Source organism: Anopheles merus, unplaced genomic scaffold (assembly GCF_017562075.2).
Source record: "Anopheles merus strain MAF unplaced genomic scaffold, AmerM5.1 LNR4000150, whole genome shotgun sequence".
Classification (NCBI taxonomy): domain Eukaryota; kingdom Metazoa; phylum Arthropoda; class Insecta; order Diptera; family Culicidae; genus Anopheles; species Anopheles merus.
Window position 1 is genome coordinate 5,855 of NW_024427730.1, and position 68,431 is coordinate 74,285.

Sequence of the window (68,431 nt, forward strand, 5' to 3'; positions counted from 1 at the left end):
TCATCGTTTGCCGAATTAAGTAGAACTGAGGTGGATACTGTTTCGAAGCGGACGTTCGACACTTGATCGTCCAGGCGATCATAGAAACCTTTAGGAGGTTTCCCTTACTGGAAACGTTGGAGTTTAGAGGCCTTACCTTGGGCAGGGGGACATATCTAAACTCTTTAAATGAGAACTCGATAGATGTAGGATGGGCATAGTCCTATCCTGACAGTCCGAACGAATCTGACCTGCCATGATCGGAGTTGGTTTTATTTATACTCAAAAGAAGTTAAGGGTTCCTCGGGTTAATAAGGGTTTCTCACATGTGGTTCCGGGTTGTATGTTGGAAAGTTATTGTTTTCACTAAGCTAGTTACGTTTGTCTTTTGTTGACAAGAATGATGGTTCTTGTCACTAAGTTCCTGTTTTGGGTTTAATGCTTATACTGTTCCTGCTTTGGGTTATAATGCATAAAATGTTCCTGCTTTGGGTTATAATGCATAAACTGTTCCTGCTTATGTTGTACGTTTCGGTTGGTTCTGTTAAGTGTGTCACAATTGTTTTTATATGAACGGTGTGGCTTGAGCTCTTCCGGGTGTGTATGGTATGATCTGATTTGCTGAGTGTTTTATAATGGATGTGTTGCAATGGTGTGATTTGGCTTTCCAAAGTGTGTTACTATGTGTCTATGGCTGATAGTGTGTATTACAATATGTTCTGTATAGCAGATATGCTACACCTCCCCCCTTTAATAGAATAACGTAATGAATTACAATGATTGAAGTTATTCTCCTGTGTACTTAATTAGTCTGTTTTTGTGTACTGTAGAGGTTTTCTTTGTTGTATTGTTTTGTATTACGCAATTAGGCCCTTGGTCATTTACTACTGTGAAAGGTCCAATGTAGACTGGATCTAATTTTTTTCTGTTTTCATTTTCCAAATATACCTGATCTCCTATCTTTATAATAAGTGGTACTATATCTTTATTTAAGGTTAAAAAATTAAAAGACAGCAATAATTTTGCTTTTATCAAATTTCTCTGGCAATTTCGTTTGATTTTTGGAGTTTATATTTCATTTCGAAATAATATTGGTCAATATTATAAACTGGTTCTATTTTTGTTTTGAATATATCTTGTGGTAAATTCGCCTTTCTTCCAAATACTAGTTCGTATGGTGTGTAGTTTGTGTCTGAGTGTTCTGTTGTATTGTAAACAAATTCGTAAAATTTTGTCCAATCGTCCCAGTCATCATGATGTTCGTTTGTATAACTTCTTAGGTATTCGTTTAGACATCTATGATTTCTTTCTAATGATCCTATTGTCTGTGGGTGGTAAGCTGTGCTAAACGTCTGTTTGATTTTTAAGATTTCTGAGATTTTGTGTAATATTTCATTGTTATATTCTAGTCCTTGATCTGATTTTAATTCGATAAATGTTCCAAATGTAAGAATAAAGTTTTCTACCAATGCTCTTGCTATAGTATTTGCTTCTTTGTTATGGATAGGTATTACTACGATGTATTTCGTTAAGTCACATTGTATGGTTATTGCATACCTGTTGTTTTTGTTAGTTTTTGTTAGTGGTCCTACTGTGTCGATTGATATTATGTTAAAAGGTTTTGTTGGTGTTGTAGTTACAACTGTGTCTTCCTTAGTATGTCTAATCGTCTTATTAACTATGCATGCCTTACAATTTCGTACGTATTTCTTGATATCACCTTTCATATTTTTCCATTTGTATTTTTCCCTTATTTTCTGGTACAGTCTGTACTGGCCTATATGTCCTCCCGAAGGGGTCATATGATAATCTGAAATTATTCTCAGCCTTTCTTTTTCTGTTGTTATCCATCTAGTTGGAGTAAACAGGATTATTTCAAACTTGGTAATGGCTCTATTGGCTATTTCCTTAATAGTTTGTTGGGAATATTCTTCGAATAAATGATCTTCTTCTGACCATGCTAGCTTATTTCTTCCATATTGTTTCGCGATTTTGCACATTTCTAGAAGAGCAAACTCTAATGCTTGACTTCCATCATTTCTCAAAAGAAATTTTCCTAGTGCTTTACTATATGAATGGTTGTATATTATGAATTCAACGTTGTTCTTAATTCTCTGCGTACCTATTTTTAGTACTTTTCTTACTTCTAAAGGTCTATCTGTTTTCCACATCGCGGGGTGATCAGTCCCTGTTGTTGCGATTGGTTTGTCTTTGTTTATATCAGTTTTCTCGTTAGTTTTCTTAACCATGGCTCTTGTATTAACCATTAAAATCGTTTTGGATTTTGGTATTGATGCTTTTAGGTCATCTGAGTTAAGGATAATTCTTGATAGTGCGTCTGCCGCAACATTAGCTTTACCTGCTAAATATTCTATTTCAAAGTCAAATTCTTCTAAATCTAGTCTCATTCTAGTAAGCTTAGAAGTAGGATTTTTCATACCAAATAAGTATGCTAATGGTCTATGATCTGTTCTAACTATAAATTTTTGTCCATATACATAAGGTTTAAAATAATTAATTGCCCAATGTATAGCTGTAAGCTCTTTCTCGATAATTGGCTTATTCTTCTCTCCTGGTGTAAAACTTTACTCGCAAACGCGACTGGTAAATCGTTTCCATCTGTTATTTGTGATAACACTGCACCACATGCCATATCCGATGCGTCTGTCGTAATTATGAATTGCTTTTTAAAATCTGGATATTGTAAAATTGTGGGTGAGAGTAAGCTTTGTTTCAATGTATCGAAAGCTGCTTGACATTCCGAAGTCCATGCAAACTTAACGGCTTTCTTAATCAAATTATTAATTGGTTTAGCTATCTTAGCAAAATTCTGTACAAATTTACGATAATAATTACAAAATGCGACAAAACGTCTTGCTTCATCAGCATTAGTAGGAATCGGGAAGTTTTTAATTGTGTCAAACTTCGCGTCGTCCGGATAAATTCCTTTATCTGTTATTTTATGACCTAAGTACGTTACTTCTGTTTTAAAGAAACAACATTTCTCTGCATTTAGTTTAAGGTTATACTTTCTTAGCCTATCAAAAACTTTACCTAAATTACTGATATGATGCCGTGCACTGCATCCAGTAACTATAATATCATCTATATATACAAATGCTAGCTCTGGTGTTAAACCAGCCATAGCGATAGCCATCATCCTTTGAAAGCTGTTTGGGCTAATGTTGAGTCCAAATGACATTCTTGTAAACTGATAGTGACCTGTAGGCGTGGAAAAAGCTGTATATTTTCTGGAATTTTTATCAAGCTTGATTTGATGAAACCCTGACATCAAATCCAATGTGCTGAAATATTTGGCTCTTCCTAACTGATCTAGTATCGTGTCTATGCGGGGTAAAGGGAATTTGTCTGGTAAAATTTTCTTGTTTAACTGCCGAAAATCCACTACTAAACGCCATTTCTTCTTGCCTTCAACTGATTTCTTTGGTACTAATAGTATCGGTGAATTATATGACGAAACAGAATGTTCAATAATGTTATTTTTCAACATCTTTTCTACCTTTTCTATTGTTAGTAGAGACCGGTTCATCTTCTAAACAAAATATATCCGAGAATTTTGTGATATGGTTTTCTAATTCTTCTCTTGCTATTTGTGGAATATTTTCTATGCGAATTTTGTTATGAATTTTCTGAATTCGTTCCCTAGCTGTGTTTGGTTTTCTCTGTAGCTGCTCATAATCTCTTAAAGGTTCGATTTCTGGTGTATAGGATTTTATTTCAAAAGAAACATCTTTATCTGTGGTATTAATGAATTTGATATACTGATTACGTTTTGAAACTATTGTGTTTCCGCAAAACACTCCTGGTTGGATTTCCTGTGATAAGATGATTGAATCCTCTGTCAAGTTTGGTATGGTTATTTTTCGAACTACTTCACTTCGTTTTGGTTAAATATAATTTCCATTTACATTGTCTTCTATTGGATGTGAAATCAATCCGTTATCAGATGAGAAGTATATCATCCAATTAACATAATCAACAATACATCTGTGCTTTATAAAGTCTTTTCCTAACAGTCCGTCAGAAAAAATGGATTCTACGTCTTCTATTATATGAAATTCGTGTATAATGGAATAATCGCCAAAGTGAATTGTTGTCATAGCAGTACCTAAAGTCTCTGATTCATGGTCACTAGAGCTTATCAAAGTTAATTTTTTAGATGTATTGATCTTGCAACCTGGTTTTAATTTACTAGCTTTAAGTACGGATACGGTTGCTCCTGTATCTATGATGAGTGTGCTATAGATTTCCTTTGCAATTTCTATTTTAACTTTAACAAAATTATCTGCATCAGTGTTTATGGTTAGTATAGGGTATTTTCTGATACTTGAGAGTGGCCTAAAAAATTATTCTGTTCTTCGGCTGTTACTGTGTTATGAATAGGCGCTCGATTATTTTGCCAATTGCTATTATTTCTATTTGATTGTACGTACTGGTTTCTGTTGGAATAATTTTGTCGATTTGCATGCTGATTTCTGTTGTTGTTAGTGTTATTGTTGTTATATCTGAAGTTATTATTATTTCTGTTGTTGTTCTGTCCATATCTTGCGGGTGGGAACCTGGGTGGGATTTGTGTCTGATATCTATTATTATTTGAGAATTTGTTGAATTTGTTCCTTCCTTGGTAGTTGTTTCCATACCCTCTATTGTTCCTGGTAGCGTTTGAATATAGGATCTTTGTCTGATCATTCTTTCCCTTTTTCGTTCTATCTTCTAGCTCCAACTTTACAGCTTGCTCTATTGCTTCATGCAAGGTTTCGAATTTACTTGATCTCATTATAATTTTGGTCTCGCCATCTTTAAGTCCATAACTCAATGCACTGATTCCTGATTTAGTTGCCTTTTTTCTAGCTACTTCTGGCGCTATCTCTTCTGCAATGTATGCCTCTTCTAGTTGTTGCGTTAATTTTTCAATAACGCTTCCAAAATCTTCTATCGTTCCAGTCTGTTTAGTATTGTCCATTTTTGATACTACGATCTCTGGTGTTACCTTTATGCTGCACCTGTCTTGTAATTTGCTAACTATATCTTCAATTGAAGTTGGGGCTTCCCCTACTACAATTCGTGCTTTTCCTGTTAGACGTCCTAGTACCAGTTCTATTACTGTTTTTTTTTATTTTCTGGCTTTACTATTTTCTATATACATTTAAGTTTGACACCACACCTTTCAAATCCTTCTCATTACCATCATACTTTGATATGAGAGAAGTGGTGATTTTAATCAATTCCATAATGTCAGCCATTTTTTCAGGTTTCGTTTCTATTGTTATGTCAAATTGGTTCTCTGATAATGTCGTATTTAACGAATCTGGATGTCTCTCGAAGTGTATTTTTATGCACTTATTTATTTCGTAGTATACGTATCTACTCTTTTTAACTAGCTTTGTTAATATTTCATCTTTAATAGACGATTCGTGCTTTCGTAGGAGTTCTTGTATTTCGTCGTATATTTCCTTAGTATTATCCCTTAATGTTGTTAACACGCAAAGCCTATAACATCTGTTCAGCTGTTTCACCTGATCATAAATTCTATCTAATATTTCTATTTTCTCGAATAGTTTTTGCATATTTATGCAGCCTCATCAGTAAAATTGCATATTTACGGTTGGGAGACTTGTCCATTCTCGTCTGCCGATCCAGATTAGGCAGTGATCTCGCCTTGTCTTTTCGTCTTCCACGTTGGGAACGGTTGTTCCATTCAATCACACTAGTCACATCTCGTATACCGTAGTCTCGTCATTCATTCTATCACCTTTCAAATGAACATCACTTCTACATAGGTATTGCTTATGGTTTCACTGCACTGCTTCTCATTACTCATGACATCATTATTTCCGTTTACTTTAGTTTTGGGGTCGATGCGATGTTCCTCACTTCAAGGTAGCTCTAATTTGCAAACTGATCGCTTAAGGGTTTATTCATAATGTTGTTGCATTTTTGCACGTTGAGGAAGGTTGTCAAAACACTTTTTTTTACATAATTGCTTTATATCACACTTTTTTCGCCCTTCAAACGGTTCATCACTTATATTTTCGATGAGTTGTCATTTTGTACACCACACTGTATTTGCTTTTGGTCGCTCATTCATAGCGATTGTTTTTTTTATATGGGTCACTTGTGCCAGCTGCGTTGTTCAATACAAATTTGCACATTTGACACTTTTATCCGTCGTATACCGGTTATGGTCAAAAACGCACTTTTTTTTACACTATTTGATGCGTTAGCACGACACTGCTGTACGTTACCGTTGTACGTATCACAAATAATTTGTTTATACTTCTGCCCGCCGATTGCAGATTAAGGTCACGGTCGCCATGTAATGTGTTTGATGACTGTTACGGTTGCCATGTGGTATGTTTTGGGATAGTCACGGTATATTCGATTTTGGGACGGTTGCTATGTAGTAACTTTGAACTCGCGTTGGTCAGGGTGGCCTTCGTCATCGTTTGCCGAATTAAGTAGAACTGAGGTGGATACTGTTTCGAAGCGGACGTTCGACACTTGATCGTCCAGGCGATCATAGAAACCTTTAGGAGGTTTCCCTTACTGGAAACGTTGGAGTTTAGAGGCCTTACCTTGGGCAGGGGGACATATCTAAACTCTTTAAATGAGAACTCGATAGATGTAGGATGGGCATAGTCCTATCCTGACAGTCCGAACGAATCTGACCTGCCATGATCGGAGTTGGTTTTATTTATACTCAAAAGAAGTTAAGGGTTCCTCGGGTTAATAAGGGTTTCTCACATGTGGTTCCGGGTTGTATGTTGGAAAGTTATTGTTTTCACTAAGCTAGTTACGTTTGTCTTTTGTTGACAAGAATGATGGTTCTTGTCACTAAGTTCCTGTTTTGGGTTTAATGCTTATACTGTTCCTGCTTTGGGTTATAATGCATAAAATGTTCCTGCTTTGGGTTATAATGCATAAACTGTTCCTGCTTATGTTGTACGTTTCGGTTGGTTCTGTTAAGTGTGTCACAATTGTTTTTATATGAACGGTGTGGCTTGAGCTCTTCCGGGTGTGTATGGTATGATCTGATTTGCTGAGTGTTTTATAATGGATGTGTTGCAATGGTGTGATTTGGCTTTCCAAAGTGTGTTACTATGTGTCTATGGCTGATAGTGTGTATTACAATATGTTCTGTATAGCAGATATGCTACACCAGGATGACGAGGATTATTTTTCTTTGTGTTTTATTTTCAAGCAAGACGTCATCATGGAAATAAACAACACAATTTTGTATTCCATGTATTCTTTATGCGTTCGTTTATTTGTGAACTGTAATTGTCCATAACGTTCACAGAATTTTAAATACTTTACAGTTGAGTCAAAACCACTTCACTTAGTATTATTACTTTAAATAACTAATCTATCAAACTACGAGACGGCGTCTGACTTTGACACTTTGACAAGAGCCACCTTGTACCGATGTCATGCATTAAAAAGCTATAAAGTTCCATCAAGTTTGGTACACATTCTTAAAAAGACTTAAAATTCCATCCTCAACCCTACAGATAGTACTAATCAGGCACAAAGTTCCTGATAGTGCCGTGTGCTTGTTAAAAAGCATTATGGTTCCACCATGTACCGTTTCATCTCTTAATCACCCACAAAGTTCGACATCGAATGATTTTTCGTTAAACAGCCCCAAATCAGCTATGGAGTTCGAGCTGGCTATTTGGGGATTTTCAGGTCTATCATATTGCGCTCGGCATTCAAGAAAATTCACTCGAACGTTCATTTTGTTCAATTTGCTATCATTCGACATGTTGCTTTTCCGCCGACAGTTTCGAGTTGATGAAACGCGCAAATTTAACCTCACAAAGAATTTAAGCCACTGTCTACATTTGTAATTATGTTCAACACAAGTCTAGTAACACTTTTATCATTCATGTTTGACCCACATGAAAACAAAATATGGAAATTATTGATTTGAAAGAAGGGCTCAATCAGTTTGTTAACACTTACTCCGTTCACCGGTTGCTTCGACCAAGTGTCAAACACACTGGAACAAGAAAAGGTACAGGCAAGTCACAAGTCGACGAAACCTTCATCGATTCGAACGGCAAATATGATACCAGATTTTCTCCCGTTCGATTCTGGAGCTTTCGACGGATTCGAAAGTCGTTCGACGTATATGATGGGCCTGTTTTTCAGAAGGCCTGTCAAAATTTTATATGGGACTAGCTGGCCCGACAAACTTAGTTATTCAAAAAAAAAAATTAAATATTCCATTATTGATTTGTTACTTGGGATAGTTGTATCGTCCCCGTATCCCCTCAGGATCCGATCATCGAGTGTAAACCCCCAGCCACCTTACACCAAGTGTCAAAGTGCTGTATACAACACAACAACAATCCTGCTCTTTGTATGGGAGTTAGGCAATCATTATTAAATTAATTTTAGTGTAATATTTGAACGATTTTTAAGTCTTAAAACCTATTCTCATACCACCATAAGGTGTGTGCAAAGTTTCGTTAAAAATGATCCAGCCCAAGGTGGAATGTATAATGAGGTGTAGTTATAGCGCTTTTGGCGATCCCTCCCCTATATATATATATATATATATATATAGATTTGACAGATAAAGTCGGACGTGCAATTCGTCGGACTCCATGTCCGATTTTATCTGTCATACTAAATGTGTAGTGTTTTGTAGTGCTGCCACTAGCCACAACCAGAACAACATTTCTGCTGGAATTTGCCTTTACGATGGAAAATCCCAATAGAGAAACAGAGAGTTGTTTAAAAAAAAATAATAAGAAAAAAACAAATAAAAAGTAAACAATAACTAGGCAACCGCATACAAAAGAAACAAACAGAACAACAATTCTCTTGCCTCACACAAAAAATTACTTACTTACTTATCCGGCACTACAACCGCTTTGCGGTCTTGGCCTGCCTCAGGAGTGTCCGAAACCGCTCACGGTCTCGCGCCTTCGTCTGCCAGTCCGTTATCCCGGCCTTAATGGCGGACGCCTCCACGCCATCTTGCCACCTCAATTTGGGCCTACCACGCCTCCTCTGTCCTTGTGGACGGCCTAAAAAGACTTTACGGGCTGGGTCGTCCGTTTCCATGCGTATAACATGGCCAGCCCACCGGAGCCTGGCAAGCTTTATACGCTGTACGACAGTGAGGTCGCCGTACATCTCGTATAGCTCGTCATTATAGCGGCTCCTCCATTGTCCTTCCACACATACGAGGCCAAGTATCCTTCTGAGCATCTTCCTCTCGAACGCGGCTAAGAGGGTTTCGTCAGATTTGGACAGTGTCCATGTCTCAAAGGCGTATGTGAGTACTGGTACTATATAGGTACTATATAGTCCCAGCTTCGCCCGTCGCGACAGGTTCTTTGAGGTGAACTGATTTTTCAGGCTGTAGAATGACCGGTTGGCAGCCAGCATCCTTGCGCGCAACTCAGCTTCCATGCTGTTGTCGTTGCTGACCTTTGACCCAATATAGGTGAATTGTGGGACGACTTCAAAAGTGCGTTCACGTATCTGCACGTCACGCCTACGTAGACTCTGATTATTTGTTGGTGGGCCCGCTGATGTTGCCACCATCAGTTTGGTCTTTGCCTCGTTTATCTGCAATCCGAGGCTCTCTGCCGCCTGCTCGATCCCTTGGTAGGCTTCTGCTACATAGGAGAGCCGCAGACCAATGATGTCAATATCATCAGCGTATACCAGGATCTGGGTTGACTTATAGAAGATGGTTCCCGTAGTCTCCACCCTCGAGTCACGGATGGCCCTCTCTAGCGCCAGGTTGAATAAGAGACAAGCAAGCCCGTCCCCCTGGCGCAGACCCTTGGTGGTAGCAAAAGGTCCTGAGAGTTTTCCATCCACCCTCACCTGGCATGTGACGTTGGTCATAGTCATTCTAACTAGCCTTACCAGTTTGGCCGGGATTCCAAAAGAGCTCATAGCGTCATACAGTTTTACCCTGGCTATGCTATCATATGCGGCTTTGAAGTCAATGAAGAGATGGTATGTGTCGTGTCTGTATTCAGCCATCTTCTCCAAGATCGGCCGCATGGTGAAGATCGGATCAGTGGTTGATTTTCCGTTTCGGAATCCTCTTTGATAGTTTCCGACTGTCTCTTCGACGTGCGGGACAAGGCGATCCTGAAGGATCAGGGAGAATATTTTATAGGCGGTATTCAACACCTTAATACCCCTGTAGTTGTTGCAGTCCAACCTATCTCCCTTCTTGTATATGGGATAGATGATGCCGAGATTCCAATCACAAGGCATCGATTCGCTATCCCACACCTCAGTAACAATTTGATGAATCTCGTTTTCTAGTCGTGTACCTCCATTCTTGACCAGTTCGGCTGCAATTCCATCGGTTCCGGGTGCCTTGTTATTTTTCAGCCGACGGATAGCCTTTCGTGTTTCTTCTATGCTAGGTGGCAGTAGCATGTCACCATCTGCTAGTGGCGCTTCTAGCTGTTCGCTAAACTGGTCATTGAGTAGTTCATCAAAGTACTGAGCCCACCGCGAGAGGACCTCTGGCTGGTTACTGACCAGATCTCCATCCTTGTTGCGACAGCAGGTTACCTTAGGTACAACGTTGTTTCGGTGACCTGCTATCGCTTGGTAAAACTTTCGTGTCGGTCCGTACGCATCTCTGGTTTGCTCGAGTTCCCGCATGTTTTGCTCTTCCAAAGCATGCTTCTTGGAGCGGTGAACTCTTTTCTCTTCACGTCTGAGCCGTGAATATTCCTCTGCGCATGCCCGCGTTCTATGCCGTTGCTGCATTGCTCGGTATGCAGTATTCTTACGTTCGGTCACTTGTCTGCATTCATCGTCGAACCAGCCAGATTTGGTGTTGCCACGACGTGGTGGGAGTATATTTCTTGCACAGTTTATTATTTTTGTTTTTAGAGCGTTCCACCTCTCGCTCGTAGTTTCATAACTGTTTTCTGGTAGTAGAGACTCGTCTAAAGCGGCTTTGAATTCCTGTTGGACAGTAATGTCCCTTAGAGAGTCCGTGTTGAGCCGAGGCTGCGTGTTTTCTCCACCCCCATTGGCGCGGGGGCGGGCGATTCTACAACGTATCACTAAGCCAACCAAGTAGTGATCGGAATCGATATTGGCTCCTCGATATGTTCTGACATTTAACAGACTCAACTGTCGTCGGCGGCTTATTAACACGTGGTTGATCTAGTTGAAGGATTCGCCATCCGGGTGCGCCCACGTCATATTGTGGATGTCCCTCCGCGCAAATTTGGTACTTCCTACAACCAGATTGTTCGCTGCGGCGAACTGGACCAATCTACTACCATTATCGTTACTGTGCTCATGCAGACTGTGACAGCCAGTGTATTGGCGGTACATTGGCTCCCTACCGACTTTTGCGTTGAAGTCCCCCAGGATGATTTTGAGGTCATGCCTGGGGCACGCATCTACGATTCTATCGAGGCGGCCGTAAAAAAGGTCCTTCTCCTCTTCCTCTTTATCTTCGGTAGGGGCGTGAACGTTTATGAGGCTTATATTGAAGAATTTGCCTCGCATGCGCAGGGTGCATAGCCTATCGTTTATAGCCTTGAAATCCATGATTGCGGGTTTCAACCGGGGACCTACGGCGAAACCCGTTCTGAGCACGCGGTGGCGGTCGTGGCAGCTGTAGTAAATGTCGTAGCAATGCTTACCACGCCTGTTCTGCACACCGTTCCCTAGCCACCGAATCTCTTGTAGAGCTACGAGGTCCATGCTCAGTGTGGCTAGGGCGTCATCAAGTTTTTTCAAGGCTCCGGCTTCGCTTTGAGTGCGTATGTTCCATGAGCCCATTTTTAGAGTAGTCCGGGGGCATTGCGTAGGGTCGATATCGTTGAATCCGTTTCGAAAATTTATTTGGCTTTCTGTAGTCGGTTGCTTCATGGGACTGGGTGACTGGCCCCGCGCCCACGTGACCGTTTTGTTTAGCGTCGGGTTGCCCCCCCCCCCCCCCGACGTTCAGGCAACCGGTTTCCCGGGATACCCACCCCCCTCCTGGTTCGCCATATGCCACCATCCGCCCAAGGGGTTGGGTCAAGCCCGTGTACCCAAGCTTGGATATGTGGTGACACATGTTACCACTCTGCACGACGAGGACGTGTCGGAATAGGAGTTGGATGGGAGAGCCTGTATTATCCCTCAAAGGGGCTTCGGATCCCATCCCATTACAGAGCAAAAAAATAATAATCATAAAAAAACCAGCACAACCCACAAACACAAACGAAAAAAAAACTAATTTATATTGAACTTAATTGAAGACCATGAAATGGGAACCAACTGGAAACATCGCTAAGAGATAATAAACCGAATCCAGCCCGGTATAAGGTAGTCAAAAATACAATACAATACTAACAAAGAAAAAAAAATGAACGGAGGAAATAACGGAAAAAAGACCAAGTACCTAACGACATAATATAAACGAACCTGGATATAAAAAGGAGACATGGATGACAGTCCACTCCAAAATTCAAATGGTACGCCTCTGATTATACCTCCTAAAAAGAATGTATAGGAGGATATAACCCAATTGACATTTTCCAGCACGAATAATAGGGAATTCGAGCAAATCCCCTTAAACTGGAGCCTTAAACTTCCCTTAAACTGCACCAGTTTAAGGGAATTTAGAAAAAATCCTTTAAAATCAACTTTGATGCAGCTTTTTCGTTACTTTCTTCTAGATTCGATCGGAAATGATGTTTCCTATCGTTATAGTAGGTCATGAAGCCATTTTATACTTAAATAATATCGATTTTTTAGGAAATAACGTCACACAAAATTTGATTTTGTTTTTTATCAAATACCAAAGCTATGAATATAAAATAAGCTCGACGGCAGAGTCTATCTATAGAAGAAAGTCTTATTTACGAACACAACAAATCTTGAATCTTGATTGAAAACAATTGATCACACATAAATCAATAATTTCGAGTGTATCGAGTATTAATCGAGCAGATATCGAAAAACAATTTCGAGCAAATGTCACTTGGGAACCCATCAACCTAAATACTCGCTGCCCGCTGCGCAAATTCGAGCAGTTTCCAGCGCAGAAAATGTACCAAAATCTGCGCTGGCCAGCGCAGATTTTGGCTCGTCTCACGCGCTGGACTTCAGCGATTCCTGCGCTGGGTCGCGCAATTCGGGCAGTTCGGGCAGTTCGGGCGGCGGCGGAGCAAAAAAATAAAAACGGTAAAAAAATTTAAAAAAAAAATGGCGCCCATTTTTTCGTCCGCTTCTTCCTCTCCTCTCCATCCTTCACCCTGGCTTGCCTTACTTGAGCTTCAGCCCGTGCCTTCCGCCGCCAGCTGATTGGGTGTTGTGGTGTATGCGTTGATACTTATATGTGCATTGCGGTAATGTATTGTTATTGGTGGGTGTTAGCATTTATTAATTAGTGTGTGACCTTGAGACGCTGTGGGAGAAGCTGGATTGGGATTTAAAGTGTTATCGGTGTATTGATGGTTTATTTTATTTCGTGCCGCTGCTGATGAGACCATTCGATGCCCCTGCCAATTGAGGGTGAAGAAGCCTATTTAAAACAAGCGTAGGAGAACGTCTAACACTAATCTAATATTTTTTTAATTTGAACATGTTAGATGCTTCAACGACCTTCTAAGCATTATGTAGCACAGTGGCCATAAAATTTTTTTTTTAAATATGCCGAAATCTGTCTCGAGTTTTCGGGTCTCGACACACACACACACAGCGCGGGGAAAGTGATCGTTCACTCTATCATGTCGCGATCCCCCACCCCGCCCGGCGCTTTGAATGAGGATGCGCTACAAGATAGCTGAACAAGCCGTTCTACCAACAAGGTAGCCGTGCTCGCTCGTGCGAGGAGGTCGGGGGGGTTCTGGTGGGGGGTGCGTGCTTGCGTGGGTGCGTGCTTGCGTTCGCGCTTTCGCGGGTGCGTGCCCGCGTGCACGCGTACGTGCATGTGTGCGTGCGTGTGTGTGTGTGCGTGCGTGCTCGCGGGCATGTGTGTGTGTGTATGTGTGTGTGAGAGAGTTTGTGCGCGCGTGTTTGTGTGATTGTGTGTGTGTGTGTGCGTTTGGAAACCCCAAAACTATTTGATTCTGATGCGTACATTTTCATCCGCTGCGGCTACAAAGTCCATGCATTTTCGATTTCGCTACCTGAGAGACAACACAACCATTGGCATTGGCATCTTTGCGATCGGCTCTGCTGTTGGGGGTATTAAAAAGACACACTGTAGCATCTAAGCAAACGTGCGTGTGATATGTCGCACATTTATTTCTAATTCAGCTAGCGGACGCAACTAGAAACAACATTTTGAATTGAATCCATACAAAAGAGGATTCTGGATTTGTTTATTATGGTGCGCGTATGGTGCTGCACATGTCCGTCCAGAATCTGGTGGCTTGTTGGTTTGGAGTAATTATCATGACGCCGATTGACCGGCAATGCCTTGGAATGGGTTCGGATCGGTAGGTTCATGTTTTGGTCGAGTGCATTCCGTGTATTTGTCTGTTACCGTGTCACAGCGGTAGCCCGGCAGCCACAAAGTCAAGACAAACTCTTACCCGGGTGTGGACTGCTATGCTAAGTTCTTTTTATTATTATTTTTATTATAATTATTATAATTATTATTTTTATTATTATTATTGTTATTGTTATTATTATTTTTGACGTAATAGCCAACGCGATCATGCCGGCCTTTTCAGGACTTGAATACCACGTAGCCGGAGCCGGTGACTAATCCCTTGCTACGACGGACGGTTCATACGCGATTAGAACCCACGACGGGCATGCAGATGTGAGGAATGACGGCGGTGCCGCGGGACCGCTCCTATCCAGCGGGTAACTTGCATACTGCCACACTGTCTCCTGCCACATTGTCTGCTTCCCGATGCATACGCTGCAGGCAGGAGGAAGGATGCACTTCCACATTAAAAAAAACACCGTCATGAACCAGCGGCGGATCTAACGGTAGGCGGACTAGGCGGTCACCGAAGATCTCTAGTCTGTAGTATGCCGTATGTCTACAAGTGGACAGAGTATTACAAGACAAGGGCCGCCGGAAAGATGGTCGTTGGGGCTCCGTGACTAGAGAACCATTTGCACCTCCCCTCCCCCCGATGGCGACAGCAATTTTAGGGCCTATGACCGATGATCGTAGGGGTCCTATGGCCACACCTCCCCCTCCCCCTCATCCGCTGGAAATTTAAGTATACTGTTCAATCTTCCAACAGCTGTGTGTCAGTACCCCCTCCTCCCGGTCATCAGCTACCATTTACAGGGGCCTCAACTCGTCTTTCCGCCTAGGGCGCCCCCGATTCCCTCTACTCCGCCACTGTCATGAACACCTTCCTTCGATCGATCATAACATTACGGAAGAAAGCACATTTGGCGAAAGTGTTGCACACACACGCACGCTCACACCCACGCGCAGACGGCTCAGGATATCTATGTAATCTACAGCATACGAAAGCAAAAGCTTAGGGTAACAAAGTTATGCTTAATGCTTAACACGTTCAGCACGATGACATGTCCCAGAGACTACCAATGAACTTTCCAGTATACCGGTTTCACAATCAGCTTGCGTTCTAGATGCCGGTGGAAAGGAAAGTTGATGAAAATCAGCGCCGGGCTGAACGTGTCAATGCGAATTAGAGTTCTGCGCGATGCACAACAAACCCTCCTGCGTGAGCTAGCGATTCCATAGTCATTTTTACGTGGCAGCTTTTGAACTCATTGCGATTTTTTGGTTTGATTTGTGAAAATGCAACTTCATCGCCGCAATGTTTGTTAACGGCATTTTTAGGCACCACAACAGCTCGCGAACATTGACCACACGCGAGAAAGAGATGGCGCTATGGAGGGAAAAAGCACGGACGATGGCTGACAGCGATTGGCCGTCTGACGCACCAACACATCCAAACCTTCGACAGCGCGCTCAGACGAGGGGTATGAGGCGGAGCCAGGGACGGGTAGCTCGAAACGCTGCTCGACAAATTTGCCGTTGGAGGGAAAAAGATGGCATGATAAAATTCTCCGAACGGCATGATTTCTTCCGTCGCTTTGCACAGCGGGTGTGCAAAGCAACGGAAGGCGTTATGGCGTTCTGAGAATTTTATCATGCCTTCCTTTTCTCTCCAACGGGAAATTTGTCAAGCAGCTCGTCGAGCTGCCCGTCCCTGGTTTCGCCTCATTCCCCTCGCCTGAGCGCGCTGTCGAAGGTTTGGATGTGTTGGTGCGTCAGACGGCCAATCGCTGTCAGCCGTCGTCCGTGCTTTTTCCCTCCATAGCGCCATCTCTTTCTCGCGTGTGGTCAATGCTCGCGAGCTGTTGTGGCGCCTAAAAATGCCGTTAACAAACATTGCGGCGATTGTTACGCGTGCGATTATTCAAAAAGTTTCAAACTGTAATTTCGCATGGTGCGCGATCACCTTAAACTAGAAAAGGAATACGCTACGTGTAAAAGCGGAATAAACATGCGTCACAAACACTAACACACGGCACTCACGCGTACGTACACTTATGTAATAATTATCCTCGGAAAGGATACACTAACACCCTAAAAAATGTATGGGCTTCCGGGGGTATAAAAGGGACTACACTTCGAATAAAGAACCATTCGGATTTTGCAACTCTAAGAAACTTCGGCTTTTTTAATTTTGCATATTCGGATCAGAAAGAAATCTCTCATCCCTCTTCACCCCCTTCTGCGGCATAGGCTCCTCAAATTACTTGAGAGAGCAACTAGCGGGAAGGTTGATTACTGGTGTCGAACGGTTGAGAAGATCGCTGTTACCCGAGCGGGTTTGACTAACAAGGCCGCATCCTTCGCGTGGCCCACAGATCCGTTCGCCGTCGTAACATTTGGTGGCTCCAGAGAGGAATCTTCCTCACATTTGCTTAGTAGAGAGATTTGCCCGTTGGATGCAAGCTTCCGCAAATTCTCTAGCCCTCCACGTTCTCACCGTAGAGAATTTGCTTCGCTCCTAGACGAACCTATCCTCGCTCCAGAGGAAGCACTCACACTAGGAGGAAGACAGCATCGCTTCCGATAGGATTGCTTCCGCTCTCCATCTACGCTTGTGCACTCACGTATACGGCTCCACTTACACGTGTACAGCTCCAGCGAGCTGCGTATGCGATAGCGTGAGAGAGCACTAAGAGAGAGCTCTAAGGGAGAGCCCTTGCGCACCGTTGAACCAGTGCGACATCGCACACCCATACCACTAATTAAGAATCCGTGCACCATACACGCACACGAATCCGATTAGCTACGTCATGACTACCAAGAGAAATCTTACCCCGTTCGTGGATAACGACAATGGTAGCTGTCGCTTATGCAGCCGGGATGATGATCCCAATATGGTCCAATGCGACGAATGCGATCGCTGGTTCCATATGGCATGTGCCAAACTGAGCCGGTTGCCTAAAGCGGACGAACCATTCTTGTGCATTAAATGCACAAAGGATTATGCAAAAATTAAGGCTCCAGCGCCGACCGGCTCTGGCCAAGACACGGCCATCGCAGCCCTAATCGAAGCGCTGAAAGGTAGTAGCATTGACACTAATACCTATTTAAAACGAACGACGCTAAACCAGCTTCCTCCGTTCGATGGCAAGGCAGGAGAATGGCCCAAATTTAAGCGCGCGTTCGATGAAAGCACGGAAGAAGCAAAATTTTCCAACGTCGAAAATATGAACCGTCTCCAGCATGCGCTCAAAGGGGAAGCCGAGAAACATGTTCGCCGACTATTTTTAGAACCGGCAAACGTACCCGAAACAATCTCCAAATTGGAGGAACAATTCGGTAGAGCGGACCTTGTGTACGATGAACACCTAAAAGACGTGCTAAAAATCAAAATTGATAATCAGCACAAGATTCCTGAACTATCCGACGCGATTCAGGATATGATTACCAACCTCAAAGCAATAAACAAAGCTGCATACTTGCAAGACCATCGGTTGGTAAACGAATTGGCTTGCAAATTACCCACTGATCGACATATAAAATGGATCGAGTACAAAGCATCCAGCATAAAGCCGGGCGAGCTTCCATCGCTAGAAGACTTTGGAAAATGGTTGCTTCCTCAAGCAAAAGTCTTGAAGGAATTGCCAAAGCGGGCGGAACGCGCAAAACAATTATTGAATGTACACCAGCCTCCAGCAAGAACCACCGAAGGGCCGCGTAGAAACCATCGCTTCACTAACGTACGCAACGCACACGGCTCAGCCACTAACACAAATACTGCTCGACCATTTACACACACTGCATCACGACAATGGAACCAAACTTTTTCTTGCCCGTGTTGTCACGGAAGCCACGCACTATACCGATGTGATATATTTAAACGGAGACCGGCACAAGAACGCGTAGAAATCGCACATAGAGGAGAACAATGCTTCGCCTGCCTATCCGGTAATGATCACCGCGCACGAAACTGTAGAGCAGCAAGAGAATGCGGCATACAAGGGTGCAAGGAAATGCACCATCAATTGCTACACTTACCTGTCGCATCCAATACAAACTATCACCAGGCACAGCAAAACATATTCTATCAAATTGTGCCAATTCTTCTGCGAAACGGAGACAAAACGCAGGCCACATTTGCATTTCTAGACGCAGGATCGTCGGTAACATTGATCGAGGAGAAGATTGCAAATGAGCTTCAATTAGAAGGACCGATCGATCCCCTCACGATGACATGGACACAGAATTTGTCCATCCGAGAGGACGAGAGCAAGAGAGTAAGCTGCCTCGTAAGAGGAGAAAAGGAGAAGAGAGAGCATCTCCTAGAGAAGATGAGAACCGTAAAAACGCTCCAGCTCCCGAGCCAATCCATCGACTGCGGTGATCTCGCAGAGAAATATCCTCATCTGAGAGGAATCGAAGTAGGCGAATATAAGAGAGCGAAGCCAACCGTTCTAATTGGCCTTAACCATAGTCATCTACTAATACCATTAGGACGAAAAATGGGCCGAAGTGATGAGCCAATGGCGATTAAGACGAAGTTGGGATGGGTTATCTTCGGGATGGACACCAAACTTCGCGAAGCCTCCGAACATTTTCTGATGATCCACTACGAGGAAAATGCCATGAATAGCATGATGCGAAGCTACTTCAGTACCGAAGACTTTGGAGTGAAACCAGTAGCAACAATAAAGTCGAGCGAGATGGAACGTGCCGAGAAAATCATTGCCAACACCCTGGTGAAATCACAGGGACGTTACGAGATAGGTCTATTATGGAAGACCGACGAAGTGAAGTTTCCGGACAGCTACCAAGCTGCTTTACGACGTCTAGAGAGTCAGGAAAAGCAGCTGAAAAGGAACCCTGAAATGCAGACTTGGTTGTGTGAAACCTTCAAGGAGTACGAGAAGAAGGGATATGTAAGAAAGCTCTCACGGGAAGAAGCAGCACTGCACGGGCCGCGTACCTTTTATTTGCCGCACTTCGTGGTCGTGAATAAAAACAAGCCGGTGCTTAAACCGAGGCTAGTGTTCGACGCTGCCGCAAGGGTTAAGGACGTTTCCTTAAACTCCCAGCTCCTCACTGGACCTGACGAAGTGCCGTCACTGTTCGGCATACTGTTGAGATTCCGTGAAGGGAATATCTGCGTTAGTGGAGACATCAAGGAGATGTTCCACCAAGTGAAAATAAGGAAGGAGGACCAGGACGCACAGCGCATACTGTGGCGTGAAGGAAACGCAGCTCGGCGGCCGGATACGTATGTCATGCAGGTCATGACGTTTGGTGCAACGTGCTCGCCATCATGTGCTCAAGCGGTAAAAAATCGAAACGCCGAAGAGCATCAACTTACTCACCCGCTGGCCCTTAGACCGCTTATCACTCGTCAGCATTATGTGGACGACTACTTGGACAGCTTTTTCTCGCTGGAAGAAGCTATCGAAACGGTGGAACAGGTGAGAAAGGTTCACGCGATGGGTGGATTCCTCATAAGGAATTTTGTGTCGAATAATTCAAAGTTGAGACAAACAATACCGGAAGAACATCAACTCCACCAAAGTCTAGTGGACATCAAGGAAAAAAACCAATGCGTCGAAAAAATATTGGGTGTGCAGTGGAATACGCAGCTGGACACGTTTGGTTATAGAGTGAATATAGCAAGAGCTCGCACCGATGTCGGCGGAGAACTACCCACCAAACGAGAGGTGTTGAGTTTCGTCATGTGTATATATGATCCCCTCGGTCTCATCAGCCACCTTACAATTCAAGGGAGGATTATCATGCAAGCTGTCCACATAGCCGTTGAGGACTGGGACGCAAAGATTCCCGACAATCTCGCAGCAAAATGGCATGAATGGACGACAACCATCAGTGAAGCAAAGGATCTAGCCATTCCTAGACCAATCACCGCGGCAGGAAATGCGCCGATCGATATCCACACCTTTGTGGACGCATCCCTAGATGCATTTGCAGCATGCGTGTACGCAAGAAGCTGCTTTAAAGGGTGCTATGTCGTGAGGCTTGTCGCTGACAAGGCTCGAGTGGCTCCAATCCATGCACTAACGATTCCAAAGCTCGAGTTGCAAGCCGCCATTTTGGGAGCGAGGCTCACCGAAACCGTTGCAAAAGAGCTCAGACTGCCAATCCACCGCACCACGTTCTGGACTGATTCACGAACAGTATTGTCGTGGATCAATAGCGAGCATCGGAAATTCAAACAATTTGTGGCGCACCGAGTAAGCGAAATTTTGGACACGAGCAGCGCCAGCCAATGGAGGTGGGTCCCTTCAAAGGAAAATCCAGCCGATGCCGCCACCAAGGTAACCAACGCAAGCATGTGGTTTAATGGTCCAGCATTTCTATTATCAAAAGAGTGTGATTGGCCCGAGCAGCAGCCTGTCTCAGACACAGAGGAGGAGAAGCGTGTCGCCGCAAATCTAGTGCTTCACCATCACGAGACAGTGGTTCCCGAGCTAAATTATTCAACATGGGACCGCCTGCTTCGCCATCACACATTTTTAAAGAAATTTGTGGATTTTTTGAAAGACCGGAAGGCGTTCAACAAGATGATTGGACGCGAGGACGTAGAACACGCCAAATACGCCTTGTTACGCAAGGCGCAATGGGAAGGGTTCCGGATGAAATGGAGGCCCTAACGAGGGGGCAGGAAATATCCAGCAAGAGCAGTATCAAAACATTGTTGCCTTATTTAGATCAGCACAATCTCCTGAGGTCGCGAAGCCGTTTAGAGAACGCAACGGCGCTACCAAAAAGCGCGCGCTCACCAATACTTCTGCCGCAAAAACCGCGCATCGTGAAGCTTCTCGTGCGGAACTACCACGAGAAGTATCATCATCAGGCCGACAATGTCGTAATCGGTACCTTGCGACAAACCTACTGGATCGTGCAGCTGCGGAACGTTTTGAAAGCTGTTAAAGGTTGCTGCCAGAGATGTATCCTCAACACCGCTACCCCGCAAACCCCTTTGATGGCACCCCTGCCATCTTTCAGGACACACCCTCACAATCCGCCATTCCTACACTCGGGAGTGGATTATTTTGGGCCCCTCGACGTTACCGTGAAGCGGTCCATCGAGAAACGATGGGGGGCAATATTCACTTGCATGAGCACGCGGGCCGTACACATCGAACTGGCCGAGAAGTTGGACGTCGATAGCTTCTTAATATGCCTGAAGAATTTCACGAACCGACGAGGCAAGATCACCCACTTATACAGCGACAACGGGACCAACTTCATAGGCGCGGATAGGCTGATGAAGAAGTTGGTGGAAGAGATCGGAGAGAGAATGGGAAGAGAAGCCGCCCTGAGACACCAGATTGAATGGAAATTCAATCCGCCGTCCGCTCCCCACTTCGGAGGATCGTGGGAGCGGCTTATTCAAATAGTGAAGAAAGCGCTACACCACATGGCGACTGAGTGGAAGACGCGACACCCCTACCCGGAAACGTTGCGAGCGGCGTTAATAGAGATAGAGGCTATGATCAATGCGCGGCCATTGACGCACATACCATTGTCTAACGAGGAAGACGAGGTTCTAACGCCGTTCCACTTCCTTATTGGACGAGGCGTTGAGAGCCTGCCGCCGGACAGTCTGGACACATCCTATGTATCCAGGCAGCAGTTTAAAGTGGCCCAGCATAACGCCAAGGTTTTCTGGGATCGCTGGAAGAAGGAGTATCTGCCTACACTCATCAAGCGGAACAAGTGGACCAACAAGGCAGAACCAGTGAAGGTGGGCGATGTAGTGGTGCTCACGAACGACAACGCACCCGCGGGACAATGGCTGAAGAGCAAGGTGCTGGAAGTGCACCCAGCTGCGGATGGGCAAGTTCGCGTCGTGTCCGTGAAGACGGCTACCGGAATCCTGAAGCGACCGGCCGTCAAGGTAGCAGTAGTGGACGTGAAGCCCAAGGAGCATCTACTCGTCGTGAAGCAACCGCCATCCAAGACGACCAAGCGGGTGCTGGAAGATGACGTGACTTTGAGGGAGGCCCCGTCAACCAAGCGGATCATCACAGCTGGCGACTGGATAACCAGATTGCTTGCGGACAATTCAGATCGCGAATGAAGAATCGTCACCCGTCTTTTTTTTCTTTTGGGTAATTGACCGCGGTAAATTACGAGGAGGAGGATGTTACGCGTGCGATTATTCAAAAAGTTTCAAACTGTAATTTCGCATGGTGCGCGATCACCTTAAACTAGAAAAGGAATACGCTACGTGTAAAAGCGGAATAAACATGCGTCACAAACACTAACACACGGCACTCACGCGTACGTACACTTATGTAATAATTATCCTCGGAAAGGATACACTAACACCCTAAAAAATGTATGGGCTTCCGGGGGTATAAAAGGGACTACACTTCGAATAAAGAACCATTCGGATTTTGCAACTCTAAGAAACTTCGGCTTTTTTAATTTTGCATATTCGGATCAGAAAGAAATCTCTCATCCCTCTTCACCCCCTTCTGCGGCATAGGCTCCTCAAATTACTTGAGAGAGCAACTAGCGGGAAGGTTGATTACTGGTGTCGAACGGTTGAGAAGATCGCTGTTACCCGAGCGGGTTTGACTAACAAGGCCGCATCCTTCGCGTGGCCCACAGATCCGTTCGCCGTCGTAACAGCGATGAAGTTGCATTTTCACAAATCAAACCAAAAAAGCGCAATAAGTTCAATTGCTGCAATGTAAAAATGACTAAGGAAACGCTAGCTCACGATTGAGGGTTTGCTGTGCAACGTGCAGAATCCTAATTCACATTAACACGTTCATCCCGGCGCTAATTTTCATCAACTTTTCTTTCCGCCGGCATCTAGAACCAGTGTGCTGGAAAGTCCACTGACAGTCCCTGGGGCATGTCATCGTGCTGAACGTGTTAAGCAGTAAGCATAGCACTAAGATTTTGCTTTCGCCTGTTGTGGATTACATAGATATGCTAAGCATCCTGCGCATGGTTGTGAGTGTGCGTGTGTATGCAAAACTGTCGCCGAATGTATGCTCTTACGGAATGTTATGATCCATAGGTCAAAGAAAGGAAGGTGTTCATGAAAGGCGGAAAGACGAATTGAGGCCCCTGTAAATGGTAACTGATGACCGGGAGGAGGGGGTACTGGCACACAGCTGTTGGGAGATAGATTGAACATTATACTTAAATTGCAGGCGGATGGTAGGGGGGTTGCCATGGAACCCCAACGATCATCGGTCACAGGCCCTAAAATTGTTGCCGGCATGAGGGGTGGGGTGGGGGTGGGGGGTGTGAGAGTGCAGATGGTTCTCCAGCCACGGGGCACCAACGACCATCTTTCCGGGGGCCCTTGTCGCTAATACTCTGTCCACTTGTAGACATACGACATACTACAGACTAGAAATCTTCGTCGACCGCCTAGTCCGCCTACCGTTAGGTCCACCGCTGGTTCATGACGGTGTTTTTTTGTTGTGGAGGTGCATCCTTCCCCCTGCCTGCAGCGTATGCATCGAGCAGGAGACAGTGTGGCAGTATGCAAGTTGCACGCTGGATAGGAGCGGGCCCGCGACACCGCCATCATTCCGCACATCTGCATGCGCGTCGTGGGTTCTAACCGCGTATGAACCGTCCGCCGTAGCAAGGGCTGACTATCCGGCTACGTGGTACTCAAGTCCTGAAAAGGCCGGCATGATCGCGTAGACTATTACGCCAATAATAATAATAATAATAAGAAGAACAAGAAGAACTTAGCACAGCAGTCCACACTCGGGGAAGGTTTTTGTTTTGACTTTGGTGCTGCCGGGTCTACCGCTGTGGCGCGACAAATGCACGGAATTCACTCGACTAAAACATGAACCCACCGATCCGAACCCATTCCAAGGCAATGCCGGTCAATCGGCGTCATGATAACTTCTCCAAACCAACAAGCCGCCAGATTCTGGACGGGCAGGTGCAGCACCATATGCGCGAAAGAAATTTGCTACATATCACACGCACGTTTGCTTCGATCGTGTGCCTTTTTAACACCCCCAACAGCAGAACCGATCGCAAAGATCGTGGTGCCAATCCGATAGTTGTGTTGTCTCTCAGGTAGCGAAATCGAAAATGCATGGACTTTGTAGCCGCAGCGGATGAAAATGTACGCATCAGAATCAAATAGTTTTGGGGTTTCCACACGCACGCACACACACACACAAAAACACACACACACGCACGCGAGCACGCACGCACGCACACACACATGCACGTACGCGTGTACGCGGGCAGGCACCCGCGAAAGCGCAAACGCAAGCACGCACCCACGAAAGCGCGAACGCAAGCACGCACTCCCCCCCTCCACCAGACCACCCCCCCCCCCCCCCCCCGCATGATCGATTACGGCTACCGTATCGGTAGAACGGCTGGTTCAGCTTTCTTGTATCGCATCCTCATTCAAAGCGCCGGGCGGGGTGGGGGATCGCGACATGATAGAGTGAACGGTCACTTTCCCCGCGCTGTGTGCGTGTGTGTGTCGAGACCCAAAACTCGAGACAGATTTCTGCACATTAAAAAAAAAATTATTGCCACTATACGCCGTGCTACATGATGCTTAGAAGGTCGTTGAAGCATCAAACATGTTCAAATTAAAAAATATTAGATTAGTGTTAGACGTTCTCCTACGCTTGTTTTAAATAGGCTTCTTCACCCTCAATTGGCAGGGGCATCGAATGGTCTCATCAGCAGCGGCACGAAATAAAATAAACCATCAATACACCGATAGCACTTTAAATCCCAATCCAGCTTCTCCCACAGCGTCTCAAGGTCACACACTAATTAATAAATGCTAATAAACACCCACCAATAACAATACATAACCGCAATGCACATATAAGTATCTACGCATACACCACAACACCCAATCAGCTGGCGGCGGAAGGCACGGGCTGAAGCTCAAGTAAGGCAAGCCAGGGTGAAGGAAGGAGAGGAGATGAAGAAGCGGACGAAAAAATGGGCGCCATTTTTTTTTTTAAATTTTTTGACCGTTTTTTTTTTGCTCCGCCGCCGCCCGAACTTGGCCCGAACTGCCTGAATTGCGCGACCCAGCGCAGGAATCGCTGAAGTCCAGCGCGTGAGACTTGCCAAAATCTGCGCTGGCCAGCGCAGATTTTGGTACATTTTCTGCGCTGGAAACTGCTCGAATTTGCGCAGCGGGATAGAAGAAGAAGCCACTACGCGTGGCGTGCGAGCTCGCAGACTGCTCGAATTTGTTTTGCGTGACGTGTATTTTTTTGGTCGTACACACTACGGTTAATAGTGTATCTCGGGGACTGCCTGTACATTGTTGATTTCAACTGTCGAGGTTTTTTAGTTGCTTGTGCATCCTGGCGTTGCTGTCGGCTTGAGATTTACCTGTTGATTAAAAACCAAACACGAGACCCTACTTTAAACCCACTCACTGGATCTGAAAATTCATTGGACTAAGCTATGTCGAAAAAGTTCAGCTGCATTGTTGCTGTTTGTGAAAATCGTGGTATTGGCATTAACGGAGATTTACCATGGAAATTAAAGTGAATGAAGCATACAGGTCTGTTCCATCCCCAACGCCTCTGAACTTTGTGTATTGGTTATCTTTACAGGCAGGAACTAAAATATTTTTCACATACTACGAAGAAAGTTAATGATGCTGACAAAAGAAATGCGGTTATCATGGGAAGAAAAACGTACTTCGGGGTCCCAGAAAGCAAACGTCCATTGTCGGAGCGTCTAAATATTGTGTTGACGCGAAATGCGGCTGCCTATACTTTTCCGCCGGATGTGTTGGTTTGTGGCAGCCTGCTGGAAGCATTGCACAAGCTGGATTCAACTGACCATGGGGAATACATAGAGAACATTTGGGTTGTCGGAGGTAACAGCGTATATAAGGAAGCCATGGAATCCGATCGTTGCCATCGAATCTATTTGACGGAAATCAAAAAGCAATTCGATTGTGATGCATTCTTCCCAGAAATACCTAATTCTTTTGTGGTGATTGATAATGATCCAGACACTCCAAGTGGTGTGCAAGAAGAAAACGGAATACAGTATGTATACAAGATATATGAGAACAAACAACAATAGGTTGGATATCATAGGTCGAAGCAAAACTTACGGCCCTTTATCATCTATTATCGTTTGGCTTCCTGCAGTAGCTCATACAACTGCGCTATCTGTTCATCTCGAAAATGGTTTAATTGATTTTCAGTCAAATCTTCTCCTATCATTCCTATCGGTCCGGGTTTCCCTCGCAACCCCAGTTGCTCAGCAAGATTTATCGCATATCCCTGTAAGAATAAGGAAAATACGACGTTTTAATGATGTAAAAGTTTCCTGGAAATACAAGTATGGGTAAATAGTAACTTACTGCCCATTCGCTCATAAATTTCTGGCTTTCCATAGGAGAGCAATTCTTGTGGCGTTTAAACTCTTCTTTTACGTAGTTATTACCGAGCTCCTGCAACGCCACCGGCAGTCCTGATGAAACGAAATCATTTCTCGTAAAATTCATGTTAGCAGGATTAATATAACAAATTGTACACGAAATTGCATTACTAACCACGGTGCATACGAAGAATAGTCTTGTACAAAACTCTAACTTTTTGTACGTGGTTCATTTTTATCCAAATATTTTAATTCCGCTTAGCTCCTGTCTGTCCTGTCCTGTCGTTTCTAGCCTGTCAAATGAAGTTACGTAAACATGACCAGTGCTGCCAGAATCAATCATACACATTTTTTACACATCTCAAATCCATGAGGAATCTACCATTTATTTCGTATTAAATGTCCACAACTCCAGAAGTTAGGCTCTTTTTGTCTATTTCATCTGTTTAAAGAACATTTGCCTACATATCTGCACTATGTATTTTTTTTACTGAGTTTTCTTTTAACTGATTTGAACAACTTAAAAAAACTGCCACCACATTATTTGATCCCTAGTGTCAGAAACTTCCCAATGATCTGCATCTGGTTTGGGCGATAAACACAACATTCAATATCAACATATATTGAACGAAATCAGTAAACATTGAATCAGTTACCACATATCGAAAGAAAAATAAATACATATCGAGCAGTGCATCAGCAATTATCAGTACGCACAGTGACAAGTTAACACCTCGCATAAAGCGGTGTGTGTTACCCAAAGTGCCCACTCGTTTTCGAAAAGAAGTGTAAAACTCCCAACACGGAACCTTCTCCACTTGTACCGCAACAACTCTTGACTAGATCTAGAGACTAGATGAGTTCGTTTGGTGTCTGTGTTCTATCAGTGACCTTGTGAGACTACGACATCTAGGAAATACTGTCCCGTGAAAATGAAGCTGTTTCCCGTGCGGCTGTCCAACATCAATAAGATGTTGGATTTTTACTCCCAATTTAATCCATCACCCCTGAGCATTAAGCAATTTATCGACTTCGGTAAGTATTACATCAACAATATTTTTCGCTTTCATACTTTTTACGATTGATTTTTACACTCATAAACGTACGATTCATGAAAACCGGATTTTTTTATGTATTTCAGTGCGAAATTTGAATGAGTGTAACAATAAAGCAAATATAAACATATCGCTATGCATCAGACTGTGTCGTATAATATCGTAATAACGCAACGTAATAATAAAAAAATCTATTTTTTTTTTGTTGGATGCTGGATTTGCGATTAACAACTATATAAAACATTCTTGTAAATAGCTGGAATATACAATATGTACGACTACATAGTACAACTACATGTGTGAGCATACTGCAAACAGAGAATTCGTCGACTATTCAACTCTTTGTTGCTAAGCCATCTTAAATACTGACCCCGGCGAATGTCACTGTGGCTGCCCTTCCTCTCTCCCATGTTTGGGTCAAAATACTTGGTCAACACACGGCAACAACACTGACTTTGATGGATGCGATTGACGCACGCCTGAACAGAATATTAGATTTTCTTGCTTGATTTTGCTTCCATTATTCCTGGGTTTTAGGAGACGTTTGTAGTCCTGAAAACTGAAAGTCTAAAGATCGATGATTTTATGGAAACTAGAATGTGTCTATGTAGATGCAAACGCGCGTTTAATTAACAAATTAAAATACTGAATTCCGCATAATTCATATATATATATTTTTTCCATCCCGGTCCCGTTTAGGGCTTAATGCATGTCCTCGAAAGTCGTTTGTTTTCCTTCGCAAAGAGCTGCCCGTACGTTTGGCGAATATAATGAAAGAGATCACCCTGCTGCCAGAAAGTTTATTACGAATGCCCTCGGTCGGTCTGGTCAGCGCCTGGTATGTGAAAAGCTTCGAGGAAGTGCTAGCATTCGAAAAAACGGATCCTACCGAAAACAATCTAGAGAAGTACTGGGAAGAGAAGCGCTTGTCAAAACTAAAGTACGCATCTTTTGATTGGTTTCCTCTTGCAATCCGGTGTGTATCTCAATTTACAGATTCTGCAAATCGCTCACCCAGATTCGTGACCGCCACTCCGATGTTGTACAAACAATGGCTCAAGGGATACTGGAATTGAAGGAAAGCCGAGATGGAGCGATTGAGCCATCCACTGAGCTCTCGATTCAGTACTTTCTGGATCGTTTGTACATGTCCCGTATCAGTATAAGAATGCTCATCAATCAGCACAGTAAGTAACGGTTGGAGGCTGGTTAGAAGGATGCGCGATGTACTATGTTTTTGATTTTAACACTTCGCTGTTCACATCGTTTTAGCTATACTGTTTGGTGATATACCACAAACAGGACGCCATATCGGTAGCATAGATCCTCTATGTGATCCGCACATGGTCGTACGGGATGCTTACGAAAATGCACGTTTTTTATGTGATCAATATTATCTTGCAAGTCCAGAACTCGAAGTAATAGAGCATAATGGTAAGTAAGGGATGTCCTTAATGTCGTTAGTTTATTGATAAATTTGTCTTCCTCAAGGGTTTCACAAAATAATGACTTAATATTTAGATCTATTTACAATTTACTGAACATTTAAAAGAAGTATAAGACTGATCAGCACGGAAAATCAATTCGATCAAAATAAACATAGACAAATATACTTACTAACCTAAACTTTTCGATATAAATGAAATTAGTGTGTACATAAAACTCTTTTTTGCTGTGTCTTCGCAGAGATTGATAAGGGAAACCCCATAAAAATTGTGTATGTGCCATCGCATCTGTATCACATGCTTTTTGAGCTATTCAAGAACTCAATGCGTGCTGTAATGGAGCATCACGGAACAGAAAATGATGTGCCTCCGATCAAGGTTACTATCGTAAAGGGTAAAGAGGATATATGTGTTAAGATGTCTGATCAAGGGGGCGGTATTCCACGATCGCAAGTGGATCAACTTTTCAAGTACATGTACAGCACTGCACCTCAACCGCCGAAATCTAAAACAGATTTGCCGTTAGTTCCATTGGCTGGTATGCTATGAATGCGTTATGGGTAGTGTTCATAGTATTGATGATTATGTTTTTTTCTAATACTTGTAGGATATGGATACGGGTTGCCCATTTCTAGACTGTATGCTAGATACTTTCATGGTGATCTGGTCCTGTTCTCCTGTGAAGGTTACGGTTCCGATGCAATAATTTATCTCAAGGTACATAGTTATACAATGCTTGTCAATAATGCATTTTAATTTTTCCAGTCGTTTTTTTTACATTACTCAAACAGGCATTTTCAGATGAAGCAAACGAATTGTTACCAATATTCAATAAAACTAGCACCAGATTTTATAAAGCAACCGTACCAACTGGGGATTGGTCCAATCAGGTAAAGGGCAAAAAAATCAAACCTCCTATAGTTATATAATTATTACTTCATCAGTTGCTATGTTCGTTAGCATAATTGAACGCGTTAATCAGAATTGTGCAACATCAGGATCAAATAATTGATGAAAGATATAAATAAATATATATATATATATATATATATATATATATATATATATATATATATATATATATATATATATATATATATCTCTCTCTCTCAATTATGTAATTAAGTAGTATAAGCTTTTTAGCTGCCTTCATGGACTTTTATGTCCCATGGACTATTATGGATATTTTGTTAATTATAAAATTCCATGTGCTGTAAGAGATTGTAAATCTTAAAGCATTCACTATATACTATCCGTTGGATTATCCACCATTATACGTAGCATTTGCAGTCCACCTTATCAACATCTTAGGTTTAGTATTAAAAATACAATACTTGTAGGCGGTAATATTGTAGGTATAGTATTTTATGTTGTGGCGTTCTAGCTTGAAAACGTTTGAATAGTTTTCTTTTGTTTCATCTTAGCATCTTCTTATTGTTTATTGTTGCGGGCATTTCCGTTTCTTTTCTATTCTACTAGGGCAAGAACTTTACCAACAGGTTGTTGTAGCCGTTTTACTAACGACTGTTGTACGAATGTGATGTTTAGAGCTCAATTGACAGTACGATGGATCTCAACTGACCGTCGCCCTTTATTTGTCCCAATTAAACGAACTCTATTCTTCCCGCTTACTACTACTACTTCTACGTGTCGCTGAGCTACACTGTTTGGTTTAACGACCATTGTTGACGTTTTTAGCTATTTTGATGATAGTTAGTTAAATGTTCTGTTTCATTTTATTAAATGTATCTTTTTCGTTATAAGATTATATAAAAATTATGAAAATATATTGATGTTCATATTTACACCATTCTAGCATTGTTGCGTTTTAGTGTGTTTTTTTAATAAGTTGTAATATATCTTTAGTTGTGTGCGTTTTATTCATATGATTTTTTATAGGTTTCCTATAGTATTGAGTGGGTCGATTCCAATCAAACTGTCAGAGCCAACCGAAATCGAATCGAAAACTCTGCAAGTCCGGCATTGTGGGTGGATGGTAGGCGTAGCAAACAAATATGATATCAACAAATAGTTCAAACTACAGTATCGTCGGAATACAATGGTTAAATCCGTTTTATTCGAAATAACAATAATTTCAGATATTTTTTTATGGAAACATGTGCCAACTAACAAGCGCAAATATAAAATACGGCCGAAGCCGTAATAATGTGAATCTAAACATAAAAAGCGCAAATTCAATAATTGGCATGTAATTGAGTGGGTTTTTTTCATTGTTGGTTGTTCATTAGTGGCACATCTCAATAGTTGGGTTGTCATCCATCCAACGATTCTGTCAGTAAGAAGTATCGGCAATGTTGTCAATGGAGCTATTATAATTATAAAGTTGAATTTCCGATTTTGAACCAAGGGAGTTGAACAAAATGGTTCAGTGCCGTAGTTATTCATCACATTCACGATCAGTCGTCAAACACTCACCTTCTTCTTCTTTTTATTGGGCTATCAGGCTTACAGGGTTTTCCAGAAGTTCTCATAGCTGTGGGTCACATTTTTGACTCCTTCTTACGTGAATTGAACCTGCCCAAAAAGGTTGCCATAGAGTCCAATTTCCATCATATGAAGTTCACTTCCCATAAGAAAGAGTCAATGAAGTGGTGTCCCACAACTGCTATGAGAGAACCCCTGGAAAACCCTGTATTAGAACCACTCGGCCGGAATACAATCCGGTCAAAGTCCTTGTTATGGAGAAACGCCCCATATGAAGCTTGAAACTTGAAGAATTTTGTTAGGTGCCATGAAAGCGGTGGCATTCCAACCATCGAGTGCGAATGCATGCACTAGTTAACACGCAATCGTATCCCAACCAGTTAGCTCATACTGTAATTAATTTAGACTTAGCTTTGTAACAAAGCGATCCTGTCCGTAGGTGCAACTAGCTCATACAACTACTTACGATTTCGGGTAATTTATATGTTTAGATGTTTTATAAATAAACCCCCTACGTTTATTTGCGCTGCTAATACCGATACATATGAAACTACGAGAAAAATCTTTTGAATAAGTGGTGAATGAATTCAATTTTGAACTTAATTATGATACAAAATGTAGTATCTTACAACAATGAAAAGATGAGGAAGTGAGAAAAAAATGCATGCATATCATATCATAAGTCTTTTTGTGACGTTTGTTTGTTTCCTATTTTGTTGGTCAATGTATTTCCAAAAACAGTACCTTACACACGCATGAGATAGTATTTACAGTATCATTATCAAAATCTTTGTCACCATTTTACAGAATTCTGATATGAACTCGAAACAAATGAACGCTCAAACGAGACGAGCAGGCTCTCTGGGCACGAACTCATCATGATCTCATCTGATAACAGACGACGAAGATGGCAATACTAGAGAACTAAAGTAACAGCAACAGAATCGAATTTCAAGTGCAAGATGTCATTTAAGCAATGCATAGTAGTAGATAGCAACAGGAGATTAGATTCAATATCATAAATAGTGGTTATGGTTTCGCGAAATCTTGACAACAATTTCATCACGGATTAATGAATAAAAATATTAAGTAAATTGTTTCTGCTCTGTTCTATAATGTTCTGCTATCGGGCAAGATTTGAAGATGACGCTATTTATAACATCAATCGACAACTTTTGTTTCTACCGTTTTTAGTATGCACCTTTGCTACAAAAGCAAAATTATTATACTTTTTTTGAATTTATTATACACAAAAAACTAACACAAATGTACTAGCAATAAAATAGTTATTCATATTTATTCATTAATATTAGTTTCGAAGTAAACATAACAAAAATATTTGATTAATCACGGATCCTATTTCTAACAATTATTGCCTGATCGTTTTTTACTTCTTTTTAAATACTCTTCAATCACGTTCTGCTTGATACTTGCTTTCTTAAAACTATGGTTATGCTCAATCGTTTAACGAAGAAGTTTCATACATCGAATCATGCGAGAAATTTATGTCGTTGCTAGCAATCAATAAATCTGAGCATACTGCCTGCGCTGTTGGTACTATACTAGAAAATGGGAAAAATGAACTGATGGCCAGCGAAGCATCAGATGCGGCATCGGGATCACGGCTTTGTATTACCATTGCTGATAGAATTTGCTCCAGTACATCCATATGGTCGTTCGCTATCTCGGAAAGTACCGATTGGTCGAGATTTTGACGAAGTTTACATATATTGTTCAACAGTATTCGGTTAAATAGATCGCACTGCGCCATACCACCGTATTTGATCTCGAGATGCGGCATCCAGCGAAAATAACACTGCTGCCACAATTCAATGTCTCGCAGGCAGCATTGCGGCTCCAGGAACTGTTCGTTATTCTGATTGAAAAAGCAAGATTAGGGGGGAAAAATATCTCAATTATTGTGCTAAGAAAAAAACAGTAATACTTGCCTGTGACAGTTGTAATTTGCCAACTACGTTTACTATAGTTTGACCGTTCGAATCTTCCGCTCGACGCGCATTAAACAAATGATTCTGGATAGGATTTTGCGGACTTGAAGAACTACTACTAGCGCTCGGTACTGTTAGCGCCGCATGCGCTTTTTTTGTTTGGTACAGTGGATTTATAAAAAGTGCAAGATCTTTACTTTCAAATTGCTTTTCCCAATCCCATACCGGTCGCAGCACAACATGCTCGGCATGCAGTGCTTGGTATCGTTCGGTTTCTGAATTGAATTGAAACGAGTCAAAAATTGGAACAAACAATGAATCCCACAACGTCGTTAAAAACACATCCGAAAACTCAAATGCATCGGGAAACTGTTGCAAAAGCTGCCATGTGCAGTCAAGGAATAGAAGAAACAGCGGACTGCGTTCGGTACTTTTTACAGTAGACACGTGTCCCAACCGGTCGCTGAATGGATGTCCTAGGATTATCCACTCTTTCTGAATAAGGTTTTGAAAGCCTCGCATCGTACGAAAACTGCTATCCAATAACAATTGCACCAAGCTCGATATCACACAGCTCATATCACGACCATTGATTTCTTGGAGCACCACAGTTTGACCTTCGCGTAGCAACTTCGCAGCAATATCCGAATGCTTCAAACACAGCGAGACGTAGAGTAGCCAGTAGCTTTTTTCCAGAAGGGAATAGAATCTTCCATCCTGCACCTGCAATAAAGCGTTAATAGTAATGCACTGATGAGGACCCTTTGTGCACTCAAAACATGTGGTGTTATCAGTGAAGAATAACTTAAACTGACCATAAATTGTTGATCGTTGTCCGGAGTGCACAGATCTCGCAGTTTCATGTAGCTCAAATTCACATCTTGAATACTGGGTAAAATTTTGTATAACTCCAAAAGCCTAGGCTGTCGTTTTTGCGGATCGCAACGGCGCACGTGTTCCAGCAAAATGTTTTCCACTGTTGTGTTGGTAACGTCTGGATTCAGCTCAGCTAATCGAACCAGCGAAGCATCCTTAAGACCCCAAACCTACAAAAAAATCCAAGGAAAAATATAGGAACGAATAATCATAATATTGGCACGTGCACAAACTTCTTTCATGACCAATTACCCAAATAGCAGAACGATTATTTCGGAAGCTTTTTGATATGTTATCATAGTCGACGTCGCTTAAATGTTTAGGAACAACGAAATGCATCGGTAGGGAACTACTGGAAACACGACAGTCTTTAGAATATACACGCCAACCTCCGGTTGCATTGCAACGTTCCAGCTCCTGGAACCAATCCGACTGCTTGTTGTACATCTTTACGGCTTCACTCATTGGGCTACTGTAATATTTCTCCCTAGAATAGGTATTGCGATAGCATATTCACTGGTTTTGTGGATTATACGAAACATATGAATTCCAACACTTACTTGAACCTGTACAGAAATAATAGATTATGTCGCGCTGGAAAGGCAAACTTTACTAGCGCATCAGCGATATACTTCCCTTTACCGATTTCCGACAGTTGAAACCCAAACGTGAAGGTTTTAAAGTTCTGCACAAGACACAAGAAAGCGAAATTAGAAAGTTCATACAAAAATAATATACTCCATCCTACAAACCTTGCACACAATACGTATTTTATCAATCTTACTGCTGTTTTTCACCTGCGGACTAATAATTCTTTTCTTTTTATCAACGTATTGGTAAATTCTGTCGATATTAGAGAGTGACACGTCTGACGAACCCAGAAATCGATTACTCTGGAAAGAAAGCTTTCGGGATAAACAACCAAATGTTAGAGGAAAAATTACTTGGTATCAACTTAGGCTTCCTGCTTACCTGATCGTCATCCATGTCCAGTGAAACAAACGATAGCCGGAAGTTAGTGATCAGCAAAATTCCCATTTTCTCGCCGCACACTTTGCCATCCTTTAGGTAGGATGTAATGTACATGCATACATTATTCGCCCGAGCAGCCTCTAGTTCACCTGTAATGATGTATCTTATTAAAGATCTCTGTACCTAACTGATTGCATGTGTTAATTCATCCATTGCCACTAACCTGATAGTAGCTTTGGTTTATAGTCATCGTTTACGAAATTTTCGTCTGGAACCTGAAAATTGTGAGAAAAAAAAACATTACGACACATTCAGCGCCAACAAAAGACATACGCCTCCGGTTTCCTCGCTTGGCAGGCAATACGTGGGATTGAACGCACTAACATACCTGGTTTACGTAGCTAGTAAAGTTCTGTTTCGTCTTATTACGACCCTCGGACATGGTTGGCATTTGGTTTGTGTAATGTTTTTCCACATCAACTAATTTGCCGTACGCATCGGATAAAGAACCCGGAAATGGTAAGCGGTACTATTGTATTGCCTCAATCACGGGATACTTGAATTTATTAATACTTGAACGACTTGTGTCTGCGAAGTGGAAAATTGGAAAATTTTATTTACCGAACAACTTTTTACACATGATAAACAACAGATGAGAAAACAAATTATCGTACAGTTGACACGCCACTAGCGAAGTCTTCGCAGAATACGGGGTTGGCTCAATGTGAATATTTTGACAGTAAATCTGTCAAACTGAAATAGCTGTATGTGTGTGTTTGTTTGTTTTTGTAACGGTGTGTGACTGTTTGTGTTTTTATATGTGTGTGTCTTTTATTTTTGCTTGTTCATTTCGACAGCTCCGATTGTCAACACTTTTTTCAGCTCGGTAAAGTGGAAAAGCTAGTCCAAGGCGTTTACGCACGAGGAAAGTCGAAATAAAACTTATAGCATAATAAACTATTATTAAGATCCAACAATTCTTCCGCTTTCTAAAGTGCTGTGCATTGTGCACTGTTCACTATATGTGCGTGTGGCGTTTCGAAAGATATGATGATTGAATTCAAACAAAGGAAATAATTGTCATGTCGTAATTAAAGAAATGGAGTTCTAGAGCTATTCGATGGTGTTAGCTATTCATTTTCAATAACGCAATCTTGGATGATAAAATGATAAGTCATTAATAGAATACGTACAAACACACATACCATAATCAAAGTGGCGAAAAGCGTACAGCAAGAACGATGCCATCTTTCCGCCAGAAGGTTACAACTTACTTCCGGCAACTGAGTTTCGTTTCCGAACGAGACCAGCGGGGCCCAACGCAGCAATGTTCTACGATGGCAGACGGGAGCTTTATGACCAGATATTTAGAAGGGTAAGTCAGAGACGCAACAGAGGAATCATAATTACCTACGTTTTATCTGATTATGTGTAGAGAATGGGACCCGCAAGCTTCGATGGCACCTATTTACAGCGGTAAATTGCCGGAAGACTTGCCGGAGGTACGAATTGGTCAGTATGCTGTAAGTCAAACGGAAAAAGACGCTGCTTATACAGGACCATTCGAAGGTCTCACGGGAGTGAGACGTGCCAAATCGCATCTAACGGCAGGAATTGAAGACGATATTGATTACATCGACGTTCTGCAAGATCAAGCTTCGACATCGCAACAGGACAAATCAAAGAAAATTTCTCCAGCATTTGACTCAAATTCAAATTCAAAATCGTTTGCTCCGTTCACTCCTGCAAAGCATTCCATTGTCTCAAATCAATTGACGAGCGGGGAGAAGAATCCGGAGACGAAAAAAAACAGTGATGATCCTATAGCAAACATCACTGACTGGAACCGTCCAAATGAAGATGCATACGGTATATCTGTATCGTTGTACGAAACACATTTACACACATCCGGAAATGTTGGTGATCCGATTGCAGATTGTTTTGGTATCGTATCCCGGGCAGATTCGTGCATAATGGCAATGGCTGATGGTGTGAACTGGGGTAGGTGACCATACCCATCTTTCGTTCCACTATTTGTATGCTCTTGAGTTACACGATTAATGTATGACATGGATTTAAATTTACTGATATGATTTCACAGGGGAAGGTGCCCGGATTGCAGCGAGATCGGCAATTCAGGGTGCAATAGAATATCTGAGTTCTGCGATTTTTGGCATACACCAAGGTAATGTTTTGCGATGTAACAGTTTTTATTTTGATTTTCAACAATCGATGCATTCATTTTACAGTAACTTCGACCAGAGCCATTTTTGTTAGCTTGATTCGCAGCTTTTGGGAGGCACACAACTACATACTTCAAGTCGGAGGAGCCTTGAGCACGTTGACCGTCGCCATCGTATTACCCATTGAGTCATCAGACCAAAGTATTGTTTGCTGTTGCAATGTAGGGGACTCTCTTGGGTATATATTTTCGAAAAACAATATCGTACGGGAGATAACTATGGGTAAGCGCTAAGTGAAACCAAATTTAAACGGAGTAGTTAACAGTGAAGAACATGCAATTGCTTATTCGTAGGTTCACATGATGTTAGTCTTATGCGCGATATGCGAGATGCCTTAGGTGCATTAGGCCCCGTGTATGGCGATAAACCGGAAATGAGCAATCTCACACTATCTATGTCATACGTCGATGAAGGAGACATTGTGTTTCTTACATCGGATGGCATCAGTGACAATTTTGATCCAGTGGTCGGAAAATTTGCGGAAGCGGTCGGCAGTAAATCTACCAGTACTGCTAATAGTAGCAGTAACGCTGTCAACACCAGCAATCCTCCAACATCCAACCAGCATCATGAACGGAAAAGTAAAGCAGGTCTAGCCCCTAAAAGACAGAACAAAAGTGCACCTATGCTTACATTAGCACAAAACAGTGGTGCATCGGATCCCGAGCAAGGAAACGCGAATCACGCTGCTAGTACGCGTGCCGAACGAAAAATTTCTGTTCCGGTGAGAAAAACAGTACCACCGATCGCTGGAATGCAGGACAAAGGCTATAACTCGAAATATGTAACTAGATCGAAAACGTTCATTGAACCGGCGGCAGTGTTAAGGCGATCGAACAATGTCGTTACAAAGCCACACACTGCAATAGTGCTACCTCAGGTGACAGCACAGCAAAGACACGTTCTAACTCTGTTAAGGATAGCCGACCTGCTCGTTTACGGTATAAATGGTTCACTACGGCCTTGTACGAATGCTAAACAATTATGCCAGCTGTTGATCGACTTTGTGTCCTGTATAACGGCTGCCAAACGCAAGCTCCTGGAGCAACGCGAGTTATATTATAAGGTAGTGTGCTCTCCGGACGGAACCCGAAAGGAAGTTCCACACAGCGCACACGAGCACAAAGCGATACGAAAGCGTATGGTAGATGGTACTACATTTTCGTTGCTCCCTGGAAAACTGGATCATGCTTCGATTGTAGCGTATACCGTTAGCAGACGAAGATCGGAAATTAAACCAACGGCTGAACATATTATCTAATTACCAGTTTAGCAGTGTACGAAAACATTCGTAATATTAAATTTGAGGATTGGCTTGCAAATTGCAGCAAAATTACTTTCTATCTATAGTATAGTATGTAAACTTATTATTTATGAATTCAATTCATCCTGAGTATTTGATTCAAGAGCGCAAAAGCTTCATTACTTGTGCGAATTCTGCTTCATGCTGTTCCACTAGTGTTTCGTGCTGTACCACTAGTGTCGACAATTATTGCCATTATACAAAAATTTGTCCGCTGGCGCTAAGACTTTTTTTAAAGAAAAAAAAATGCAATCTTGCAGCAATTTATATTTTTTACAAGCTACCACACGAAAAAAGAATATTAATGTAATAAAATATGTGCCATGAAGGCTCTAAAACAACCCCCTGTTTTTAAGGTATGTTTGTGTTGCGTGAGAAATAGTGCAACGTTTTCAATACAGGTGTCCCCTGAGATACGACTGTATTTGGGACCGAAAAAATGTCCGAAAGCAAGGCGTATGTCGAATATCTATGAAAATAAAGTTTATAACCGAAGTTAAAGAGTTGATATCTTGTATTTTATTTAAAATAATGTTCGATAATGTAATAATTATATTTTAAAAGCCGTACACAATATAGATATTCAAGATAGGGTAGTTTTGGAATCGTTGGAAATGTGTGTATAACGGTTATCAGCCCAGAAATTCAAAAAAATACATCAATTTCTTGTCAATGACAACTTTTAACTGTCAAAATCAAAATCGTCGTAACTCGAGGCAAAATCGAATACTGCCTGTATTCCACAGAGCCATAATTACCAAAGCTCCTGACCACTCTGGCTTTCGCTGGTCTTTTCGGGAATAATTCGTTAACGAAAAGACCAGCGAGAACCAGCGTGGTCGGGAGCTTGGGTACTCGCAACCCACGCAATGTTTAACGAGGTAGGGTAACTGTACCAGTTTTCGGCAGTGTACCTATTTTCGGCAGGGTAGCTAAAAACGTGAAATTCTGCACAAATGTGGTAAAAATTTCACAAAACACAATTTTGTAGTGAAAGTGTAATTATTTGATATTCACATACGAAGTTTCACACCATTTCATTACGTATTTTTCAAAATATCAAATAAATTGTGCTTTTTTTCGGCAGCTTTGCTGTCAGCCAATGGTTCGGCAGGTTTTGTGATTAAGAGAATCAGAACAGTAAAACAATGAAAAAGTGGTGTGTTTTAAAGATTTTATGCTTATTTAATTTATTCTAACTTGTTCGGAATTTTAAAATCACGATAAACAGGTTATTTTTCACTTTTAATGCTGCCGAAAATAGGTACACAGTAAATGTTCATTTTTGACATCTCAATGTTGTGGGCTCCTGCCGAAACTCGGAACAATAACACACCTTGGATTTGGCTGAATATTTCTTTAAAAATTGATCAGAACACTACAATGCGTATATCGACACATAATATGACCTTTCTTGTACCAAATATCACCAATTTTACGACAAACAATGCACTAACTTAAGAGAAAAATAAATATTTGTAAGCCAATTCGCACCGTACGCTATAACCATCAAACTGTCAATGGCTGCTCTGTTTAAACGTCGCATCAAAATGGCTGTCAAAACGGGCCAAAATAAGCAACATAAAATTATTAATTAAAGTGCTTTTTAACATCAGTATTAGGAAAGTAAGAGTGTAAAATTGCTTTAAACATTTTTTTGTACATATTTACATAGAAAATAACATTTTCTGACCCGTATTCGCGCTGCCGAAAATAGGAACACAACCTGCCGAAAATAGGAACAAACTGCCGAAAATAGGAGCAAAAGCAATCTTTGCATTTTTACGAATATTTATGAAAAAGGGCTTTGAACCGGCAAATAAAAAATAGTGTAACATATTATGATAGTTTATCAACCAGAATAACATCACTTTCATGAAAAATAATAAAAAATGTTTATTTGTGAGCAATTTTTGTGAAACTGCTGCACTAGCGTGCCGAAAACTGGTACAGTTACCCTAGGAAGAAGTTTAGTGGGAGGGGGCCTGATATCATGGCTCGACCGAACTGCTCTAGGCGGATACGAGACAACTAAAAGAATTGGAGTGAGAGATACCTCAAAAATCCTCGCATTGCATGACGGGGGGCGCTTTAGGCAAGTACAGAAAGGGTAGAGAAAATGAGCGAGATGCAGCGATTTTTAACGTCAAAAACCTTCGCCTTGCCCAACGTACCAAATACCTTAGGCCCGTGGCAGCGCTCATCCGATGCGATTTTATCGGACGAGATTTATATGGGATCTGACAGATAACGTCGGACGTGCGATTTCGTCGTACGACGGAATAAAAAAAAATTGATTCCGTCGGATCGTCGCATCCGATTTTATCTGTCAATGCAATCATGCAGTTTATGTAGGAACAATATCAAATAATTTTTTTATAATGGTTTAACAATTCAAATCATTCGAATTTTCGCAATATGAGCCGAAATAGTGTTTGACAGAAGCGTCCGATAAAATCGCATCGGATGAGCGTTGCCACCGCCCTTAATCATAAACAAACCAAATGACATCGGGGTGCATTTTGGTAAAACATCATTCTTGTGAACATATGCTGGAAAGTATTGCGTTACTCTAAAAAAAATCTCATAGAACAGTGTGGCCACAGTAAATATGGAAAGCGCTTTACGATACATTGGTAGTTCTTCTTTACTCCAAAAAATTTCGATCAAAATGTAAGTTTGTTCGTGCCCTCGATTGTTCTTATTTGATTTGGAGTTGGAATGCACTTATGCATCTGTTTTCAGCGGAACACTGGAGGGAGAAAATGTAGGCTATTCATATGAGAAGCTGATCGAACAACCGTTGCTAAAGTTCTCCGGAATGTATACGGAGAAAACGCCGCCATTGAAAGTGAAATTGCAAATCTTTGATAACGGAGAACCAGTGGGATTGCCAGTGTGCACATCCCACAAACATTTCACAACGCGATGGAGGTTTGTTGCTGCAAATATTTGACACCAAAATTAGAACTGAGCAGTGTATAATAATTGATTTCTACAAATAATTACAGCTGGAATGAATGGGTAACCTTACCTTTGCGCTTCACTGATATTTCTCGCACAGCAGTGCTTGGATTAACCATCTACGATTGTGCAGGAGGAAGAGAACAGTTAACAGTTGTAGGTGGAACGTCGATATCGTTTTTTAGCACGAACGGTCTCTTCCGTCAGGTAAAGAGAAAGAGTTTAACGCCTATTAATTGCCTAGATTCAACAACATATTCTATATTTTTAGGGTTTGTACGATCTGAAAGTGTGGCCTCAAATGGAACCGGATGGAGCATGTAATTCAATAACCCCGGGCAAGGCTATCAATACCGGCGTTCATCAAATGCAACGATTATCGAAACTCGCAAAAAAACACAGAAATGGCCAGATGGAAAAGGTATTTTTATGTGCATCATTTATTGTACAGGCGTATTTATAATGTATTTTTTTTTTACAAACACTCTGGTAGATTGATTGGCTCGATCGTCTTACTTTCCGCGAACTTGAGGTTATAAATGAAATGGAGAAACGTAATTCCCAGTTTCTTTACCTAATGGTGGAATTTCCACAGGTATACATCCATGAAAAACTAGTAAGTATCTTGCCAGTTAATAAAACATTAGAGAACGAAAAGTAATCCCTATTTCGTTGCTTTTGTTGTTGGCCAAAAACAGTATTCCGTGATTCACCTGGAGAAAAATTCAAACTCCGTGGTAACATTTATTGCGAAGCCAAAAATAGTAGTGGTTCCAGATTGCGAAATTCATCAGGTAAAGGTTGATCAGTCGATTGCGCTTGGATAAAAAAATAATGTTTTCTTTTGTTCAAAAATGGGACAGGAAAACCTTGTTGAGCGCAAACACCATAGACTTTCCAGATCGGACCGTTCTGGAACATCCGATAGAGATGTTAAGCCTAATGCAATGTATAAAATTTTCCCGTTTGTTATGACATAATTGTACATGATCTTAAGTTTGCCTATTGTTTGATTTTGCAGAGTCCGGGATACATTAAACTCGATCGTGTATCGATACTCCTCTACCTATCCTTTAAGTAGCGAGGAACAAGATATAATCTGGAAGTATCGTTTCTACCTTAGCAGTCATAAGAAAGCGTTAACCAAATTTTTAAAATGTGTGAACTGGGAAACCGCTGCTGAAGTGCGACAGGCTCTAGCATTACTTGAAAGTTGGTCCCCCATGGATGTGGAAGACGCTCTAGAATTGTTGAATTCTACATTCCGCCATCCCATCGTTAGATGGTATAGAGAGTAAGAGTATTACTGTGTACTTCAACTGAAAATCTCTTTCCTTCAGGTACGCGATCACTCGTCTCAATGAAGCTTCCGATGAATATCTACTTTTGTATTTGCTACAACTTGTACAAGCTTTAAAATACGAGCCATTCGATGAGTCCAGTGTATGCACAATTCCGAAAATGTTTGATTATAGAATAGCTTATTAAATGATTGTCTATGTTCCATAGAACTCTGCTACTCGTTCACCAACCGAAGGAAAGGAGATTTTTCAATCTTACGAGGAACCAACAGACGCTCAATTCGATAATCTACAACCAGACAGCACAGGTAAATGAATATGAGATGCATCTTGATATATATGCACAACTTTAATCCATATTACAGGTATCTCTGACAATAACGTCGAAGAAGTGATAAACAATCGATATCAATGTAGTAGTGTCAACAATTTGGCAAATTTTCTTGTTGAACGGGCGTGTCAAAATCCAACTCTCGCCAATTATCTGTACTGGTATTTGACGATAGAATGCGAGGACGAACGAAGCAGTAAAAAGGATCTTAAAATAAGCAAAATGTACTCCAATGTTTTGCGGATGTTTTTGAACTGCTTGTATAAAGGTAATTTGTGTGGATACGTGAGTGTTTTGGTAATGGTGTACATATGTTCATGTTTATTTATATTTTACAGGCACTCCAGAAATGAAAGCAACACACGCGCAATTGAAAGAGCAGCAACACTTTGTGGATCGATTGGTAACTTTAGTGAAGATAGTTGCAAAAGAGTCGGGCAATAGAAAACGAAAGACCGAAAAATTCCAGCAGTTTCTTGCTGAGTCAAGCTCTTCCAACGTTACCAAGTTCAACTTTAATAATTTTGGTCCCATAGTCTTTCCATTAGATCCCAGCATCAAAATAACAGGAATCGCGGCCGAAAAGGTGTCTTTGTTTAAAAGTGCCTTAATGCCGTCAAAGTAAGTACGATGTATAAGTATTTAAAAATATCCGATATATGTGCCCGCTTGGAATTGTTAGCTATTTTTGCATTTTTCCCATCAATTTTACCTTATTTGCTGCATGGAATAGCATAGATTGTCGGCACAAGTGTGTTTAGAATATAAGTATCATCGATTTTTTTTATTATTCAATTTAGATTAACCTTCCGCACCACCAGCGGAACGGATTATGTGGCAATCTTTAAGCACGGAGACGATCTTCGGCAGGATCAACTTATTTTGCAGATGATCACACTAATGGACAAGTTGCTGCAGAAGGAAAATCTTGACCTAAAGCTAACCCCATATCGCGTACTGGCAACCAGTTCTAAACACGGATTTATGCAGTACATTGATTCGGTAACGGTGGCTGAGGTGCTCAATACGGAAGGAAGCATTCATAACTACTTCCGTAAATTTAATCCTTGCGAAACGGGCCCATTTGGTATCTTGCCAGAGATAATGGACACGTACATTAAAAGCTGTGCAGGATATTGCGTAATAACGTATCTGCTGGGTAAGTGTGTCGTCCGAAGCATAGTATTGTGATAAACGTCTCTGGAAAATGTTGTATCGTATTTAATTATTACATTACATTATAGGAATTGGAGATCGGCATCTGGATAACCTGTTATTAACGTCCAGCGGAAAACTGTTTCATATCGATTTTGGATATATACTAGGCCGTGACCCGAAACCTATGCCTCCACCGATGAAGCTGAGCAAGGAGATGGTCGAGGCGATGGGTGGAATTAACTCAGAATATTACAATACCTTTCGGAAACTGTGTTACACTGCATTCCTGCATTTGCGGCGTCATGCAAATGTAATGCTCAATCTGTTTGGGTTGATGGTTGATGCATCCGTCCCCGACATTGCGTTAGAACCGGATAAGTCAGTTAAAAAGGTGGAGGATAATCTTCGACTCGATTTATCCGATGAGGAAGCTGTACAGCATTTGCAAAATCTATTGGATATCTCCATAACGGCCGTAATGCCTGCCTTGGTAGAACAAATACACAAGTTAGCTCAGTACTGGCGAAAGTAACCATGGTGTTACAATATGTGACCGTTTTTATGTATCATCTAAAACGATTTAAATACAAATTTATTTTGAGTTTCTAAAGAATCCAGTCTTATCTGAGAAAGAACCGTAAGAAAGAAATACATAATTCAATTTCAGTCATGCAGCAGGGTTTTGCATTTAACACAGATTGATTTAATTATCATTCGATGAAAAAGATAACTTTTCAATAGCATTCGTTTGTAAATGAACATCTAACCATTCCACTGATTATTATTTACCTGTTATATTTAAATCGAACTTCATTGAAATATGTATTGAGTTAATGCATGCATGTAAGAAAAATCGAAATATGTCAGTCTGATTTATATAGATACATTGACAATCACGTAAGTACACGTGTGACAATGATCTTATACGAATCGATATAGTTGCGCATGCACTTGTGCGAACCAAATGTACCATCGCATTCATCATCCCTAGGTATGGTATCCTTAGGATCTCCTCGGCAACGCTTTGCAACAACAGACCCTTTACATGAGAAAGATGATTGTAGTAAAAGGCTTTTCATATCAGTATGTCGGGAACCGACCGTCGCTTATAGACCGATTCCGCAATACTGTTCGGCTTGGGTATATGTGTGTATTACAAAAATATCATGGATCTTAGGAACGGAAGGCGTTGGCTGATTTTAATCCCTATTCAGCTTGCATCATATGCAATTATAGCGATCATGGGACAAACTACCCAAAATATTAATATATGTAAGCATTTCCATTAATTAACTCCTTTTGCACTAGAAGTAGAGATAATTGTGAACGTGGGAAAAAGCTTAAATTATTTTAAAACGTAAATTTCACTTTATTACCAGTGTTTGTCAATGAGGTAGATAACAATTTGGCTAATGTTGCTGTTGAAGTCGCACTGAACTATGTTAAAAAGAATCCACAACTGGGGCTGTCAGTTGATATGATGTACGTAGAAGGAAACCGCACCGACTCCAAGGATCTGCTACAAGCGCGTAAGAACTATGAACACTTTTGTCGTTGTTGTTGTTGTTATCTCTGTGGTGGTACTGCTTAAGGATACAAAACGTACCATTTAATTGTGTATGATTTTTACCTTTTCAATGTCTAATTTTGGTAAATGAGAAAGTGTGCTCGAAGTATGGCCAGTCTTTGAGCGAAAATCGACCGCCACACTTACTACTGGATACCACGCTGACTGGAGTATCATCGGAAACGGTGAAATCGTTCAGTCTGGCACTTGGCATACCAACCGTATCGGCTTCGTTTGGACAGGAAGGAGATTTACGCCAATGGAGAGACTTGACGCCAACCAAACGCGGCTATTTGCTTCAGGTAAATCATTATTTCTACTGCAGGGTGCGGTTGCAACGGTCGTTTTCAGAGGCTTCAATCAAAATCGTTATGAAATGAAGCCAGAACTTCATGATACAACATTCTTCATCCATTAAGGTTATGCCACCGGCTGATATGATTCCGCAAGTGATTCGGTCTATCATCATTTACATGAACATAACGAATGCTGCAATTCTGTACGACAACACATTCGTAATGGATCACAAATATAAAGCTTTACTGCAAAATATACCCACGCGCCACGTCATCACCACCATTGCTGACGATCGCGATAGAGCCAGCCAGATTGAAAAGCTTCGCAATTTGGACATAAACAATTTCTTTATACTAGGTTCTTTAGCATCGATCAAGCAAGTATTGGGTAAGTGGTAGTTGTCGTCAGAGGTGCGCGTTTTAATTAACGCTATTCTTGTTTTGGTCACTTGTAATCACAGAATCGGCTAAAAATGAGTATTTTGAACGTAACTTTGCCTGGCATGTAATAACGCAAGAGCAAAAGGATCTGACGTGCAATGTAGAAAATGCCACTATCATGTTTCTTCGTCCGATGTCCGATAGTTCAAGCAAAGATCGATTGGGCAGTATACGCACAACATACAATCTTAAGCAGGAGCCTCAAATTACCGGATTTTTCTACTTCGACCTGACACTGCGCGCGTTAATTGCAATTAAGTAATATATCTTGCTTTATATGGTTGGCTAGCATTAAATGCTGAAATGAGTATTTTTTTTTAATTATTTTCTTTCATTGGCTAGGAATATTTTGCAGTCCGGATCCTGGCCATCAAACATGAAATACATCACGTGTGAGGATTACGACGGGACAAACACACCAAATCACACAATCGACCTTAAATCGGCTTTCATTGAGGTGACCGAGCCAACCACTTTCGGTCCGTTTGAAATACCAAAAGGCGGAAAAATGCAATTCAACGGTAACACTTACATGAAGTTTGATATGGACATTAACGCCGTTTCCATCCGTAGCGGCGCATCCGTTAATACGCGCAGTCTCGGAACATGGGAAGCGAGCTTAAATGCACCGATAAATGTAGCAAATGAGGCGGAAATAAAAAATCTTACTGCCGATGTTGTTTATCGTGTCTATACGGTTGTGGTAAGTGCGAGTGGATAAAATAATATATTTTAAGCGACAACAATGGTAACCAGCGTAAAACCCGTTTATTTCAGCAAGCGCCATTCATAATGCGAGACCCAACGGCACCAAAGGGCTTCAAAGGATACTGCATCGATCTGCTCAACAAAATTGCCGAGATCGTCGAATTTGACTATGAAATACGCGAAGTGGAGGACGGAAAGTTTGGCAACATGAATGAAAACGGCGAGTGGAATGGTATAGTACGGAAGCTGATCGACAAGCAAGCAGATATCGGACTCGGCTCGATGTCTGTAATGGCCGAGCGGGAAACAGTTATAGACTTTACCGTCCCATACTATGATCTAGTTGGGATCAGTATTATGATGCAATTGCCTAGCACGCCGAGTTCGCTGTTTAAATTTTTAACCGTGCTGGAAACGAATGTGTGGCTCTGCATTTTGGCTGCCTACTTCTTTACCAGCTTTCTAATGTGGATATTTGACCGCTATAGTCCATACAGCTACCAGAATAATCGAGAGAAGTACAAGAACGACGACGAAAAACGGGAGTTCAATATTAAAGAATGTCTGTGGTTCTGCATGACATCGTTGACACCGCAAGGTGGCGGAGAAGCACCAAAGAATCTGTCCGGTCGCTTAGTCGCTGCCACATGGTGGTTGTTTGGGTAAGTAGTAGCAGTATTGATAGAAGGAAAATTATGTTTCCATTGTGTGCCGTTTCCATCCGCGAGGTTACACAGCAGGTGTAATTATCATTGCATTTCTGTCATTATGTCATTATTCAACAGATTTATCATCATTGCCTCGTATACGGCTAATTTGGCAGCTTTCTTGACTGTATCCCGACTAGACACGCCAGTTGAATCACTGGATGATTTATCAAAGCAGTACAAAATTCTGTATGCCCCACTGAATGGATCATCGGCTATGACGTACTTCCAGCGAATGGCTGACATTGAAGCTAAATTTTACGAGTAAGAAGTGCCATATACCGGCTCATGTTGCTGAAAGGATATGATCATGTTGCTTACTTATTTTAATACTTTCTGGCAAACGCAGGATTTGGAAGGAGATGTCGCTCAATGACTCTCTGACAGCGGTTGAGCGATCGAAGCTAGCTGTCTGGGACTATCCGGTAAGCGATAAATACACAAAGATGTGGCAAGCCATGCTTGAGGCAGGTTTACCGAATAGTCTCGAAGAAGCCGTACAGCGCATACGAAATTCGACATCTGCCTCTGGATTCGCATTTCTGGGCGACGCAACCGACATACGCTACCAAGTGTTGACAAATTGCGATTTACAGATGGTTGGCGAAGAGTTTTCTCGCAAACCCTACGCGATCGCCGTCCAGCAAGGATCACCGCTGAAGGATCAGTTTAACAATGCGTATGTATTAATTTGTTATTCCTTTTTGCGTTTTCTAACCCACTCTTTTCTTCGCTATTTAGTATACTGATGCTACTGAATCGACGCGAGCTGGAAAAGTTGAAAGAACAATGGTGGAAGAATGATGACGTACAAAACAAGTGCGAAAAGCCAGATGACCAGTCGGATGGCATCTCGATACAAAACATCGGAGGCGTATTCATCGTAATATTTGTGGGGATAGGGATGGCGTGCATTACGTTATTGTTTGAGTTTTGGTATTACAAGTATCGAAATAACTCCAAAGTGATCGATGTTGCCGAATCAACGGACCAGCAACACGGTGGAACAATAGTCAAAAATGTTCGTCCCGCTGGTAAGCTTATGAAGCAAGATTCGTTAAAGGACTCAACAAAAGGTCACAATTATCAAAACCTCCGAACACGCACCTTGATGCCGAATTTGAGCAAGTTTCAACCTCGCTTCTAAAGTAATGCGTTTTTGACTGCGCTTTGGAAGTACAACGAAAACATACTAATGCCTCGTAAGCTTTACGAGGATTAGTACGACTACGGATAGTTATGAACTGTATTTTTTTTTTAAATTTTAACATATGAATTTAATGGGGATATATATGTAACTATCTTTACCATTCATGTATAACGATTTGTGCATTTTGAGCAATTCTTTGAATTATGCAACAAAACGCTAACAAATAAATGAAATTGCAATAATAAATACAAATGATAACTGTTGTTTCCGCGGAATTTAAATGTTTAGAGGCTTGAACGTTTATTTACACCTGATCCTGACTGACTATTCGGCTGCTTGGTACTTGCAAATACGCCTCAAAAGCTTTATAGGAAGGCCGGCATGATCGCGTAAGTCGTAATTGTTGGGAACGATTTCGAGTAGCAATACGTTCAGGACCGCTAAAGGATCCCCGTTACAATCCATAGCTTATCAATCAATTACCGTTGCCCACAAATGCGTAGCTTTAAACCAGCGGTTTTCAACCGGTGGAGAATTTCTCCCAAGGGGGAAATGTTAAGAGGCGAAAGAACTCGGTTGGAGCTAAAGCCTATCTAACTTTACAAACAAACAAACAAACAAACAATCAAGGGAGAAATTTTGCTTTTTTAAGGTGTAATTTTTGTTGAAAATTTCGCAATACTATGGATGGTCACGATCTCGATCGATGAGTGGCACATTCAGTTGAGGAGAACGCTAGAATTACGCTGAACCACAGTAAGAAAGAAAAGTCTGGTTTTATTGTATATCATGTATACTTTATTTATGTTATTTATTTTCATAATTTACTTTAATATGTGTATTCTTCTTGATCTTCTTTCTTTCCCTGTATGGGGAGCTCTAACCGTACGAGATGCGAATCCATGACGTGCATACAACTAGGTTGCGACTTGATGACTGCCTTACGTGATCGTATAAATCTAACGAGGTTTGAAAATGGTACCCGTTCGATAGGTCAGTGATCGACGTATCCGTTTGCCACGCAAAGCTAGTCCGTTAGGTAGTATAGCAGGTTGACGGATATATACGCCCCTTTTCTTAGGCGTCCAGGCATGGAAAATGGCTTCGCTGTTCTTTGGTAAATTAACCCCGATCCATCCTGCGGATGATAACAATATGTCACAGACAGTAAGATGCTTCTCTAGTATACCATGTACGAGAATATTAGGGACGCATTCCAACAATGGAAATTTTTCTAGCCGCTCCTGACTTCCAAAAGGAACACCTAGAAATTCCGTGCCGAGGAGCGCCTCGTACAGCGCCGGTGCGTCCAATGTTTGGCAAATGATCGTTGGAAGCATGTTAGAAGCATAAAGAATCACGCGAATTGAATCTGGACCTTCAACAAAATCTAATCGTCCTAAACCACCCAGAAGTAAGGTCATACCCCTTTTCAACAGATAGATCCTAGGTCGGATAATCTGTTTTGGAACTGTAAGAACAATCTCCTCCGTGGTAAGAAGATCCAGTATTTGATCGGGCTGAACAACACCGGGTGTATCGTAGCACCATTTGGAATTGATGTACTTTTCATTTTTCTCGTTCAATGTAAATATCGGTAATGGTGCGTCACTTCTTTGTGTCACTGAGAAATGATCAAACAATTCTCCCTTTTCCTTCTCAAAGGTAAGACCAATGTGACCGAGAAGTGTAGGCTGCTTTGAATCTTTTGTAGCATTTTTCTGTTCACGTCGCAGTTTTTCGTTTGCCTGTTTTATGTAGCGCTCTTGTTGTAATCGTTTCATTCTTAAGAAAAGCCGATGGTCAGACGGCCGCAAAATTGGAAACTTAAGCATTCTTATGGTAGTGCCAGGCCATGGACTTGCCGTTGCCTTTTGAATCAAATCTGTCGCTTGAACCTTGCATAGGTCAGAACGAAGTAAAGCATTAAATAGTGTGCTCTTGCCAACATTCGTGCAACCAACCAAATATACGTCTCCTCGAGTTCCCCAAACATTGTGGATTTTCGTAATTAACTCCTCTACTCCGTATCCTGTGCTGGCTGATATGAGCGAAACATGTTTAATGTTATTCCTAGAAAATCCAGATTCAATAACGCTTCTCGTTAAACATTGTCGTACGTTCTCCAGGTAGCCAGCACTGTCCTGCGGCAAAAGATCGACTTTATTGCCTACCACGATGATGGGTCGTTGCACTCCCAAAATCTCAGAAAGCCCAGGCCATATGGAACATGGAAAATCCAGAACATCTACAAGCAGCACAGCAAGAGCTTTCTTTGTTTTTATCGAAGACAGAATTCCTATATAATCGTTGGCCGAAACTGTAACATTTACAGCAACATTGTAGTGTTTTAGGAAATGACACCGCTGGCAATTAGTTGTCTGTGCAGGAAATAAACAAAATTATCATGAATGAAAACATTAAATAGCATTTTCATCACTAACATTATACGCCTGAACCATCTATGGCGTATATTTGAGATAAACAATGCAGTGTTCCGTACAATCTATCTTCTGATTCTATTAACTCACCAACAGCTGTTCTTTCGATTTTCCTTTGAACAATTGACCAGGTAAATAGCCCGGAATGCTTGATTCGATGCAGTGTAGCAAAGCACCGCATCCACCACAAGGAATTGTAGAGGCAGGTTCATTCGGATCAGGTGTACCGTAAAATGATGTAACATTTTCTTCAGTTTCGTCGTAATATTCAAAATCTGACATCCATTCTCCTGTAGATAATTTTCCATTAGGCTCTTGTATCGAGTTTTGGTGTGTTTTCACTTGTAAGGTGAGATGCTGGTAAGGCAATTGATGTGTAGATGGACGGTCTGCAATTTCGACACACGATTCGTAGCAATCTGATCGTTCATCACGCGGTGGGGTTTGCAGTTGCTTTAAAACTAAAGCAAACGGTTTCACAGCAGACGTTTTTTTGAACTCATTTTGTTCGTACTTTTTTAACTTAGATTCTAGTATCTTGTTTTGCTTATAACCCAATTTTAATTGATGTTTTTCTATGAAAGAGCTATACAACAGTTTGTCTTTCCACTTGCTATAGAGTGTATCCGTGTTATTTACATCAGTCGAAATAAGAGTTTTCGATTGATTCACTAATCTACGGTTTAGATTCAATTGACAATATCTTAATCCTGCCACACTTTTCCATTTGAGCAAATCAAATGCTGGAAAACTTCTTAACATTTTGCAAGTCCTCACATGTGCGTTTGAATTGATACAATAACAAATAATATATTCCCAAGAAGCAAAATCCATCAAAACACCGATTGTTGTATAAATTGACATTTGTCAAATCGATTTCCCAACCAACAAAAAAAAACTTCCATACACCCAATATGCACGAGGCCACAAGAGTGACAAAATGCCGCTGGACGGATTATCAAGCTTGCGGATTGAAATGGTGCGGATTACCGAGCGTGAACAGTACAATCGGTCCCCGAGATACACGGAACCTCTTATCGTGTGTTTACATTAGCCCTCTCGAACTAGTGTTGGGAATTCCGTTAAAATAAAGGAACGGAACGGAACTGGTTTATTTTGGAAAATGAATTTTGAGTTGTTTTTTTTTGTTTCGCTTACCGCAATAAATAATCTTGTGAGCATGTGACAGAGCGCAAGCAACACAGGCTGTGTACGAGAACTACACTGAGACTGCAGGTGAGAGATGGCTGTGAGAGAATTGACAACTAGTTTCTCACGCCGGTGTATGTAGAAGCTCCGAAAAGCGCCGAGATGAGACTTTTAAAATGCTGTTGGAAAAATCCATTTAATCGCTAAAATAAAGTCAAAAAAGTTTCTTTTACCTTTTAATAATATTTCTACGATTATTAGACTGCAAAAATGCAAACTATAATTGATCGTACGCTATAAACTGCCAATTTAATTTTTTCTCAGCTCCATCGTTCTTTGCATGCTGAGGAGATGTCTCTCACCGAAAATGCTGTCACTCGCTGTCAAAGTATGCTGTCAGTTATTTTCTTAGCTGCTTTCTCGGTGAAACGCTCTCATGCAGCAAGCAACAACCGGACCTGTTGTGTCCGCACAAATTCAACATAAAGACGGTGGTGTACGGCACAAACATAATATATATTTAACAACTATCTTTGGTATATGTAATACAATAAACACACGCACGTAATGCGGGGAGAGGACAACTGGTCCTGCTCGCGCCGCGATCCTCACTGAGGACCTCACCGGATGACAGCCCTGCTGTCAACGGCGAGCCCTCAGGGTGAGGCAGCGGTCTGTCCAAAACAGGACCACACCGGTTTTTGAAAAGAACGGAACGCACGAACGATAGCACCTTGCTAACAATATTGAAGCGGCAAAGAACAAAACGGGATGTAATGGAAGGAAAGAACGAAATCAACAGAACGGAATTAACAGAAAAAACGGAAAGAACAAAATGAACGGAACGGAAAGAAAGAAATGAACGTAACGAAACAGAATGAACGGAACAGCCAACTAAAAGAACTTTTTACTAGGTTTGAGCCGGAACGGCCAACACTATCTCGAACCTTTCGAAACTGAGCTACTGGATTCCCGCAAGTGATGGAAAACCATCCATCGAATCCATCATACCCTCAACTCCATCAAAGTCAAGGACCGTAAAGATATCAGGTCAAGTTATAAGCCCGTTTTGACAGCTAGGTGGAAGAAGAATCGACGAAGAAAACTGACAGTTAGTTTTCCGTGTTTAGCGAACACTTCAAGTTCTCGAAGGAAAATTTCCATTTTAAATCACGGGCTGTGTTCTAAAGGCCGGGCTACATTGATCGTACTCGCAAGTGTAATTTTTATATTCACTAGCGCATCTGGCGGCGACCAGCGCAAGCTAGATGTGGGTATAATTTAATTGCCAAAATTATTCATGCTTGGTGTCTCATCAAGTTTCGACCAGGCTACCTGTTTGCCGTAGGAAATGTTGATAAACGTCCATAAATTGCAACAAAGTAGGCCGTTAATTGTTGTTGTTGGACAAATCGTCATTCATACAAAGCGCTGGGCAACATTTTTCCCCATCTTCCATTCTCTATCCATCATTGGGTAAAATTATAGCCTCGTCGACCCAAAACGTTTTTTGACAGATAAATTATGCCAGCATTTAGCTTCCACCCGTCACCGCTAGATGGCGTACGCGTTCACAAAAAATATACTACGGAGTACGATCGATGTAGCCCGGCCTTAATAAACTATAATATTTACCCAAATTGATCTCCACCAAATATTGACCATGCAAAACGTAAACAATCCATCAATACATATACAAGCGGAAAACCATCTGTCAAAATCGGAGCCCAGGGGGGGGATCGCCAAAAGCGCTATAACTAGGCCCTACCCGCAAATTTCCGTTAAATGCCTTCTTATCGCCTTGTAATCGCCGGCGAATTGAAGGCGATCAGCAGTGCATTTAGCAGTAATTAAATGCCTTTGAAATATGTCAATGAAAAATTCGCTTTTAATTTGAAATTTGAAATTGCAACTGTCAAAAGAAAACCTTACAAGCGTCTTCAGCACTGCACTGTTGTAGTGTTCCCAGATATGAGCGTGAGATTCGATAGCACGATTTACGTGTTATGTTCTCTTGCGTTAAGCTCTGAGCTATTTCACTTTATTAAAGATAGTCTACATTATTCGGTTGTTAAATACCAACTCATTGAAAGGTAATAATATATCAAACTCATTTCGATAACTAAAATAAAAGGAAAAATGAGATACATATTTCTCCCATCCTGATAATGAACGGTGAACATAGTGTAATTATTATGTTTTTTTAAAAAAGTATTATTTTAATTTCGCTTCACATAAATTTTGTTTCAAGTAATTATAGTAAGAAAAAATTAATTTAAAAAGAAATAAACGCAAAAAAAAGATCATAAAAATCTGGATTTGAACACACGCTTTCTCGGTTCGGAACCAAAAGCGTTGTCACTGCTCTATTTGGCAGTTACATTGGTATAGGTGCAAATTCAGTATATAAACAAACTAAGATGGCGGCAAGCTATCTGTTCTCCTTGAATCAAAAAGTTGAAAGATTTCGAAGAGAACCCGTTACAGCCGTGAAAGTTTCGGTTGAAATCTTTATTCGCCTTCTAAGGCGACTAAGGCCTTAAATGCCTTCTGAATGCCTTCAAAGCCGTTTAATGCTGGTAGGGGGGTAACTGTACCAGTTTTCGGCACACTAGTGCAGCAGTTTCACAAAAACTGCTCACAAATAAACATTTTTTTATTATTTTTCATGAAAGTGATGTTATTCTGGTTGATAAACTATCATAATATGTTACACTATTTTTTATTTGCCGGTTCAAAGCCCTTTTTCATAAATACAGTAGAACGTCGATTATCCGGGGCGGGTTAACCGGCGGGCGGCTTAACCGTGCGCATAAATGTGACAGCTGTTCAAACGTACGGCGAACATTTGCAGCCATAGTCAAGTGGGCAACCAGTTTGTTGTGCAGCTTTGTAGTGTCTAGTGGAATTTTCGAAATTCATTTTTGTTCATGAACAGCTGTTAAACCTATAGTTATTGATTAAAATAATATTCTACTAACGATTAATCGATTGATTCAAGGTGAATTAATCATAAAACTAGTGGATTTTATAATTTTTATATGAATTTGACATTTCTTGGACCATTATCCGTGCAAATCGATTAACCGGCAACCGTCCGGTCCCGAGCTGCCCGGATAATCGACGTTCTACTGTATTTGCTAATTTTAGCATCCCATCTCAAGTCCCGGGGACATTGATCATAATCACTGGTGTAATTGCAATTTTCACTAGCGCATCTGGCGGCGGCTGGTGGAAGCTATTTTGGCCATCGATAGACAAGACCATTCCCTTGTCGGACTCAAAATTTAGTAGTATTTTCATCGTTTTTTGACGCGGTGGCTGAAATACGTGTGTAACACATATAACATGTGTATTACAAAACTTTTCCAACCCGGCTTAAGTAAAAATTACGGAAAAATAACGTATTTTCTGAATCGGTTTGAATTTTGTGCCAAAATACTTCGGTCAGCCGCCGCCAGATGCGCTAGATAAATCGAAATTACACTAGCGATTACGAACAATGTACCTGTACCTTAAGGCCGGGGGTCACTGTCCGTACTCGCTAGTGTAAAGGCCGGGCTACATTGATCGTACTCGCAAGAGTAATTTTTATATTCACTAGCGCATCTGGCGGCGACCAGCGCAAGCTAGATGTGGGTATAATTTAATTGCCAAAATTATTCATGCTTGGTGTCTCATCAAGTTTCGACCAGGCTACCTGTTTGCCGTAGAAAATGTTGATAAACGGCCATAAATTGCAACAAAGTAGGCCGTTAATTGTTGTTGTTGGACAAATCGTCATTCATACAAAGCGTTGGGCAAAATTTTTCCCCATCTTCCATTCTCTATCCATCATTGGGTAAAATTATAGCCTCGTCGACCCAAAACGTTTTTTGACAGATAAATTATACCAGCATCTAGCTTCAACCCGCCTCCGCTAGATGGCGTACGCGTTAACAAAAATTTCACTACGGAGTACGATCAATATAGCCCGGCCTTTAAGGCCTCGCTACACGACCCGAAAGCTCGAGGTGAAAATTCAAAATTCTGAAATCTTCACGTCAAAAAGTTTACGGGTCGTGTAGCCGCGTTTTGTGTACCATCGTGCACACAAAAACCACTGTCATATGAAGCAAGCGAAAACTTGTGAACAACTTTCGCCAAATGAATATACAGGCGGTCCCCGACATACACGGTTAATGGGGACCGAAAACGGCCGCAAAATACCACGTATCTCGAATTTCCGCGTAAGTCGAATCTCGTGATTTCCAGCCAAAATATTCCTAATTTTCGTGCAATTTTGCAAGTAGGGGGTGGTTTTAGCCACCAAATTAATTGTTTGATATATTTCTACTGAATTGAATAGTTTTAAATCTTTTGAAATGGTATTTCACATTTGATCAATACGGAAATTATTTGGTATTTCACAATGGATGTGTCAAATCAGTACAATTTGCTCAAAGAACTGTCAAATTTGGAAAACCGCGTATCTCCGAATCCGCGTATAAGAGGTACCGTGTATCTCGGGGACCACCCCGTAGATACTCATTAAATGTGTAAAGAGTGGTTGACTGCCGGATTATACGCGTGACAACACAATTGTTTAGCTGTGATAATGATCTTATTTTTCCTTTTCTTCTTCTTCTTCTTCTTCTTCTTTGGCGAGTGAGGATGTATCACCGACAAACCGACGTGACACTGATGTTACAAAAGTGTCCCACACGAAAGTACTGTCATTTACCAGTGAGGCGAACACTTCTGTCAAAGCAAGGATAATGTATTTAGAAGGTTGATTTTTATCGCTTTTGCTGGGCGACATTGTGGGGGACATCTGTCACTCTCTGCATACAAATTTCATTACCCCGCACCAACCCTCCCCGATTTTTATACCGGAGCCCCCGGAAGAGAAATGTCAAGTCGAGAAATGTCATTTTGCTCTGAACAATCACCTTGTCATTTATAACACCTTGTGTCAAAGTAAGCTCTGTTCACTGCTGCTTCGATGTAAACAACTTTTCTAAATACAAATTGCGAAGGAAGTGTGAGAGCGTTTCTACATACACCGCGACTGCAGCTGAGAGATGGCTGTGAGAGAATTGACAACCGGTTTCTCACGCTGGTGTGTGTAGAAGCTCTGAAAAGCACCGAGATGAGACTTTTAAAATGATGTTGAAAAAATCCATTTTAATCGCTAAAATGAAGTCAAAAAAGTTTCTTTTACTTTTTAATAATATTTCTACGATTATTAGACGGCAAAAATGCAAACTAAAATTGATCGATCGCTATAAACTGCCAATTCATTTTTTTCTCAGCTCCATCGTTCTTTGCATGCCGAGGAGAATTCTCTCACCGAAAATGCTGTCAGTCGCTGTCAAAGCATGCTGTCAGTTATTTTCTCAGCTGCATTCTCGGTGTATGTAGAAACGCTCTGAGGCACGATTTTGTGAGAATTATTTGACAAAACACCCAGGAAAATCATTTTATAAGTTTCCAAATCAATGCAAAAGATGTGAGAACTACATAAAACAATACGCATTAGAATTTGCGAAGAAAAACAAAAAGGGGATTTAGCAGTTTCTTCTCTGTGTCAGTGTAGTAAGCGAATCATTATAGAGATGGCGCTAGTGTTTAGCGTATTTTCATTTGAAATAAGGAGACAACTTTTGAAGCTCATTTTGTTCGAAGTGTCACATCGGTTTGTCGGTGGATGTATTCCCTTACATTTGACGTTTCAAATGTACAGGCGTCCCCCGAGTTACAACCCCCTCGAGTTACGACGATTCGCAGATACGACGATTTTGATTTGGATAGTTTAATGTCGTCATTGACAAGAAATTGATGTATTTTTTTGAATTTCTGGGCTGCTAACCGTTATACACATATTCCTAAAGATTGCACAACTATCCGATCTTGAATATCTATATCGTGTAAACAGATTTTGGAGGAAAATTAATACATTATTTTAAATAAAATAAACGATTACATAATTTCCGACTCTTCAAATTTGGTTATAAACTTTATATTCACAGATATTCGATGTACAACTATTTCGACTAACGCGTTGCTTTGGGCCATTTTTTTCGGTCCCAAATACAGTCGTATCTCGGGGGACACCTGTATTCAGAGTTTTACCCACTCTTTATTTTAACCTGACATTTGTTTTTTTTTTGTTATTTAGTTATTTTTGTTTTGAATTTATTTTTGTCTTTCTGTGCTATTTTGTTTGTATTTTTTTAAATTTTTATTTGATTTTCCTTCATGAATTTGGTAATTTTTTTAAATTTCATATCCTGATTTTTGTTTCCATCTTTCCTTTAATCTGTCAAATGTTATGTCTCCTCTATTTGTTTCGTATTTTTTGCAGTTAAAAACCATATGCCGCTCTGTGTTTTGTGTTTGGCATATTTGGCACACTCCTGATTCTACTAATTTCATTTTGACCAGCCAAAATGATGACAGGTCGTGTCCAGTTAACAATTTGTTTATTGTTCTAACTTCTTCTGGGTATATGTCAATATCTTTCTCGCACGGTATCATTTCAAATTTTCTTTGAAATGCCTGGAATTTTTCTCCTTTGTTTTGACATTGTTCCTCGTACCAGATTTTTGTTTTCTTTATCATTTCTATTTTGTATCTTTCATACGCATCTACCAATCTTATTTTGTTTTCTGTTGTTTTATTTGATATTGTCCCTTCTTTAGCTAATCTATCCGCACATTCTTTTCCATGTATTCCTACATGTGCGGGTATCCACCATATTTTTGCCTTTGATCTATTTCCTATTTCTATTATATTATACATCGTTTCTTCAATTTCTTCCTCATCTTTGGCTTTTTTCAGGATATCATAACTATCCGTGTATATTGTTGGTTTCTCCATCTTTAATTCTTCTGCCATTTTCATAACTATTTAAATTGCTGTCAGTTCTATGATTGCTATACATGCTTCGTTATTTGCTTTAATGCTACATTTCCATTTATGTTTTTATCTGCAGCCACTATAGCAAAATCATCCGTGTACTGTATTAGCCTAATTTTTGGTATTTTGTGTATCCTACTATGTATTTTTCTCGTATAAATATTAAATAATGTTGGGGACATCACGTCACCCAGTGGCATTCCATCACTGACTAGTTTTTGATTATTTTTTTTATTACATTCTAATTCTATGGTCCTATTTTTAAAAATTGACTAATCCAGGTTATTATTTGGCTATTCATGTTTGTCTTGACGAGTTCTTCTATCAGTATTTTAAGTTTTACGTTATTATATGCGTTTTCTAGGTCTGCAAAGATAATACCTATTTTTCTCTTTTGTTTTTTCTTTTTTTGTATCTAGTTCAGTAAATAGTTTGTGCACATTTGGGTTGATTTATTTTTTCTGAAACCAAAAGACCTGTCTGGGAGTATTTTATTTATCGCACAGTGTTTATTTATTTTTTTTTAGGACTGCCGAATTGCCTACTTTCATAATCGTATTGATTAATGATATGAATCTATAATCTTCTACTTTTGTTTTGTCTCTGTTTGGTTTTTGTATTGCTATAGATTTTATTCTTTTTAGCTCTTTTTTTATTTTCCCTTATTCCACATCTCGTTTATTTCGTCCCTTATAATTTCTTATGTTTCTGGGTTAATGTTTTTCAGCATTTCGTATGTTATTTTATCTATTCATGGAGCTGATTTTTTTCTTTTTGTTTCGAATTTTTTGCCTTCTTCGTCTCTTCTTCGTCTATCAGCTTGTTTTTGTTTATAAATTCAGGTATGTTTATTGATTCAATATCTATTTTTTCATTTTTTCCATATGTTTTTCTGAGAAGTTCTCTCGCCGATTCTTCGTTGTTATGGATTATATTTTCTTCTCTTATCATTTCTTGCTTACCATCTAACTTTTAACTAGCCTCCATAGTTCCTTTGTCATGGTGTTTTTGTTTATTTTCTATTGACTTTTTGTAGAAAAATAGATTTTTCTTTTTAGTACTGCTTCATTTTTTTGTACTCTATGGCATCTTTTATATTTTTTGTATTGTTGTATATTGTTCTTGCTGTATTTCTTTTTTTTTTTCTTTTCACATCTACAATGCGGTCATTTTGAGTTTACGGGCTCCTGTCTAAAAGATTTCGGATGAGATTTCAGCTCTCGAAGCTAAAATCTTTTTGACGTAAAGTTTTCGCCTGGCCCTCCCTTTTGACCGAAAACTTTTTGACATTTCGATTCATGTAGCGAGGCCTTTAAGATTGAAAAAGTACATGCTTCGGCACATGGTGTAAATAAAACAAATGCCAGCTCAATAGTATCGCTAAACATGTCAACACCTGGTCCCTAACCGTTCAATAGACATGGAGCAACCACGTCTCGCGCGACAAAAAGTTGCTCAAAATTTTACTCCGCGTAGATCAAAGTTGCTCATTTTACCCAGTCAACCTGCTTGTTTTTTTGTTTGAAAATATAAAAATAAGTTAAAATGTGCTAAAATACATCTTTTGAGTTTTAGATTAACCCTGTTGCAGGCAACCGGCTACCCGTGTAGCTAAATTATCATTTAGCTCATCATTGTAGCTCATTTATCTGATTCTAGGAATCCGATTGACTTGAAATTTGGCATATGTGTGTAATCTACAGCCATCTCTCTAAGGATTTTGTTTGCAGAATTTTTTGAGTATAATTAACCTGTTTTTTAGAATTATTTTTTACTATACCCCTATTCCACGCATCCGGGCTACACGGGTAGCCAGAGACTTTGGAGGCTTATAACTTTTGAAAGCGTAATCCAATATCGATGCAATATTCTGATGAAAATTAAATAAACTATTGCAGTTTCTATAACTTTGCATAGATTGGTTCAACTCGCTACCGTTTTTAGTAATAGGTTTTAAAAATTGACAGGTTTTTTTTTAATTACAAAATGTAAAAAATATGTTTTCAGTTGCATTTTCAATTTTCATGGCAAAATAGCTCTAATAGTTTTAAGAACTGTAATAGTGGTGGAGCTCGGAATCTGACCTACCCGATTCCGATTCCATGTTTGGAATCAATTTCGGAGCCGTTTCCGATGCTGGAATCGATTCCGATTCCGGAGTCGATTTCGGAGCCGATTCCGGAGCCGATTCCGAAGTTGGTTCCGTCACCGATTCTGGAGTTGGTTCCGATGCCGGTTCTGGAGTTGAGTCCGGAGCCGATTCCAGAGTCGACTCTGGAATCAATTCCGGGATCGGCTGCGAAATCGATTCCAGGATCGGATCCAGATCGTCTCCGGAATCGGAATCGACTTGGGAATCGCAATTTGCGCCGGTAACGGAATCAGGCTTGAATCGAGAAATGGAGTCAGCTCCGGAATGTGAATTAGTTTTTGAATTGAAATAAGAAGTGTGGGAAGCCAATTCCGGAACCGATTCCGATTTCGGAGCTGATTCTGATTCCGGAGCCAAATACGATTCTGGAGCCAATTCCAATTCCGTAGCCAATTCCGATTAAGGAGCCGATTCCGATTAAGGAGCCAATTCCAATTACGGAGCCGATTCCGGAACCAATTACTGAACTAATTACGGAGCCGATTCCGGAACCAATTACGGCGCCGATTCCGGAATCGATTCCGGAAACCCTACTATCCGGAATCGATTTCAGAAAACTTCGGAGCTAGCCGTAATCGATTCCGACGAAATCTTGATTTTCCCTATAACTAAACTGTATGTTACACGTCTTGCATACATTTTTCAGAATTTTTCTATGAACCATAAAAAAGATAAAGGAGTTTTGATTTGAATGAAAACCGTTACAACACACCTGTCATAATAATTTTATAAAATGCACATTTGCGACAAATGCAAAAACTTCATAAAATGGTATCTAAATAGTATCATCGAAACCCCTGTAATTTGACACTATAGCCGTGTGAGAGTTCAAAACTGCCAAAGTTTACACTATTATAAATGACATGAAACACATTTTTTATCTCTACATTAGCGAAATTTATTCATTACCATATTTAATAAAAAAAAACTATGATTCGCTTACATTCACAATACCATACGAAATTAACGTTTTTTCCATGTGTACTTCCTTCGGGCACCGGCTTGACCAGGCTTCTTACGTTCTCGACGACGATAGTCACGAGTTAGCAAACCAGCTTAAAAAGTAGACTTATGTTCAGTAAATAATTCAAAACTATTTCAAAGAATAGGGAAAATAACTAAAAAGGGGAATACTTACCAACACGCATTCTAGCAATCTGATCCTCGTCGACAAAACTACGTAATGCCATCGCAATACCCCAACGCACAGCGCCTGCCTGTGATGACGGCCCGCCACCAGAAACGTTAGCAGTAACATCAATTTTTCCATACATTTTAGTAAACAGCAGAGGAAAAGAACCTAATGAAAAAATGATAATTTTCTATTAGAACCATATTGATTTCAGTGGAACACATTTTTTCAAGAACCAGAATATATATCGTACATTTGGACAATCTACGACGAATCCTTTTGTGTGTATTAACTTTCCTTAACCCAATTCTTGGCATTCGGCTACCAGGGTAGCAAAATCGATTTTGATTGCTTATTCATCAGATTCTAGGAATCCTATTGACTTGAAATTTGGAATGTGTATGTAAACATATTACAGCTGTCTTACTTTGAAAAGTTTCGTCGATTTTTGTTTTTTTTAATACATTATTTTTAGAATATTTTTTTTTGCAATACCCATACATTCCAGGTAATCGGGCTACCCGGGTTGCCTGTGAGTTTGTTGATATTAGTGGCTTGTATCGCATACCATTTCGATTGCGATTGAAATCGAAATCCGATGAACAAAAGTTCATTTTGAATGAACAAAATTCACTTTAGCATCGCATACGGATTGTTAATTCGATCGTAATCGAAATCGAAAAGTCAGTTTCGACAAGTAGACAAATCCTATGTAAAACATCGAGCAGTCGACAATTTTGTCGACAATTGGTATCGCGTACGCGTATAGAACGCGCTCTTTATCGATCGAATTCATTTCGACTAGGTAAGGGGTAGTCGAAATCTTTTGGATAATCTGATTTCATTAGTGTTGGCCGTTCCGATCCGAACCTAGTAAAAAAGTTCCGTTCTTTATGTAGGCCGTTCCGTTCCGATCCTTTATACAAATCGTTCCGTTCCGTTCATTCCGTTCTTTCCGTTCTTTCCGTTCATTCCGTTCCGTTCCGTTCATTGCATTCATTCCGTTCCGTTCCGTTCATTTCGTTCTTTCCGTTTATTCCGTTCCGTTCAATCCGTTCTTTCCGTTCACTCCGTTCCGGTCTTTGCCTCTTCAATACTGTTTGCAAGGTGCTATCGTTCGTGCGTCCCGTTCTTTGAAAAAACCGGTTTTGTCCGGCTGTTGCTTGCTGCATGCAAGATAACTGTTCACTCTTTCTCGCACACAGTATGTGTTGCCTGTGCACTCTCCCATGCTCACAGGAATATTCATCGCACTTCGTCGCGTATCGTTTATAAAAATCGTGATAAGCGAAACCAAAAATGGTGTTGCATTTGGTATTCTGGTGCAATTTGTAACATCTATTATATACTTTTTGTTATAATTTAGCTTGTTTTAACTAGACAAATAACTATTAGGGTAAGTGTACCATTGTGGCAATAGCACCAATTATGGCTATAACGAACACTGTTTTTGCTCTAAAACAGTCTTTTTGCATTCTAAAACCACGGAAGGATTTTTCTTTTCAAATATGAACATTTTAACACATTTGTGCTTCATTAGTTCCATGCTGGTCACTTTCATTTGTTAAATATCACCCTTTTAAAATGTGTTGACAAGATTTTTGGTATCTCTTACCATTTTGCTAAGAGGAGCACTGTAGGATATTAGCGATTTTCAAGCACCTAACCATAATTTCATCTCAAAATCATCATTTTGGTGCAAAATATTAGTTATTTAACGACTACGCATCAAAATTCACCAAAATTTCATCGAAAGTATGCCTTTTTTCTGTACGTCCATAATTGGTACAACTAACCTTCGGTGTACCAAATATCGCAGTATGCTATGGATGCTTTGTTGACACTGTCGTTTTGGTTGTTGCGTGTGGTCGTTGTGCAAGTTTACACAATTGGGGTTTCTCGTTGTTATTTTCGCAATATAAAGTGTTATTTTGTGTTTTAAGCATCATTTTCTTGTAAAGTGTTCAAATCAGTAATCAGTGGAAAGTCAGTATAATGAATCGAACCAGTTTCACCAAAATAATACAGCTTTGAATGACTTTCATACGAAGAAAGCGAAATCTGAAGCCGCTCGTGTCGCCTTATTGCCAAATACGCTTTTGTTCTTCCCTGATCGATAGTTAGTGCTAGTCTTGGCTAGAAGTATCTTGGTCAGAAGATAGTTGAAATATGGATACGATTCTTTATTTAAACAAATTCGAACAGACCACCCTGATTGTCTGTGCTTCTCTCTCGTATCGCGCTGAACGGGTGGCTGGCTTCGGTATAGCTTCCAGGTGATGTGAAAGATTGTCAGGTGTGTGTCCAAGTACGGTGTCAAAGGTGTACGAAAGTATTTTTTTATGATTAGCCACATCAATTGTGCGATTAATTGAGCGTGGATATCAATACAACCAGTGTTAGAAAACGGACATTTTAAATGTTAATTTTACGTATTTAATGGTGGCTACATGCATTATATTGGTGCAGTGAACTTATTTTTACTTGATTTCAGTTAAAACAATGTCACAAAGTAATTTTTGGTGTAAATATCCACGAGTTTTGGCCTACAACCACAATTGGTACAGCTATGGCGAATTGCTAGGAACACTATAGCCATAATTGGTAACTTGAGATGCAATTTTTAATCGTAATTTTCTGTTGTTTCGCTGAACATTGAGTCAAAATAAAAAATACTCTCGTGTTCTACACATTGTAGGCTACATAAAAACATAAAAAAGTTTAAAATTTTATCCCATACTTATTTTTACAGGCGTAAAATCGGTATCTTGATAACATATTGCAGCCATAATTGGTACACTTACCTTATAAAATTTAAATCTGCACTCATATGGCAGGACGGGTTGGAAAAGATGTATTATAATATGCGAGTATGAACAACGAAAATAAAGTGTATTTATTTTTGTAAGCCACGATATCCACTTGATCTTGGCACTTGGCATGATTCTTATATTTGGCCATTCGATTCGAAGCATTCTGTTCCATTCGACAACCGTTTGAGTGCCGTGATCTTGTAAACGATTTGTGTGAAAAATAAACTATTTTGTTTTAAATATTAAGTGAAATTCAAATAATTAGTCAATCTCGTGATACAATCGTCAACTCGTACCACTCAATAACAACGGCATGGGTAAAAGCCTCGAATGGATCTTGCCCCCATACGCTGGGATGATTATCCTGCTATGGGCATTTAATAAGTTACTGATAGCCAAGCCATTTACTGGTACAGGAAGGCTTTGACCAAAAATGGTCGTCGAATCTAAAAGTATAAAAAATGCTAGATAATAAATGCATGCTTTATATTAGTACAGCTGGTACAGTTTAGTGGGCATAGATTGAACCCATCTAATTTGGTGTCAGATATGATTTCAGATTTAAGAAACGCCTTTTCATATCCTGTAATAAGTGCCAAACCCACCCACCCCCCCCCCCCCACCCCATGACAATTTGGCTTCTAAGCTCTGGGTCGGTACTTTGCACCCCAGTTCATGTTCCGTTCTTTTTGAAAAATACACTAGTTCCGTTCCGTTCCTTTTTTTAACGAAATTCCCAACACTAGATTTCATTCAAATTTTATAGAAAAATAATTTCAAAATTCATGCAAACATGAAAAATACCAGTGGAATATTATTTGCAGAACAGTAATGTATTGATTGAGACAACAATTAAGGAATAAAATCTGTTTAGAAATACTGATTTTTGTTGTTATGTTAATCTGCAGCGTTTTGTTGTTATGTAAAAATATGCATGTATACACCTATGCTTATGTTAATATACATGAACATATACATATATATGTACATATGAGAGTATATTACCCTACGTTGTGTTTCTACATTTACACCGTCTTACGATCCAGCAGAGAGAGAGCATGCCGGAAACGGTAGCTGTCAAAAAACCACATGCAATGCTGACAGCTGTCAGTTGCCTGCAGTCACCCAGTGTACAAAAATTCAAATATATGACGCTAACATCACGGCCCCCTAAATTTTCCAAAAATTTACATTCCTTTAGACTTCTCCCACCTCAACGATCCTAGCTAGCGGCCACTCGCACGGGTTAACGTTGTCTTCCTTCAGAAACCATCTGGCCGACAATTACGCGTTGAGGGGCGGGAACCCGTTGATTGTTGTTATGCAGCTCACACAAGTACTCCGTCTTCCACCGCTTCCATTGACGTTGGACAAGTTGTTGTAGTAGTTGGTACTTGCGGACTCGATTTCAGGAACATCCAAGAGATCGTTGTCAGGAAGGGCCAACAATGCTGTCCCAATGAGGAAATGATCCGGTGTTAAAACATTCAACTCTAAAGGGTCCTCTGATAATGGAGTTAATGGGCGGCTAATCATTTGTCCCTCGATCTGCACTAACACAGTCGTCATTTCAGCAAACGATAAACGTTGTTGGCGTGAGAGTCTTCGCAGAGTCCGTTTGGATGACTTGAACGCCGCTTCCCCACAGCCTCCAAAATTGGGCCCGTGGAGGTATGAAATGCCACACAATGTTGTTCATGGCAGACGCTCCATGCACTGCCTCCATATGGCGGGAATCGTTCACCAGGCGATATAATTCACTAAGTTCAGTGTTTGCGCTACGGAAATTCAGTCCATTATCGGAATAAACCTTTGCAGGGAGACCTCTGCGAGATACGAATCGACGAAACGCTGCTAGAAAAGCCGGTGTGGATAGATCTTCAACTATTTCCAAATGACCCGCTTTTACTGCAAAGCAGACAAATACTGCTACGTAAGATTTCTGTGCAGCTGCCCCTACGATGCACAGGTTTAAGATAAAAGGGGCCGCAATAGTCACACCTACTACGGAGAATGGGCGTGATGGTGTAGAATATACGTTTGTCTCAGACGGCCACCAACGCGCATAAAACATTGGTATCGATGTACGGTTCGTTGCAGAAAGAAATGTATTTT

General features: G+C 40.9%; 8 protein-coding genes across 19 annotated transcripts; 5 read left to right on the forward strand and 3 right to left on the reverse strand.

Moving 5' to 3' along the window:
* Window positions 1–25,744: 25,744 nt before the first annotated feature.
* Window positions 25,745–27,119, forward strand: LOC121601710 (dihydrofolate reductase-like). Its single transcript, XM_041930520.1, has 2 exons — window positions 25,745–25,968; window positions 26,038–27,119. The coding sequence occupies exons 1-2, from the start codon at window positions 25,886–25,888 to the stop codon at window positions 26,516–26,518; spliced, it is 564 nt and encodes a 187-aa protein (XP_041786454.1). The 5' UTR covers window positions 25,745–25,885; the 3' UTR covers window positions 26,519–27,119.
* LOC121601711 (succinate dehydrogenase assembly factor 3, mitochondrial-like) lies at window positions 25,964–27,111 on the reverse strand. 4 transcript variants are annotated; one of them, XM_041930524.1, is made up of 4 exons: window positions 26,994–27,111; window positions 26,802–26,911; window positions 26,550–26,721; window positions 25,964–26,355 (listed from the first exon to the last, which is right to left on the reverse strand). In XM_041930524.1, the coding sequence occupies exons 1-3, from the start codon at window positions 27,049–27,051 to the stop codon at window positions 26,566–26,568; spliced, it is 324 nt and encodes a 107-aa protein (XP_041786458.1). In that variant the 5' UTR covers window positions 27,052–27,111; the 3' UTR covers window positions 25,964–26,355; window positions 26,550–26,565. The 4 variants fall into 4 exon arrangements, with proteins under 4 accessions (XP_041786458.1, XP_041786457.1, XP_041786456.1 ...); XM_041930523.1 differs by having other exon boundaries at window positions 26,336–26,417; XM_041930522.1 differs by having other exon boundaries at window positions 26,336–26,447.
* Window positions 27,120–27,225: 106 nt separating the features above from the next.
* Window positions 27,226–32,931, forward strand: LOC121601709 (pyruvate dehydrogenase (acetyl-transferring) kinase, mitochondrial-like). 5 transcript variants are annotated; one of them, XM_041930515.1, is made up of 8 exons: window positions 27,226–27,853; window positions 28,573–28,780; window positions 28,870–29,060; window positions 29,146–29,307; window positions 29,560–29,856; window positions 29,926–30,035; window positions 30,084–30,208; window positions 30,798–31,131. In XM_041930515.1, exons 1-8 carry the CDS (start codon window positions 27,751–27,753, stop codon window positions 30,973–30,975), a joined length of 1,374 nt encoding a protein of 457 aa, XP_041786449.1. In that variant the 5' UTR covers window positions 27,226–27,750; the 3' UTR covers window positions 30,976–31,131. The 5 variants fall into 5 exon arrangements, with proteins under 5 accessions (XP_041786449.1, XP_041786451.1, XP_041786450.1 ...); XM_041930517.1 differs by lacking the exon at window positions 30,798–31,131 and adding an exon at window positions 32,571–32,931 and having other exon boundaries at window positions 27,228–27,853; XM_041930516.1 differs by lacking the exon at window positions 30,798–31,131 and adding an exon at window positions 32,571–32,931 and having other exon boundaries at window positions 27,236–27,853; window positions 30,110–30,208.
* Window positions 32,932–33,032: 101 nt separating this feature from the next.
* Window positions 33,033–40,465, reverse strand: LOC121601706 (myotubularin-related protein 10-B-like). Of its 3 annotated transcripts, none has more exons than XM_041930511.1 (10): window positions 40,443–40,465; window positions 35,949–36,148; window positions 35,784–35,835; window positions 35,561–35,709; window positions 35,341–35,493; window positions 35,149–35,273; window positions 34,841–35,075; window positions 34,528–34,758; window positions 33,713–34,435; window positions 33,033–33,639 (listed from the first exon to the last, which is right to left on the reverse strand). In XM_041930511.1, the coding sequence occupies exons 2-10, from the start codon at window positions 36,009–36,011 to the stop codon at window positions 33,220–33,222; spliced, it is 2,151 nt and encodes a 716-aa protein (XP_041786445.1). In that variant the 5' UTR covers window positions 36,012–36,148; window positions 40,443–40,465; the 3' UTR covers window positions 33,033–33,219. The 3 variants fall into 3 exon arrangements, with proteins under 3 accessions (XP_041786445.1, XP_041786444.1, XP_041786443.1); XM_041930510.1 differs by lacking the exon at window positions 40,443–40,465 and adding an exon at window positions 36,235–36,301; XM_041930509.1 differs by lacking the exon at window positions 40,443–40,465 and having other exon boundaries at window positions 35,949–36,225.
* Window positions 36,393–39,447, forward strand: LOC121601708 (PP2C-like domain-containing protein CG9801). The gene is made up of 5 exons (XM_041930514.1): window positions 36,393–36,935; window positions 36,996–37,561; window positions 37,662–37,745; window positions 37,810–38,025; window positions 38,097–39,447. Exons 1-5 carry the CDS (start codon window positions 36,802–36,804, stop codon window positions 39,062–39,064), a joined length of 1,968 nt encoding a protein of 655 aa, XP_041786448.1. The 5' UTR covers window positions 36,393–36,801; the 3' UTR covers window positions 39,065–39,447.
* Window positions 40,466–41,469: 1,004 nt separating the features above from the next.
* Window positions 41,470–45,470, forward strand: LOC121601705 (phosphatidylinositol 3-kinase catalytic subunit type 3-like). The gene is made up of 14 exons (XM_041930508.1): window positions 41,470–41,779; window positions 41,852–42,040; window positions 42,118–42,277; window positions 42,342–42,491; window positions 42,564–42,686; window positions 42,769–42,864; window positions 42,934–43,019; window positions 43,092–43,355; window positions 43,411–43,513; window positions 43,580–43,679; window positions 43,737–43,970; window positions 44,041–44,323; window positions 44,503–44,861; window positions 44,947–45,470. Exons 1-14 carry the CDS (start codon window positions 41,718–41,720, stop codon window positions 45,390–45,392), a joined length of 2,655 nt encoding a protein of 884 aa, XP_041786442.1. The 5' UTR covers window positions 41,470–41,717; the 3' UTR covers window positions 45,393–45,470.
* A 489-nt stretch (window positions 45,471–45,959) lies between these two features.
* LOC121601704 (ionotropic receptor 25a-like) lies at window positions 45,960–49,995 on the forward strand. 2 transcript variants are annotated; one of them, XM_041930506.1, is made up of 10 exons: window positions 45,960–46,132; window positions 46,240–46,389; window positions 46,524–46,729; window positions 46,847–47,111; window positions 47,185–47,422; window positions 47,507–47,867; window positions 47,942–48,534; window positions 48,658–48,843; window positions 48,929–49,258; window positions 49,321–49,995. In XM_041930506.1, exons 1-10 carry the CDS (start codon window positions 46,027–46,029, stop codon window positions 49,724–49,726), a joined length of 2,841 nt encoding a protein of 946 aa, XP_041786440.1. In that variant the 5' UTR covers window positions 45,960–46,026; the 3' UTR covers window positions 49,727–49,995. The 2 variants fall into 2 exon arrangements, with proteins under 2 accessions (XP_041786440.1, XP_041786441.1); XM_041930507.1 differs by having other exon boundaries at window positions 46,063–46,132; window positions 46,200–46,389.
* Window positions 49,996–50,526: 531 nt separating this feature from the next.
* On the reverse strand, window positions 50,527–52,959 carry LOC121601707 (nitric oxide-associated protein 1-like). Of its 2 annotated transcripts, XM_041930513.1 has the most exons (3): window positions 52,261–52,959; window positions 51,904–52,110; window positions 50,527–50,867 (listed from the first exon to the last, which is right to left on the reverse strand). In XM_041930513.1, the coding sequence occupies exons 1-3, from the start codon at window positions 52,930–52,932 to the stop codon at window positions 50,757–50,759; spliced, it is 990 nt and encodes a 329-aa protein (XP_041786447.1). In that variant the 5' UTR covers window positions 52,933–52,959; the 3' UTR covers window positions 50,527–50,756. The 2 variants fall into 2 exon arrangements, with proteins under 2 accessions (XP_041786447.1, XP_041786446.1); XM_041930512.1 differs by having other exon boundaries at window positions 50,527–52,110.
* Between the last annotated feature and the right edge of the window lie 15,472 nt (window positions 52,960–68,431).

Excerpts from the sequence above, each read along its gene's own strand:
- LOC121601704 (XM_041930506.1), top strand. The coding sequence starts at position 46,027 with ATGGATCTTAGGAACGGAAGGCGTTGGCTGATTTTAATCCCTATTCAG. Across the intron at positions 46,730-46,846 it reads AACGCGGCTATTTGCTTCAG|GTTATGCCACCGGCTGATAT; the intron begins GTAAATCATTAT and ends TCATCCATTAAG. Across the intron at positions 47,868-47,941 it reads ATCGTGTCTATACGGTTGTG|CAAGCGCCATTCATAATGCG; the intron begins GTAAGTGCGAGT and ends CGTTTATTTCAG.
- LOC121601707 (XM_041930512.1), bottom strand. The coding sequence starts at position 52,932 with ATGTTAAGAAGTTTTCCAGCATTTGATTTGCTCAAATGGAAAAGTGTG. Across the intron at positions 52,111-52,260 it reads AATCGAAAGAACAGCTGTTG|ACAACTAATTGCCAGCGGTG; the intron begins GTGAGTTAATAG and ends TTTCCTGCACAG.
- LOC121601710 (XM_041930520.1), top strand. The coding sequence starts at position 25,886 with ATGTCGAAAAAGTTCAGCTGCATTGTTGCTGTTTGTGAAAATCGTGGT. Across the intron at positions 25,969-26,037 it reads GATTTACCATGGAAATTAAA|GCAGGAACTAAAATATTTTT; the intron begins GTGAATGAAGCA and ends TTATCTTTACAG.
- LOC121601708 (XM_041930514.1), top strand. The coding sequence starts at position 36,802 with ATGCCATCTTTCCGCCAGAAGGTTACAACTTACTTCCGGCAACTGAGT. Across the intron at positions 37,746-37,809 it reads GATTTTTGGCATACACCAAG|TAACTTCGACCAGAGCCATT; the intron begins GTAATGTTTTGC and ends TTCATTTTACAG. Across the intron at positions 38,026-38,096 it reads CGTACGGGAGATAACTATGG|GTTCACATGATGTTAGTCTT; the intron begins GTAAGCGCTAAG and ends GCTTATTCGTAG.
- LOC121601709 (XM_041930515.1), top strand. The coding sequence starts at position 27,751 with ATGAAGCTGTTTCCCGTGCGGCTGTCCAACATCAATAAGATGTTGGAT. Across the intron at positions 27,854-28,572 it reads TAAGCAATTTATCGACTTCG|GGCTTAATGCATGTCCTCGA; the intron begins GTAAGTATTACA and ends GGTCCCGTTTAG. Across the intron at positions 29,308-29,559 it reads CGAAGTAATAGAGCATAATG|AGATTGATAAGGGAAACCCC; the intron begins GTAAGTAAGGGA and ends GTGTCTTCGCAG.
- LOC121601706 (XM_041930511.1), bottom strand. The coding sequence starts at position 36,011 with ATGCCAACCATGTCCGAGGGTCGTAATAAGACGAAACAGAACTTTACT. Across the intron at positions 35,836-35,948 it reads TTACTAGCTACGTAAACCAG|GTTCCAGACGAAAATTTCGT; the intron begins GTATGTTAGTGC and ends CACAATTTTCAG. Across the intron at positions 35,710-35,783 it reads TAAACCAAAGCTACTATCAG|GTGAACTAGAGGCTGCTCGG; the intron begins GTTAGTGGCAAT and ends ACATCATTACAG.
- LOC121601711 (XM_041930524.1), bottom strand. The coding sequence starts at position 27,051 with ATGAACCACGTACAAAAAGTTAGAGTTTTGTACAAGACTATTCTTCGT. Across the intron at positions 26,912-26,993 it reads TATTCTTCGTATGCACCGTG|GACTGCCGGTGGCGTTGCAG; the intron begins GTTAGTAATGCA and ends TCGTTTCATCAG. Across the intron at positions 26,722-26,801 it reads AATTTATGAGCGAATGGGCA|GGATATGCGATAAATCTTGC; the intron begins GTAAGTTACTAT and ends TTATTCTTACAG.
- LOC121601705 (XM_041930508.1), top strand. The coding sequence starts at position 41,718 with ATGGAAAGCGCTTTACGATACATTGGTAGTTCTTCTTTACTCCAAAAA. Across the intron at positions 42,492-42,563 it reads GAAATGGCCAGATGGAAAAG|ATTGATTGGCTCGATCGTCT; the intron begins GTATTTTTATGT and ends ACACTCTGGTAG. Across the intron at positions 43,356-43,410 it reads CGCCATCCCATCGTTAGATG|GTACGCGATCACTCGTCTCA; the intron begins GTATAGAGAGTA and ends TCTTTCCTTCAG.